This window comes from Taudactylus pleione, unplaced genomic scaffold, assembly GCF_031769625.1.
Source record: "Taudactylus pleione unplaced genomic scaffold, aTauple2 ptg000916l, whole genome shotgun sequence".
Lineage (NCBI taxonomy): Eukaryota > Metazoa > Chordata > Amphibia > Anura > Myobatrachidae > Taudactylus > Taudactylus pleione.
The window spans coordinates 377,928-450,016 of NW_028285317.1; the positions used below are offsets into that span (position 1 = coordinate 377,928).

Genomic DNA, 72,089 nt, shown 5'->3' on the forward strand with positions numbered 1-72,089 from the left:
GGGTGCGCTACAGTAAGCGGCCGCTGATTGGCTGTAAGCACAGCCACGTGGGTCACAGTCAATTAGCGGCCGCTTTCTCAAGCCAACTTCGCCTAATCCACCCTTGCCAACCTCCTCAACATATCCATCTCCAAGAAACATGCCCTTGTCTCCATTGTACTCAATAAACCCTCCCTTGATGATGTCTCTCTCAAATTAACAACCTATTTCACTCCCTCCCTTTGCTTCCAGGCTTCTTGAGCTCTCTCCACTCCACGGAACAGCCCTCACCAAAGTCACCAATGATCTTGTTTCTGCTAAGTCTAAAGGTCACTTCTCCATTATCCTTCTCAGCCTCTATGCTGTCTTTGATACTGTTGACCACCTTCTTCTGTTGCCAACCTTTCATTCCTTCAGCTTTTATGACGCTGCCCTCTCCTGGTTTATCTGGTTTACAGGGGCACTGTCAAATTCACTGCTGTAATAGAATTGAACATAAGTTATAAAGTCAATTTTATGCGACTTCCTACAGACCTCACTCCAATATCAATGTGGATGCAGGTAATGCAGTCTGCGATGGACACCGTTTAATTGTTTGAGGAATTATCCTCCTGCTGTGCCATGCGTCGGCTCATTAACCTGCTGTTGAAAATGACCGACGCAGTGAGAGACAGGACCTCAACTAGAATGAGATCCCCCAAGAGGAGGATGCACTTCAAGGAACGGCATCTGTTAGATAGATTTAGGGGGGGGTTTGGGAAAAGTGAAAATGGGGTGTCACAGGAATAGGGATAAAGAATTTACTAAATAAAAGTGGACTTAACATCTGGCATGCACCAATTCTTATCATTAAAGTTATCTTACATCATACTGGTTATCTCTGATGTGACAAATATCTGGGAATATAGCATTGCTGACATGGGGCGTTTCTAGAGAGGAGGGGGCCCGTGTGCAGTCTCCGACACGGGCCCCCTCCTCTCCGTCCGGCGGCCGGCAGCACACTGAGCTGTGCGCAGCCAGTGCCAGAGTTATAGACTCTGGGCACTAGAGTGTGCCCAGAGTCTATAGAGTATGCGCAGGTCACCGAGAAAATGGCTGCGGTGGCCATTTTCCCTGTACTGTGCATGCGCAAACGATGGAAAAATGGCCACGGTGGCCATTTTCCAGTCGTTTTTACAGCGCCGGACCCCCGCGCCGATGTGGGACTAAAGAGAGGTAAGTAACACTATGGGTGCAGGGTGTGCAGTGTGGGGCCCCCCTGCACCCATTATAGATACGCCCCTGTTGCTGACATCCACCTGGGCAGGACTTATCTATTTTTCTGACATGTCAGTGGGTGTAACAACGAGTCATTTAGCGGGAACATTTTATCTGTTTCTTGTGATGTCCAGTACAATCAGGCTTGCCGACTTTCTGGCTGCCCCTTCCGGGAGGGAGCAGCCAGATCGGCATGACAGGTGTCGTGGGTAGCACAAAGAGGCGGGGCTGGTCAGACTGCGAGTATTTGTGGGCGGGGCGGGGCCACATGATTGCTTCATTTTGGCCCCACCCCTGTTACACAATGCCGATATTACAGGCATTGTGAAGCAGGGGGCAGGGCCAAATTGACGCGATTCAGAGTGAATCGCGTCACCGCTCCCCCTCCCCCACTGCAGGGGTTTCAAAGGTAATTGGGGGGGGATAGGATGGGTGGGCGGCAGCCAGGAGGATTGCCTGCCTTCCCGGGAGGTCGGGAGGGTAGGCAAGCATTAGTATAATTGGAATGGCAAAGGTTACTGTCACTATCTGCTTCTTGTTTTCACTGCCCATGTCACTGCCTCTCCATCTCTCTGTCTCTCTCCCCAGATGTTTTCTTTGTCTACCTCAGCTGAATCCCCGAAAAAATTCCTCCCTCCTGTTACTCTCCAATGGTTATTTGTTAAGAAATGCCTCTGTCAGCTTACACTAACTTACTGCTAGTGACATCTCCCTGCCTGTTACTCCTCTTAGCTCTGACTCCCTCTACCTGTTGCAACCTTATCTATGATACCTTACCTGTCACCTGTATCAATCTTAAATTCTTCTCTTCCTACACAGCCCATTAATGGACCTTTTTATTAATATTCATATAAAAGTTCCTAAAAGGGGTTAGGTATGATACGTTGACATTCATAATGTGGGCAATCATAACGTTGACAAGCAGATGATGAAATATCGACATGATAGAATGTAGACATATTGTCCCAGGTGGTCCAGCGGTGACTTACCTCCTCCCAACGGGTGCAGTGTTGTCTTTCGGGTAGTGGTAGTCATCTGACTGTTAGTTCTGGAAGAGTCCACAGATGGAGCAGTTCCCCCTGCCCTAATCTATGCATAGTGCCTAACCCTAACCTCCCCCTAGTGCCTAACCCTACCCCCAAGCGCCTAACCCTAACCTACGCCTAGTGCCTAACCCTAACTTACCCCTTGTGTCTAACCCTAACCTCCCCCTAGTGCCTAACCATAACCCCCCCTAGAGCCAAACCCTAATCTTTACCTAGGGCCTAACACTTCCTCTAGTGCCTAACCCTAACATCCCCCAGTGCAGAACCCTAATCTTAACCTAGTGCCTAACCCTACAATAGCTAATGCCATCTAAAAAAGCTAATGGGGCCAAGTTCCAAAAACCTAAGCCTTTTGTAGCTTGGTAAATGGGGCTTTAACGCAGCCCTCATAGCCCTCCAACATCTGCTGCAATACCCCCTTGGTAAATGGCCCATCAGGCTTTCTAAACCACTGCGTCTCAAACTTGTCCCTTAAGGCATGCTAACAGTCCAGGTTTTAGGAAATCCATGCTTATGCGCAGATGTTAAATAAAAAAGACTGAAGAGCATGGATATCCTTAAAATCTGGACAAGTTTGACTAAGCACTGTGCTAAACAGCTCCTCCTATTTTTGCTGTTAGTGTTTCTACTGCTCTAACTTCACCTGTCAGCCTGTCTAAACAGCTCCTCTTCTTGCATAACTCAACTGCAATTGCAAGGGATGCTGGAGGCCACTCCATCACCTAGCACATTCCATCACCTGGCAGTACTTGCTATATTAACTCAATATAACTCAGCCAAATCCCACCCTTTACTCTGTCAGGCTCTGCCCCTCTGCTGTTTTGACCCCCTTCCCCACCGCTCTGTCCTAATACCCCCATTTTGCTTTGCCCCCACCCCTCTCGCTCCATTCAGCCACCCTCCACCCAAACGTATTTATTTCTCAGTGACCGTTCCTCTTCTTCTAGGTCTACCCCATCTCCCTCGCAGAGGAACCACTGGAAACTGATTTTAGGTAAGTGTTAAATTGTGTACATGTGGTACCCCCATAGTTATGGGGTTAGCCCTTTAACTAGTTAAGGGATATAGTTACCCTGCATGCCCCTGTCAGTTTTTTTTATTATAAGATCATACAGCACCATTGGCCCCATAGGATAATACAGTGAACTTTCGCTGACCCTACTCCCTCAGTACATACTGAGCATGTGCAAACAGGGAGGTAGAAAGTACCCTTGGTCAGCGAGCCATTTTTGGAGGGAAAATCCTGCCCTATTAGTTGGTAGCCTGGGTGTCCAGGCAGAGATCCCTGTAGGCGGCCTGTTGCTGGGGTCCCCCTGTCCACTCATAGATGCCAGACTGACAGGGAGGAGAATATGGGAGAGCTTATAAAATACCCTCCCCAGGGCTGTCAGTGCTGAGTCTGGAGGAATTTCTGAAAAAGGATTGTCTGTGAGGCGCCTCTGTGGAATGTCCTTGGATCTGTAAAAATAGGGGTGCAGTAACCCCTCTCATTTACCCTGGATTACAAATACTGCACCTGGTGCTGTCTGCAAGGAGATTCAGTGGAGTGCCCTTGGAGCTGTAAAAAATAAGGATGTTATAACCCTTTTGTTTGCCCTGGATTACAAGTGGTAACTTTTCCCGGCCATCGCTGTGTTCACCCCTGCGTTGCCCTGGATTACAGATACTGAGTTTGGTCAAACAAGTAAACCCTATTGGATTACAAGTAAAAGCTGCCCCGGTCTGCTGGAGGGTAGAGGATTGCTGTACGGAGCAGGGGTGCTGCTTACCTGCTACCCCTTAAACAGTGCCATCGTAATGTAACACCCTGTGTTAAATAATTAACCTTTTCCTTTCCTTGCAAATACAGGACACACACAATGTATATACAGTATATCTACTGTAAAGGGTGGGTAATAAAAAACTCAGGTATGCTGAAATGAAATGTACAGTCATGGAGGGCTATTTATTGGGTATTAATATAAAGGAAATGTACATGGAGCTGTTGTATCTGTGATTAGTGAAGGCAATTCTCCCATATGGTTACTCATGACACCACACGGCCATATAGGTAATTATGGTGACAAAGTTAGTAAGGATCCTGGAAGGTTCCAGAAATGGCATGCGCTAGGAACAGAGGGGAGGGGCTTGTGGCAGGCTGAGGGGAAGGCTATAAATAGGAGAGAGCTAGTGTCAGTTGGCAGACTGGAGTTCCCCCTCGTGAGCCCTCTGATATAAGGCCGCAGCGCTGCGCTGGGGTAACCTAAGGAGGGCGGCAGTAGCGGCTGTGAGGCTGGATTAGAGGAGTCAGTGAGGGCTAAGTAAGGCAGGAAACCCCTGGTGAGGAGGGTACCTGCTAAGAGGAGAAGCAGCTGCGTGTGGTCCCGGCAATGGTCCGGATGGCAGTCGGGAAGCGTGGCTGTGCCTGATAAGCAGTGGAAGCCCTCAGTCGGCTGAGAGGGGTGGGCTGCTGTGACACACCCCAGTGACTGAGAGGATCAGCTGGGGAGGAGGTGGGCTTTGTAGCAGTATCGCTCCACCAGCAGTCAGTGGGCACGATTCTATTCTACGCGATGTGAATAGCGCCGGCAATCAGCTCCCGGAGCTATTCAATACACCGTGCAGCTAATACCGGACTAAGGATTCTGCCCTTCGCGCCTGGAAAACAGCATTGCGCCGGGAAGTTAGGTCGGGTAATGCCCGTTCTCACACCTAAAAACCCTGTTTAAGGCGCAAGAACGAGCCTTCCCCAACCTAACATCGCGATGGATTGAATGGCTCTGGGAGCTATCGCCCAGCGCTATTTACCTCGCGCTCAATTGAATAGAGCCCAGTGAGTTCCCAGCTTACAGGAGGTGGTGAGCCCTTTTTGAAGCATTATCATTCCTATTATTATTGCTGACCCCAGCACACCCAGCACCTAGTATTCTCCTCAAACAGAGGGACATATATTAATTAAACCAAGTACTGTTAACATCAGCATTAAAGAAGCCCTGAAGTCCAGTCTGCAATAATTTATACTTCAGTGAGGTAGAGAAATCACTTGTATTGGAGTAACCTGAACCAGCAAACTACTGATATCTAAATAAATCACCCCTACTCTGGAAGTCAGTAAATGTGCATATGCATTTGTGTATCAACATAGTGCACCTATTAAATTTCCTCTGGGACTTAATTTGAGGGGGAACAAAGCTCATAGTCCAAAGTGAGAGAAACACAGAGCAGTTGGCATACAGGAGGATTGCCTTCATTTTAAAGTATTATTGAGGAATGCCTTATTTAAATGCGTTGGAGGTATTTTTCTACAATAGAGAAGGAAGGTCAATTTATTAACTCATTGTCCGTGACTGTTCATCATATATTCCAAAATATTATAGCATGTCAGGAACAGGAATTTTAAACAGCTAGCAAAGTCATAAACTATGTGAGTACTATCAGATTCAAAACTCTTTGACCGTAGTTACCAGGAGAACCTACCGAGCCCTATAGTACAGTTTGCAGTCCAGGAGTATATCCCAGCAAAATTGATATCGTTTTCTAATAGTTGGTTATTTACATACCATCGTCAGTTCACCTTCAAAAGACTTTTAGTGTTGTGAACTCATTCAAATACCATCACACAGTGACATTATACCAGATACCCAAAAAAGGAAAAGGAACATAACTTCTACTGAATGTCTTTTAATTAGAGAACAGTATCTTTGTATTATTCCACAAAACCTGATTGCAGTGAAATGCCAGTGTTAACATTGTATTCTCTATGTCGGTTTCACTATTGTATATTATTGTATGAGGTGTGTATACATTGTTATACTTAAAAGGAAAAAGAAAAAACATACCATCTGTGTACTGTTACCTGTCTTTTCTGAAGCATTGTGGTATCCGAAGCAAACCCTGGAGGGAACAAAATCGAGAAGAGTGTGAGTTACTAACATTGCTGGGGAGATATACAAACACATGTTGGTTTAATATTTAGTACAATGCATTATCATTTGGGTTTTCCCAAGTAGACCACAACACATCATAAATACTTGGATGGAGGCACTGATCAGAACGAGAGTCATATAATTTATAACGTTGTGGGGTTGGTAACCTAGTGTCCCTTTCAAAAGGGGAAATAAAAGGGGGTTACAAATATCATTTTTGTATTATTTTAATTATTTTTTTATGGTCAAAACGCTGGAGTAAAAAGTGTATGGCAGGTGAGGCACTGCCTCTCCTGTCTAACTGTTCTGCACATCCCTAATCAAAACATACCATATTATACCTTTGTATAAGCTCCACATGAACCTTCAGGCCAGTGCATCTCCAGCCATTTACCTCACCGCACGTCACTATAATATATACATACTTGCCTACTTTTGAAAAAGCATTTCAGGGAGATTGTCAAAGCAACACCTACGAGGGTGGGCGTGTACTGCTACATCTGAGAGGCGTTTCAGAAAATTGATTTACATCCACATGTAAATGAGCCCCAAAGCAGTTAGTAAGATCTACTTGTTGATGAAAATATACTGATACTTCTCAGAAAATGCATGTAGCCATAGGGATCATTGTGCCTTATAACCAATGCAGGGAAATTATACTAATTATCCAATTTGAATGTATAGATCTCTGTTTTTTTCATTTATATAACAGTATCATAATGGGGGTAAGGTGAAATGAGGGAGATTGGTAGACTCTTCAGGGAGACAGGGAGATTGCTGCTATTTCAGGGAGTCTCCCTGACAACATACCTCCCAACATAACCCTCTCCAGGAGGGACACAATGCTCTGGTCCTGGACTTCCCTGGTAAGAGGTGGGGCTGCAGCGCAGTTCAAAATTCAAGTAGGGGAGCCACACCAACTATCATTTCACACGCTGCCAAACATCACTGGCTGGGACTCACTGGCAGTTGGTGTGACTCCCCTATTTGAATTTTGGACTGTACTGCAGCCCCATCTCTGGAGCCACCACCAATCATAAATTACCAGGGAAGTCCAGGACCAGAGCATTGTGTCCCTCCTGGAGAGGGTCATGTTGGGAGGTATGCTGACAATGAGGGAGGGTTGGCAAGTATGAATATATAGTATATGCCCAGCATAAGTAAGGTGAATTGATGACCTGATATAACATAGCTGAGATGCTAATGATTAAAGTTCTATCAGCAGGAGAGCTCAATACACAATCAGCCAATCAGAAGTGACCAGCTGGTGCTGCTGGCTGTCACCATCATTGTGTATGGTTGCACTAGCACTCCAGCCACCGCAAGAGATATATCTCCAGGCAGGTGTATATACCTTCAGGTCTGCATCAGGTATAATTATGAGAACACACCCCCTATCCTTCCCTTCCTAATGTCACTGCTCCAGGGCCTAAGAAATCATAATAAGTACAAGAAGTGCCAAAATTTGAATATGGGGGTATATGCACATTTTATAGTATGTAGATGCTGTATGAAATGTGTATCTGACTCAAAACAATAGATGTACGTCCAACACTACATGAGGCTCACTCTGTATATATTTCCACAGATGCATAGTATGGGCCTGAATGTATCACAGACACACACAGCGCACAGATAATACACATCACTGCTGTGTGTAATGATCACATTTCTGCTCATCCCAATTATGTGTTTTGATTTACTGACATGTAGTCAGCACATTGTATTTACTATTAACCCCCAATGCCCTGCATGAGATACATGGCAGTGCTCCCCCCCCCTCCCTGCCAGTGCAGCTAGTGATGTCACAGTAGCAGCTGATGATGTCACTATTGGAGGTATGATGGGTATAAGAAGGCAGCTGGATGCTTCCTGTGTTATATCTGATATTGCTGGACTAGTGACAGTACAGATATTTCTCTTCTCATTTCTGAGTGGATAAAATGATATTACGATGAAGAAGGCGGGAAATAACCATCCTAAGCACCATCAAATGACTGTAAGTATCTCTTATAGAGCCATGGCCTCACCGTATTACTGATGGGTAATGGTAATAGGTCACTGCTATATGATTTCATATAAGTTCAGGGTAGGGTTAGATACATTAGTTTTAAAAACTCCCTTTTTCTTTGTATTTATTCTATTTTCTATTAATAACTGTTTTGCTTAGTAGCTTTCCAGACTTTCTAATATTTATGTTAAGTTTCTGATTTCAAATTATTTAAAATAAAAGCAAAATATTATGAAATGCTGTTATACAAGGGGAAGTGCATCTATATCACTGTTTGCTTTGCTTTATATCAGTGGTTTTTGCCACTATAGGGAGATTATCTTGGCATTAAAAATCCTGTATTGTTCTTATGTCTGTTTCATTATTTCACAGGTCGCTCTACGCATCCGTCCGTTTAATAGGACAGAGGCTAAGAGCAGCGCCCGATGCATTATACACCAGCTCGGGCTGCAGGTAAGAAAATTATTTTAGTTTAAACAACTGAATTAGTTTAATATTAAACACAGTTAATTATAAAACTGTTTTCTTACCAAAACATTATTCTTAGATGTATTTGTTGCAAAACTTTACTTTATAGCACATTTATTTATTTGATTTCTCACATTGTATATATATATGATAAAAAAAATGTTTTGCTTTGTGTATCAGAGGTGGGACGCTATCCACAGTCCCCATATACCCATAAGCAAATCAGAGTAATGACCTGCTGCACAGATAGTGCACAAGTAATGGGTAAATCATGGATCATTGCTGGACTATGCAAATGCTGGGCCTGCTGCAAAACACCATTGCAGGGCTCCTAAGCTGCTCCTCCCTCTTACTAACCAGCTGATTATGTTTGTCAGACAGGGGCGTGACCCCACAGACCAGTAGAAAGTGGTGATCTCTCTGCTTGTGGCTTCCTATTGGTCTACGAGGTCACACCCCCCTAGGCTGCACATGCAGCACCAGCTATTGCTATATCCTCTGAAGATAGTGTGAGGAGAAGATGTGTCTATGTTTATACTGCAGAGAGGCCGGACAACATCTTCCATCTTGCCGTATCTGCCCAATCCAGGGCTCTCGGTTAAGTAGGGATAAAATATGTCATGCACATATTTTATGCACAGTAACAATTCCCTCCAATAAGGAGGTTATGCTAAGAATTGTAGTTCCACAATAGGTAGCAAACCACTTGAGACACAATCCAATACGTTATTGTTATATAATATGTCTCACTTAGAGTTGGAAGGACCAGCAAGCTTAGGAGTTAGACCATTCTGTGTCTTAAGGGCCTAAGAACCAGTGACTAGGAGAGTTTATATAGATATCAGCAAAATGTTCCTGGAAACTATGCTGAAATGCTGACAAATATGACCCTATATTCCAAGATCACGTCCCCATTTATAACTTTGCTTTTATCCATTAACATAAACTAGACTTAAGATCTTCTGCTCCAGCCGGAGAGGTGCTTATAGGGCCTGGTGACATATAGTGAACATGTCTTCTCTTTCCTTATAGACAGTACTACTGCAGGACCCTGGTGAGGATCCTGATGATGTCCTGCGTTGCTGCAGGACCAGGGAGAGGACATTCACCTTTAATGAGGTGTTTGATCAGGCAGCTACCCAGGTGATTATAATCCTAAGATATTTGCAATGAATAATAAAAGTTAATAGTATATATAACACAGTACTCAGGGACATCCTATGAGAGGAGGGTTCCTGTGTGCTGTCTCTGAATGGGTCCCCCCAAACCATTGTATGTGAGGTGTAGTCTCTGGTACTGTGCCAGAGCCTATTGTACAAGCATACTGTATATCTCTGGGAAAATGGCACCACAAGGTAGATTTCTTTTGAGGTGGCCACATGGTAAGTACATACAATGGGTGTATGGAGTGCGGTGTGGGCCCCCCTGGATTCAGGTGCCCATGTGCACCACACACCCTACACCCATTATACATATGGCAGCGCTGCTCATGCTGCATCTTGTAAAGGGAGTAAAATAGCTCATGAGAACAATTTATCATCATATGTGACTGTAGCATCAGCCAGTAATGCTTGTACAGCTGCCATTTCTCCTTATTCAGTATAGAGCATATTTTTACATTATTTTCATGATTGCTTATGTAGCATCAATAAATGTGTCTCATTTCAGGAGCATGTCTATCAGTCCACCATGAAGAACCTAGTGGATGATATCATCTCAGGGTATAGTGCTGCTATATTTGCATACGGCCCAACAGGTAATATTAATGTTATTAATACATAAGTCTAATTGTTTATATTGTATGTGTAAAAGTAGGGAGCTGGTGAAATGAGTGGTGGTAAAACATGTGACCATCTGTGCTGTTAGTAACTGTGAGCTAGTAGTTTCCTTATGGGCTGTGTAATTATCCAGGTGGTTCCAGAAAGTGAGGCGTTAGGTACATGGCACAATCCAGGTCTGAGCACTGAATCCTCAGTATAGTGATGACAGATACAGAATAATAGAGTAACATTTAATTGAAAATATCCAATAAGGGCACAAGTCATAGTTATTAAGGATAACTCTTCTATTTGGGGCATGGTAATAGCATGAGAATGGTGACAAGTGTGATAGTTAGAAGGTGAATCTCATTTGCCAAAAGGTAAAAGTATTGGATCACATAACTATGTTACAATGTAGTTTTGAGTTTAATAAAAAAAAGCCCCCAAATGTGCATACTGTAGATTTTTATATAGTATCTTAAATTATATTTACATTTTAATGGTTACATTGTCAGCTTGTGATAGGCTGTGGTTACCACTGCTTCTAACTCTCACTGACCAGGGAATAGGTGCACCCATCACCAAATGTGGAGGCAGCATTTTATGGGCAGAGCAAACATACAATAGCGCACAGTCTATCCATTCACTAACAAGCGGTGACATCCCTGAGAGAGTGACCTGATGAGCAGCATCCTGATGAATATTGGCTTAGTCACATGATGTCTATCACTGTTCATTACTGACATGACACATTGTATAACTACATATCTGCCATTATTTCTTGTAACATCAGTGAGAATATGCTAAATACCTTTATATTTATCACAGGCACCGGGAAGACCTTTACTATGATGGGCAATGGTCATGAGCCCGGAGTGATATTTCGTGCTCTGAAAGATCTATATAAGACCATTGAGGTGCAGAGAGGGCAGAATAAGTTCTCAGTGTCAGTGTCCTATGCTGAGGTAAGTATGTGAGGATTATGTGCTTGGTTTATATTCTATGTGTCTTATTTAGAGGTGGATGGAACTCTGGGGGTTGGCATAAGATATGCATTTACATACTGCACATACACGGGGAGCGGCGAGCATACATAGGCCAAGTAAACTGCAGCACAATTAGACATGACGCAAAGGCAGGCTTTGGGTTATGTGTCTATTGCCGGTGCTGGAGGGCCGGATGCAACTACACAGAGTGATGATAACTGTTAGCAGCGCTATCCTCTGATTGGCTGATTGTGTATCTACCCCATCAGCAAGAACATAATGACTTATGGTGCATACACATGGTCAGCTTTTTCTTCAGATCTGAACGATAACGATTTAAAAAATTGTTAAATCGTTTATATCTGAAGGAAAATCTGACATACCTGTCATGTCTGAATGATGAACCATGCACGTTCCCGATGGTCAGATAACAATATCTGACATCTGATGTGTTTGCAGTCAGAAATGGACGATTCCATTCATTTTAATGCAGTCAAAAATCATTCATAGTTCAAATCGTTGGTCAAATCGTTCAGATTGTTCAATCGTTCATCTGACACATCTGACAAATCTGACCGTGTGTATGCTCCATTACAGTACAAGACAATGCTGGACAAATACATTGTATATAAATATTGCTGCAACAGCGGTCATAACACTGAACTAAGTAGCACGGTGGCAGAAGTCAAGGGTTAGGTGCTGTATATAATAGTAAGGGAAGGAAAAGCACATGGGGGAAGAGGGCCCTGCTCGTGGAAGCTTACTGTATATTCTAAATGGTAGGGCAGACAGACAGGGGTGACACAGATGGGGCAGGGACAGATGTGAATGGTAAGATATTCTCTGTAAAGCACTACGGAATATGTGTGCGCTATATAAATAACTGGAAATAATAATAAACTGTGGAGCAGACAGACAGGGGTGACACAGATGGGGCAGGCAGTAAGCATGGGACAGTGTTAGGATGAGGGATGGAAGGCTTTGATGAAGATGTGCATCTTGAGAGCCCGTTTGAAGTTTTATAGAGAGGTGGAGCCAGGGCAGTTTCTAGCCAATCTGGCTCCCAGTGCGAACATTTAAAATGCGCCCCCCCCTCCATACCTACCTGGCATAACATGCTCCACACCCCCCAACTGACATTACACATGCTGCACCGTGCCCCCCAACTGACAAAACACATGCTGCACCCCCCATCTGATATTGCTGCACCCCCAAACTTACATAACCCATGCTGCACCGTATCGCCCAACTGACATTACACATGCTGCACCCCCCATCTGATATTGCTGCACCCCCAAACTTACATAATCCATGCTGCACCATACCGCCCAACTGACATTACACATGCTGCACCCCCCAACTGACATTACACATGCTGCACCCCCCAACTGACATTACAAATCGTGCACCCCCCAGCTGACATAACCCATGCTGCACCCCCCAACTGATATAACCCATGCTGCACCCCCCAACTGATATTACACATGCTGCACCGTACCCCCCAACTGATATTACACATGCTGCACCGCACACCCCAACTGATATTACACATGCTGCACCGCACACCCCAACTGATATTACACATGCTGCACCCCCCAACTGATATAGCCCATGCTGCACCGCACACCCCAACTGATATTACACATGCTGCACCCCCCAACTGACATTACAAATGCTGCACCGTACCCCCCAACTGATATAACCCATGCTGCACCGCACACACCAACTGATATTACACATGCTGCACCCCCAACTGATATAACCCATGCTGCACACACACCCCAACTGATATTGCTGCACCCCATAACTGATATAGCCCATGCTGCACCGCACACCCCAACTGATATTACACATGCTGCACCCCCCAACTGATATAGCCCATGCTGCACCCCCCAACTGATATAACCCATGCTGCACTGCACCCCCCAACTGACATTACACATGCTGCACCCCCCAACTGATATTGCTGCACCCCCTAACTGACATAGCACATGCTGCACTCCCCAACTAATATTACAAATACTGCTCCCCCCTTCCCCCCCGCGGAGGTGCAGTTACCTGGAGATGGTGAAGCACATGCACATCTCTGCTGCTTTGCTTGTCCCATGCATGCCCACTGCCCAGTCCAGAGTGCGGCAGATGGGAGCGGACAGCCGGGGGGCCCCTACCACTAACACCATGTGAGACCACAGAGGGGACAGTACTTAGTCTCAGGCGGCATCCGGAGTGCGACCGTGAAGTGGAGAGGGAGCAGGAGTGAAGGTCTCAGCAGGCGTCCGGAGAGTCAGTGCGGCTGATGTGAGCACCCCTTCCTGTCATGTGACACCCAGAAGGAGCTGAGGGAAGGTGGCGATTGGATGCAAAGCTACTGCCGCCGTAATTATTGGTTAGGGAGGCGCTGACAGCGCTAATGCAGGACCAGGTAATTTTTCAAGTTTGAGTCCCACGCAGCCTATAGCGCACTGCGTATTTTGCGATCACTGGTCAGGGTGGAGCACCCCGTGCTATTGCACAGGTCGCCTGCCCCTAGAAACGACCCTGGGTGGAGCATCCGACAGGGAGAGGTAGAGAATTATGAGAGGTAGGGAGCAGCCTGTGCAACATCTTGGAGGCAGTCATGGGAAGAAGCAATCAGTTGGCAGGAGAAGCAGCATTCATTAGTGGAGAAAAGAGGGCAGATGGGAGTGTGAGGGGAGATGAGGTCAGAGATGTAACTGGGGGAGGATTGGGTGATGGCTATGTAAGTGAGTGTGAGGAGCTTGAATTGGGTTCTGAAAGGGAAGCGCTTGTAGGAGAGGGGAGGCAGATGTAGCACGTTTGGAGATGAAGATGAGCAGTGGCGTAACTAGGGCAGGGCGAGCAGGGTGCGTGCCCTGGGCACCATTGGACCGGCGGCGCGGGGGGGGCGCCACCGGCCACGTTACCGGCCAGCCCGCCCTAGTTAGCCAGTGTAGCGCCGACCGCAATGAGTGCGATCAGCGCTACACATTTACACAGGACCTAGGCTTCCAGCGCCAGTCCTGTGCTGCACACCTGAGCCCGCTCCCTCCCCCTGAGCGCTTGCCCAATAGCCCAATAGCGCTAGGAGGCGGGCTCAGGCTGTGCATAACACACGCATCGCTGCCAGTGCTGGCGGTGATGCGTGTGTTAGACAGCAGCCAATGAGAGTCAGATAGACTCTCATTGACTGCTGCAGCACCCACTGCAAGAGCCGGACTTCCGTCCGGCTCCTGCAGTGGGTAATGGGACAGACGTCATGACGTCATGACGTCTGTCCCATAATGCTGAGCGCGCCAGCCCGGGAGGACTGGCGGGTGGCGGCGGCGGGAGCGGCATCGCGGACCGGAGCATCAGCAGCGTGGATTCAGGTAAGTATGTTTTTATATGTATATATATTTTTAACCTATCTGCACAACGGGGGAGGGGGGTGGCTACTACTGGGGGCTCCATTATTGGGAGGACCTCTACTGGGGGGGCTACTACTGGGGGCACTTAATCGGGAGGGAGAACCTCTACTGGGGACTACTACTTGGGGGGGAAACTACCACTGGGGGCATTATAAAAGGGGCCTACTACTAGAGGCACTGCACTCGGGGGACCACTACTTGGGGCAATAATAGGAAGGGCCACTACAGGGGGCACTGGATAGGGGAGATCACTACTGGGTGCCTGCATAAGGGGACCACTACTGGGACAACTGCATGGGGGGGACTACTGCTGGGGGCACTATATAAAGGGCACTGCATAGGGGGGGACTACTACTGGGGGCACTATATAAAGGGCACTGCATAAGGGGATACCGCTACTGGGCGCACTGCATTGTGGGAACTGCTACTGGGGGCACTGCATAAGGGGGAACACTACATGTGGCACTGCATTTGGGGGGGCCACTACTGGGGGTACTGAGTAAGGGGAACTAATTGGGGGCTATATAAGGGGGACCACTACTGGGGGATACTATATAAGGGGCACTGCTATGGGCCTGCATAAGAGGGACCACAACTGCATACTGGGGGTACTGTATAAGGGGTACTACTGGGGTTAAGGTGCATATGGATAGGAATGTTCAGTGTGAAAATAAAGGGGTGTGTCATGTTGACACGCCCCATTTGTAAGTGACCACGCCCATTTTTTTTGATGCGCGCGCACATCGGGGGGAGGGGGGCTCCCTTTTTAAATTTGCCCTGGGCTCCAAATACCCTAGTTACGCCACTGAAGATGAGCCAGGCAGCAGCATTGAGGACAGATTGGGGAGGAGAGAGACAGTAGTCAGTGAGGCCAGATAGAAGGAGGTTACAGTAGTCCAATCTGGAGATGACCATTGAGAGGCAGTGGCGGAACTTTCGGAGATAATTGAGTCAGTTGCCACTGGGCACCAGCCCTAAAGAGGGCAACTCCTCCATTGTCACCTGTTCCATGCTATACCTGCATCCTGCAATGCTATGGACAGAGAAGCCATCGTGCTGACTGAGTGTAAATCAGCAGGGGTGCTGAGAGGGGGGGTAAGGAGAGGTCTCTGTCACTGCAATGTCTTGTCATTTTACTTGCATGCTGCAGCAGTCACATCGCTGCGGAGATAATGCTCTCATGAGATGATGACATCGTCATGTCGCAAGGATTTTTCTTATCACCAGCTGAACAAGTTCCAGGCTCTGGGAGGCGGGCGGCGAAGACTGGGAGGGATCACAGAAAAGTAAGTGACTGCAGGCGCAGGCCGGCATCCTGTTTGTGTGGTGCAGCAGAGGGTGTGAGACTGGCTGCACTGAAAAGGAAGCGCCCGAGCGCGCCACTGACTGCTGTGCTGTGAGTCTGTCACTGTGTGACTGACATATTAGATATATCACATGTGTGTGTATATGTATAATATATATATATATATATTATATATATATATATATATATATATATATATATATATATATATATATAAAGCCAACAATGGTCCGGCACTCATCAACAAATGCAGCTTGACCCGGTGCCAGCACAAAACAAAAACAATATCAAAACTGATAGTGCAGCACTCAGGGTATCCAGAAAATAAGTATACAGACACGTGAAAGTGATGTCAACGTTTCAATCTATATTAGATTTTCATCAGGAGATACAGCATGAACAAAACATCTTACCTTATAAACATACACCAGACATGTGAAAAACGCTCCCAGGAAACTCCCGAGCCAAGCACGAGAGACAGGGGGCACATAATGATGACATCATCGGCGCATCAGCGTCGAGCACGTTAGTGAACACATCCCAACACCATGGAAACAAAGTACTATAAACACAAGTAATGTCGATCAAAATGTACAAACATACAAAGCAATTACAGTACAAGATACAGTATACAAATGGCCAATATAGCAAGCGTAACATATTAGATAATGTATAAGAATATGCAACCAGCTGCAAGGTAACCCATCACTGGAAATCAAAAATGAGTCAAATGGTTAAAACCAGTGCAATCAGGGAAACCCGTCACTGACAACATAAAGAAGTTATAAGCAGCAGGAACGGCAATGACAAAAAACTTATATCAAAAAAATATATAACAGCAATATATATATATCACATATGTATCACAAAAAACATGCTAATGGGAGAACCTCATTCAGACCTTTTGGAGTAATTACATCTAAGAAATGGATCCAAAAGGATTCTCTTTTCAATAAGACCTGATTTCTATCCCCACCTCTTCGAAGTGGGGGTATGTGGTCGATCATTCTATCGGGACATAATCTGGCATGCCTACGATATAGAATGATCGACCACATACCCCCACTTTGAAGAGGTGGGGATAGAAATCAGGTCTTATTGAAAAGAGAATCCTTTTGGATCCATTTCTTAGATGTAATTACTCCAAAAGGTCTGAATGAGGTTCTCCCATTAGCATGTTTTTTGTGATACATATGTGATATATATATATTGCTGTTATATATTTTTTTTATATAAGTTTTTTGTCATTGCCGTTCCTGCTGCTTATAACTTCTTTATGTCAGTGACGGGTTTCCCTGATTGCACTGGTTTTAACCATTTGACTCATTTTTGATTTCCAGTGATGGGTTACCTTGCAGCTGGTTGCATATTCTTATACATTATCTAATATGTTACGCTTGCTATATTGGCCATTTGTATACTGTATCTTGTACTGTAATTGCTTTGTATGTTTGTACATTTTGATTGACATTACTTGTGTTTATAGTACTTTGTTTCCAAGGTGTTGGGATGTGTTCACTAACGTGCTCAACGCTGATGCGCCGATGACGTCATCATTATGTGCCCCCCGTCTCTCGTGCTTGGCTCGGGAGTTTCCTGGGAGCGTTTTTCACATGTCTGGTGTATGTTTATAAGGTAAGATGTTTTGTTCATGCTGTATCTCCTGATGAAAATTTTATATAGATTGAAACGTTGACATCACTTTCACGTGTCTGTATACTTATTTTCTGGATACCCTGAGTGCTGCACTATCAGTTTTGATATAGATATATATATATATATATATATATATATCACATAGATATACCTATTATAAATAAGGTATATTGTATCTAAACATGTGTGTAATAAATGCAGGGACGCATAGTAGCTTTTTTTTTTTTTGGTTTTGTTTATTTTTAATAAAAAGTAAAAAAAAATACAAAATACAATCACCCAACTGTGCGTCACTAACTCCAAGCTGCCTCTCCACTATGGAGCTAATAGTCTTGCAAGATGATGATGGGATCATCTTCAAAGACTCTCGTTCTTCGCCAGGCTCTGTGAGGTGGGCGGTTATTGGGAGGGACAATCAGCACCGGCCCAAATCTTACGCATGTTACGTGGGCGTCTAAGGCGCCAGGCACCCTGGAAGGCACGGAGAAAAAAAACCTTAAATGTATGCCACTGTTGAGAGGATGAGGGTCTTAGTAGCATCCAGGGTGAGAAAGGGTCTGATCCTGGTGATATTTTTGAAGTGGAAATGGCAGGACTGTGAGAGGTGCTGGATGTGTGGTTTGAATGTGAGGGAAGAGTCAAGGATAACTCCAAGACAGTGCACTTGGGAGCTAGAAAAGATGGTTGTGCCATTAATAGATAATTAAATTATGGGTAGTGAGGTTATGTGGGAGTGTGGGAAGGTAATTAGTTCTGTTTTAGACACATTAAGTCTAAGAAAGCTCTAGGACATCCAGGAAGAGATAGCAGAGAGACAGTGAGAGATACGAGTGAGGAGAGAGGGGGAGAGGTCAGGTGAGGAGAGGTAGATCTGACTATCATCAGCATAGAGATTATATTGGAGGTCAAAAGAGCTAATGAGCTCACCTAGAGAGGACTTATAGAGGGAGAATAGGAGAGGTCCAAGAACAGAACCTTGGGGGTTGGTAATGCAGTTGTAAACAATACGCACAAGGAGTCTGGGGAAAAAGGGAGGAGATAGATGAGTCGGTAGTTGGAGAAAGTGCTAGGATCAATGGGTTTTTAAGAATGGGGGTAATAAGGCCATGCTTGAATGCAGAGGGGACAGTGCCAGATGAGAGGGAGAGATTAAGGAGTGGGCAAGATGGGAACAGGTAGAAGGAGAGAGTATTTAAAATCATTTAATTTTTATCTGCAAACACTGTATCTATGTACACTATACAGAAATATTACACTTAACCATTTATTAATTGTGTAAAAATACAATAATTCTACTTAATAATATACTAATAACACTATCAATCCACATATCTACACCATCTCTGTGGTATTGTGCGCTATACACACTTATTACACCTGACATACACCTGCAGCAAATGCTATATTTCAGCTGGATGCATCTTAAGTAGGGGTGTGCACCGGCCACTTTTCGTGTTTTGTGTTTTGGTTTTGGATCTGGATCTTTCTTCGTGTTTTGGATCTGGATTGGTTTTGCCAAAACCACCCTTCCGTGTTTTGGGTTCTGGGTTTTGTGTTTTGGATCTGTATTTTTTTGAAAAAAAGCATAAAAACAGCTAAAATCACAGAATTTGTAGGTTTTTCTGCTCCTATGCTATTATTAACCTCAATAACCTTAATTTCCACTCATTTCCAGTCTACTCTGAATACCTCACACCTCACAATAGTGTTTTTATGTCCAAAAGGTTGCACCGAGGTAGCTGGATGACTATGCTAAGCGACACGAGTGGGCGGCACAAACACGTGACCCATCTAGGCGTGAAACTGCAGTGGCAGACAGGATGGCATTGAAAAACTAGGCCCCAAACTGTACATAATGCAAAGAAAAAAAAGAGGTGCAAGATGGAATTGTCCTTGGGCCCTCCCACCCACCCTTATGTTGTATAAACAGGACATGCACACTTTAACAAACCAATCATTTCAGCGCCAGGGTCTGCCACACAACTGTGGCTGAAATGATTGGTTCGTTTGGGCCCCCACAAAACAAGCTGGCAATTAATCTGTCCCTGCACAAACTGGCTCTACGGAGGCAAGAAGTCGTCCTCATCCTCCTCATCCACAGATTCCTCACCCTCTTCAGTGTTATGTACATCCTCATCCTCACAGAGTATTAATTCGTCCCTGCTGGAACCACAGGTCCCTCTGTACGTTCTGGAGGCTGGTCTCCCTGGAAGAGTTGATCATTCATTTTATGAACATCATCTTCTCCACATTTTGTGGAAGCAACCTCCTACGCCTTTCGCTAACAAGGTTCCCGGCTGCACTAAACACTCTTTCGGAGTACACACTGGAGGGGGGGCAACTCAGGTAAAATAGAGCCAGTTTGTACAGGGACCTCCAAATTGCTTCTTTTTCCTGCCAGTACAGGTACGGACTGTCTGACATGCCTACTTGGATGCTGTCACCGATGTAATCCTTTAACAGACAGACGCACGCTTGTCGCTGCTGCTTTGAGGATTCAAGTGCGGCTACAGCCCACACAATTCACAAAGACAGAAAAAAAAAAAGAATATTTTTATTGTTTGTGGAGCACACTTTGAGGGTTACACCACCCTCTAACAGACAGACGCACGCTTGTCGCTGCTGCTTTGAGGATGCAAGTGCGGCTACAGCCCACACAATTCACAAAGACAGAAAAAAGAAGAAGAATATTTTTATTCTTTGTGTAGCACACTTTGAGGGTGTCACCACCCTTTAACAGACAGACGCACGCTTGTCGCTGCTGCTTTAAGGATGCAGGTGCGGCTACAGCCCACACATTTCACAAAGACCGAAAAAAAAGAACAATATTTTAATTGTTTGTGTAGCACACTTTGAGGGTGTCACCACCCTTTAACAGACAGACGCACGCTTGTCGCTGCTGCTTTAAGGATGCAGGTGCGGCTACATCGCACACAAGTCACAAACACATAAAAAAAATAGTTTTTTATTTTTTGGAGCACTTTGAGAGTTACACCACCCTTTAACAGACAGACGCACGCTTGTCGCTGCTGCTTTAAGGATGCAGGTGCGGCTACAGCCCACACATTTCACAAAGACCGAAAAAAAAGAACAATATTTTAATTGTTTGTGTAGAACACTTTGAGGGTGTCACCACCCTTTAACAGACAGACGCACGCTTGTCGCTGCTGCTTTAAGGATGCAGGTGCGGCTACAGCCCACACAATTCACAAAGACAGAAAAAAGAAGAAGAATATTTTTATTGTTTGTGGAGCACACTTTGAGGGTGTCACCACCCTTTAACAGACAGACGCACGCTTGTCGCTGCTGCTTTGAGGATGCAAGTGTGGCTACATCGCACACAAGTCACAAACACATTAAAAAAATAGTTTTTTATTTTTTGGAGCACTTTGAGAGTTACACCACCCTTTAACAGACAGACGCACGCTTGTCGCTGCTGCTTTAAGGATGCAGGTGCGGCTACAGCCCACACATTTCACAAAGACCGAAAAAAAAAGAAGAATATTTTTATTGTTTGTGTAGCACACTTTGAGGGTGTCACCACCCTTTAACAGACAGACGCACGCTTGTCGCTGCTGCTTTAAGGATGCAGGTGCGGCTACAGCCCACACATTTCACAAAGACAGAAAAAAAAAGAACAATATTTTAATTGTTTGTGTAGCACACTTTGAGGGTGTCACCACCCTTTAACAGACAGACGCACGCTTGTCGCTGCTGCTTTGAGGATGCAGGTGGAATCTAGACGGGATTTGGAACCGAGGACACACTACCTCCATCAATTGTCTAAATCCCACTGCACTAATGTCGGATACCGGACGCACGTCTAACACCAACATAGCAGTCAAGGCCTCAGTTATACGTTTTGCTTCAGGATGACTGCTGTCGTACTTCATCCTCATCGCTAGGGACTGTTGGAGGGTCAATTATTTAGTAAAAGTAGTGATGTTCCTACTTCCTCTCTGGGATGATGAACAACTCCCAGCAGCAGCAACAGCACTAGTAGGAAGTGGTTCTTGATCTTTCCCTATTTTATTTTTATCAGAGAAAGTTTGGTCCTCCATTTATGTTATATTGATATATATACGTGCGGCTAAAGCGCACACAAACACAGAAAATATTTTTTTATTTTTGCTGGAGAGTAGTGCACTTTGTGGGTTACACCACCCTTTAAGAAATGAGCCAGCCGGCTCTTTACTTATGGGACACAGGCGCACGCTTGGCGCTGCTCCTTTGTTGATGCACGTGCAGCCACAGTGCACACAAGTCACAAACACAGAAAATATATATTTTTTTGGTTTGGAGTGTACTTTGGGGGTTACAGAACCCTTTAACGGTCAAGCCAGCCGGCCCTTTACTTATGACACAGGCGCACGCTTGGCACTACTTTGTTGATGCACGTGCGGCTACTGCGCACACAATTCACAAACACAGAAAATAATTTTTTTTTTGGTTTGGACTGGAGTGTACTTTGGGGGTTACAGCACCCTTTAACGGTCAAGCCAGCCGGCCCTTTACTTATGACACAGGCGCACGCTTGGCACTACTTTGTTGATGCACGTGCGGCTACTGCGCACACAATTCACAAACACAGAAAATAAATTTTTTTTTGGTTTGGACTGGAGTGTACTTTGGGGGTTACAGCACCCTTTAACGGTCAAGCCAGCTGGCCCTTTACTTATGACACAGGCGCACGCTTGGCACTACTTTGTTGATGCACATGCGGCTACTGCGCACACAATTCACAAACACAGAAAATAATTTTTTTTTTGGTTTGGACTGGAGTGTACCTTGGGGGTTACAGCACCCTTTAACGGTCAAGCCAGCCGGCCCTTTACTTATGACACAGGCGCACGCTTGGCACTACTTTGTTGATGCACGTGCGGCTACTGCGCACACAATTCACAAACACAGAAAATAATTTTTTTTTTGGTTTGGACTGGAGTGTACTTTCGGGGGTTACAGCACCCTTAACGGTCAAGCCAGCCGGCCCTTTACTTATGACACAGGCGCACGCTTGGCACTACTTTGTTGATGCACGTGCGGCTACTGCGCACACAATTCACAAACACAGAAAATAATTTTTTTTTTGGTTTGGACTGGAGTGTACTTTCGGGGGTTACAGCACCCTTAACGGTCAAGCCAGCCGGCCCTTTACTTATGACACAGGCGCACGCTTGGCACTACTTTGTTGATGCACGTGCGGCTACTGCGCACACAATTCACAAACACAGAAAATAATTTTTTTTTTGGTTTGGACTGGAGCGTACTTTCGGGGGTTACAGCACCCTTAACGTTCAAGCCAGCCGGCCCTTTACTTATGACACAGGCGCACGCTTGGCACTACTTTGTTGATGCACGTGCGGCTACTGCGCACACAATTCACAAACACATAAAATAATTTTTTTTTGGTTTGGACTGGAGTGTACTTTCGGGGGTTACAGCACCCTTTAACGGTCAAGCCAGCCGGCCCTTTACTTATGACACAGGCGCACGCTTGGCACTACTTTGTTGATGCACGTGCGGCTACTGCGCACACAATTCACAAACACAGAAAATATATTATTTTTTTAGCACTTGGGGGGAGCACCCCTGATGGACAGAGCACCCCCTGGACAACACTACAGCACCTCTTTAGGACTGGGACACTGCACAGGACTTTGGAGTGGACACAGCCCCTATGGAGAACTGACTGCACAACACAGTCCAGCCAGCCCCTATGGACACAGCCCCTATTAACAACAGCAGCACAGCACAACACAGCCAGCCCCTATGGACTTTGAAGTAGTGGACAACAGCAGCACTACACTACACTACACTACACAGCCCTAACTCCCACCCTCCCTCTTCACTGTCCACAGCCGAGTGAGAAAATGGCGCCGACGTGGGTACCTTATATTGGATCCAAAACCCGCGAGACTCGGAATGCGGGATGATGACGTTTTGCCTCGATTTCAGATCCGAGTCAGGCGGGAAAAGTCGAGCCTGATTCGGATCGGACTCGGATCGGGGGGGCTCGGGGGGGTTCGGATTTCAGAAATCCGAACCCGCTCACCCCTAATCTTAAGATGATTCTGTCCCAACAAATGCATGAAATAAGCTGTTTATGTGGCCTCCTTACGTACATTCTGCCCACATATGCGGCCAACTGCCCCCTATATATAATAACATGTAATAACATATAATTGGGCATAACTAGCAATTACCAGGCCCATAACAATGTTTGTGGGGGAAATTAAGACCCCCTACTCTGCCTTTTTGAAAATGCATGAGGTCTGGTGCAGAACTGAAAGCTAAGATGCTTTCCCCAAAAACCCTTTCTTCATGATACATAGCATCTGGAGAACTAAAAGTAACACATGCTCTTTCCAGATAGTAATTGTGGATTACACACTTGTGCTTGTATTGCAGAGAGTAATTATTCCTTGTATTGCAGAGAGTGCTTATACCTTCATTACATTTGCAGGTCTACAATGAAACCGTTCGGGATCTGCTAAGACCGTCCTCTGGGTGTTTGAAGCTTAGAGAGGATCCCTATGGCAACACCAAGATAGAAGGGATTGCAGAGTTCTTCCCCAGCAGTCCTGAGGAGGTGACTATCATTAGTCTGTGCTACCCTTATGCAGCATCCATGCATCACCACTAGTCATCCCTGTCTATAGTATTATTATTATTATTATTATTATTATTATTATCTTTTATTTATAAGGCACCACAAGGGTTCTGCAGCACTGAACAAGGGGGAAATGACAATGCTGTCTGTAAAGAACCTATTAATGTGTGTATGAATAAGCAGAGCCCATGACTATGTGATCGCTGGTGTAGTGACCCTGCTGTAGCTATAACACATGGGCAAGTGTAACTTTATGAGTTGTTTTGTGTAACCACAAGAGTGTTGGTACATCTATATTACTTTCTTTTTCAGGCCATCGCATTACTGACTAAAGGGAATAAGCGCCGCTCTAAGGCAGCCACAGCTGCCAATAAGAACTCATCCCGCTCCCATGCTATTGTACAAGTCACCGTACAGAAGACGAGCAATGATGGAGTGTGCACGGGCCGGCTGTACATGGTAGACCTGGCGGGATCAGAGCGAGCATGCCAGGTACCACTTGTATTTTACATCTCATTATCATTTATTTGTATTTCCCCTGCAATGCCAAAGAGGTAACTATCGTAAGAGTTTGCTATCCTTCTGCAGTGTTCATGCTTCACCACTAGTCATCACTGTCTGCTCTACAGAGAGAATATTTGTCAGTCACATCAGTCCCTGGCCCATTGCAGCTTACACTCTAATTTCTCTAACACACACAAACACAGAACCCAGGCAATCACAAAGAGGAACATACAATGTGTTTTCAGGAATATAGAAGGTTACTAAAGCTGCACTAAGCTAAATGCTTTGGTGTTGCACCAGTAAGCACAGATAGTCCACTCAGAGCATGGCTGGGTGTGTGCCTACTATCCACTCTAAGCAGGGGCTGGCTGGCAACTTTTAGCCTGGGGGGCAAAAGCATGCAGGCGGCCCTGGCAGAGGAGTAGCGTGTAGCTACGGTGCCCGAAGAACGTGCGTGCTACGGCGCCGCCCCCCCTCAAGTGTTTCAGGGAGGAGGTGGGTCCATATGGGATTAATGTAAGGTAAAAATAAAGATTAGGGGCAGCCCCCTGTCGTAGTGCCCATATGCAGTGCCCCCGTGTGCCACAGGAGATAACACCCTTATGCAGGCCTCCAGTAGTGCCCCCAGTAGTGATCCCCCCTATGCAGTGCCCCTTGTGCCCCCAGTAGTGGTCCCCCCTGTTCAGTTCCCCTTGTGGCCCCAGTAGTAGGCCCCTTATATAGTGCCCCCAATAGTGGTACCCCCTATGCAGTGCCCCCAGTAGCAGTCCACCCCCCCATGCAGTGCCCCCAATAGTGGTAACCCTTATGCAATGTCCCTTAAATAGTGGCCCCAGGTGTAGTCTCCCCCCTATGCAGTACCCCCAGTATTGCCCTTTATATAGAGCCCCCAGCAGTGGTCCCTCGCAGTGCCCCCAGTGGTAGTCCCCTCCCCCTATGTAGTGCCCCTAGTAGTAGTCCCCGCCCCCCTATGCAGTGCCCCTAGTAGTAGTCCCCTCCCCTTGTAGTGCCCCCAGTAGTAGTAGTAGTCCCCCCTTGTAGTACCCCCAGTAGTAGTAGTCCCCCCCTTGTAGTGCCCCCAGTAGTAGTAGTCCCCCCCTTGTAGTGCCCCCATAGTAATCCACCCCCCTGGTAGTGCCCCCAGTAGTAATCCCCCCCTGGTAGTGCCACCATAGAAATCCCCCCCCTGGTAGTGCCCCCATAGTAATCCCCCCCTTTGGTAGTTCCCCCATAGTAATCCCCCCCCCTTGGTAGTGCCCCCATAGTAACTCCCCCCTGGGTAGTGCCCCCATGGTAATCCCCCCTTGGTAGTGCCCCCATAGTAACCCCCTCCCTTGGTAGTGCCCCCATAGTAATCCCCCCCCTGGTAGTGCCCCCATAGTAATCCCCCCCTTGGTAGTGCCCCCATAGTAGAGAGAGACTTAACAAAAAAATAAAAAAAAAACACTTACCTGAAACCCCGCTCCTGGTCCCGACGCTGCTACAGGCTCCTCTGGCCGCTTTGCATTATGGGAGAGACGTCATCATGACGATGTCTCTCCCATTACCCACTGCGGGAGCCGGAAGATGGCTCCCGCAGTGGGAGCAGCGGCAGCCGCTGAGAGTCTGACAGACTCTCAGCGGCTGCTGATTACAGCAAACACACAGTTGCCGGCTCCGGCGGCTGTGTGTTTGTGCTGTGTAGCGCTAACCGGACTCCGTCCGGTCAGCGCTACACACGCGGTACAGTCTGTGTCACAGTGACACAGACTGCACCGGCCCGCGGCGCCCATATGACGCTCTAAGGGAACTCCTCTGAAACCTAGAGAACAATCTCCAGATGTGCACTGTGCAAGATTTTGTTCCAGTTCTGCTCTGTACGATGAGGAGCAGTGGTGCCCCAACACCATATATATTATGCTAGGGACACCTTCCCTACTCCCAACTCCTCCCCTTCTCCTTTATATTCTTCTGCTCCTCTACAAATGCCGCCACCTTGCATGGTAAAGTTAAGCCCTGAATAATATCTAGGTGCACTCACACACAGAGCCATAACAGGGCATAATTGCACCCTGTGCCACCCCCACCCCCTGAGCGCACCATGTCATGATGTTACATGTACTGTATGACATCATTATGTCATGCAAGGGTGCTGTGGTTGGCAGCTCCAATAAGATCAGCGCTGGCTGGGTGCCCTCAGGATGCCCAATGGGCTGCATATACTGTGCAGGGTGCCCATCTGGAGTGTCCGCAGGATGCTCCGTGGGTGCTGCAGCAGCAATCCTGGCAGCAGGGTTCCAGGCACCCTGCTAACCAGGAGCAAGGGCCGTGGGGTGGCACTGGTGGCCCATAGCTAGTTGTCACCCTGCTCGCACAAATTGAGGCACATGATGAGAGCAAAGCTGCTCTTGCACTGTGCAATGTTAATGATCTCCATTATGTGTATAATTATCAGAGAGCTAAGTAGTCCTAGGGTAGTCCTGTATTCTGAGGTGCCATGTAATGTAAGCTCTTTTCTTTGATTAAAGCTCTCTTGAATGTTGTAATTTGTTTTTGCATCTTTTTGTAGTGAAGGAGATATAACAGAGCCTTTCATGTTTATAGCTCTTTCTCTCGTACTTGTAGTACTCCCTAAGCGTGGCCTTTCTCCCTTTAGAGCCATGATTCCCAATCTGTTACCACTGGCCACCACCCCCTTGGTTACTTACATTTATATCAGTGACCCCCATCCCTCAGACCTTACTCATAACAAATTATATACATTTTTGATTAATGTCATTTTGTAATTAATAGCATTGACCGGTATCAAATTAATGATAGTAATAATGGAATTAATTTTTTTTAGTAGCTTGGGTTAAATTACATACAGTAAGAAAAGCATTTCAGCCGATGTCACTAACTAAAACTAAGGTGAATGGGATTCAATGTCTTGGGATACAATTGAAGTAAATTGTGTAATTAGTTTTATCATACAATAGTGTTTGTACCACATCCACACTGTGACTGAAGTCAGATGTGTCTTCATTACCTTTTCTGTTTCATGTCAGACTAAGAACACTGGCCAAACCCTGAGAGAAAGTGGCTATATAAACTGCTCCCTTCTGGCCCTAAGGAACTGCATTATGGCGCTACGCAAAAGACCCGGCAGCCATATCAATTATCGGGATAGCAAACTGACCTGGCTGCTAAAGGTATGTTATTACTATGAGATTTCCTACATACATATGACCATACACCTATACCTAATGTCAGGGCCAGTGATGAGAGAGAAGGGCCCCGTGTGCCGTCTCCATGCCGGTCTCCCCCTTCTCTTACAGGCACATGCACTAATTATACTCTGGCTCTGCGCTTTCTCTACTGGGCATGTGCAGGACTCTGGAAATATGGCTCCCATGTCATTGTCCCGGTGACTACATTGCTGATTACAGCAGCACTGGCAGAGCATTAAGTATAAATTATGGGTGCAGGGTGTGCGGTGTGAGACCACTGGACATGTACACCATATACCCTGCACCCCTTATAGATACACCCAGGGGCGTATTTATAATGGGTGCAGGGTGTGCAGTTCACACCCTGCACCCATACTTTTTTTTATACTTACGTCTTCTAAGTCCCATGGAGTAGCGCTACACAAAACACCTGGAAAATGGCTGCCGTGGCCACCTTCCCGGCGTTTTGTGCATGCACAGTAGGAAGTCACCAGGGAAAATGGCTGCCACTCCATTTTCCAGTGAGAAGCTCATGCATAGTAGACACTGGACACACTCTAGTGCCCGGAGTCTACTGCTGTTGTTAGTTCGCTAATGGCAGCCGGGGAGAGAGGAGGGGGCCCTGGATGCTGAGTGAACATTGTCCCTCTCCTCTTTTAATACACCCCTGGAAACACCCATGGCTGATGTATAAGTAGCATTAGTCACTTCTTAGATATCTTTTTGGGGATACAAGCTTTTAGGAATATGAGACTTTATTATGCCCTGGTACTAATGGGGTGTGTGTGCTAGTGTATGGGGGTGTGGCCACAGCTCATTTGTAAATGCTGAGACCCTGTGTAAAGGGGGTGTGGCCACAGCATCCACGCCGGAACCCCAGTCATCAGGAATATTACTCCTAACACATTGTTCTGCTGTTTTATCTCAGACAATGGCTGCAATCATCCATGATATTAGTAATTAGTGCAATCATTTGTTTCTCACAAATATAGTATACAACAATAGTAATAGATCTTTAAACTGCTCATTACAATATGTAAGGATTCCTCAGTGACCTCTCCTATAACCAGAGCTTTATCTATCACAGGGCGCACTGAGTGGCAGGAGCAGAATGGTGATGATCACACACATCAGCCCTGCGGATGCTGCCTATGAAGACTCTCGCAGCACACTCACCTACGGGAGCAAGGCCAAGCACATCAAAACACTGGTGAGCAGCCCCCAAGGGGTAACTACATATTTATCTATGTTACTGGGTATAACTGTGGTGGGGCAAGGGATTTATTATTAAAGAAAACAAACATTATGAATATTCAAAATCAGCTTTATTAGAGTATTGGTAGGAATGTGATCTTTTACTTTATATTAGAACTTCAGCTGCCAATTAAAATATGTTAAAAATATATAATACAGACTCAATCAGTGATAAAAGCTACGTCTGTGGTATTACATGTCTGTGTGAGGACACGTAGGTTACCCATCCATAATCTCCTGTCACCCTGTTTTCTCTGAGTGTGCCGGTGCCCAGTAACTAACTCTCTGCTGTGTACCCTTCCTCCTGCAGGTGGAGAGGAACCGTGTTTGTGCCACCCACAAAATCCCCAAGGCTACGGGAGCAGACAAAGTGCAGCTAAAAGACCCTCGTTCTCCAGGTATTCTTGTTTCTTGTAATGAAAAGATTGAGGGGTCTGTTTATCATAGTTGAGGACTAAAAATCTGCATCACCACTTATCACAGCAATACAGATTGTAGTTACACCACAAGTTACCATGCTGGGTGGTTGGGAGGTATGTACATATGCTGGTCTTTACAGTTGCAGATTAGGCAAAGGAAGCAACTGACCCAGTAACAATAGGAACAAATATTCAGTGACGTCACAAGGGCCGCACCCAAGTGTCACCCGCTGAAGGGTGAGACCAAGGTGCAGACTCCCCCCTCAGTGACAGCCGGGCACTGCACTGTAGTATTAAGTGCAGCACTAGGCTCCTGACACTGTGAGGGAGCAGGCACTGCACACAGGACAGGGCAGTCTGCACCTCCTGCACCCCCCAGTAAAAAGCTCTGAACAACAGGGTATGAGCTGTAAGGCCCCTCTCATAATGCCACACCCACTGTTTGCAAGGCCATGCCACCTTTTCAGCAGTGCACACAGCATGCCTCTCTGTACCAGGTAACAATGCGGGGTGGGACGCCACTACAAATAGGGGTTTACACTTCCAAACTATAATCCATTGACTAACTGAAGCAAAACATATACCAGACATAGTAGTGACTGTACTATTTCTGTATTCTTTTCCACAGAGCCAGCCCATAAGGACCAAAAGGACAAAGCCCCCTGTTCCAGTAACACTGGTCCTATGAGACGCTCTGAGTAAGTAGTTTATGTAGATATCACATGAACAATAAGTAACAATGTAATTTATGGATAGAATTGTAAAATGATGAAAATTAGTGTAATTTATAGATATGAATAGATTGTGATAAAGTATTTTTTTTATCTATTACTATATAAATGTTAATCATAATTCAGCATAATATCTAACTATGGGTACATTATTATATTATACTAATCTTAGCTATTGGTACATTCTCATGGAGTCCTTTAGGTGCAAATGTGTCTGTTTTCTCTTTTTAGGGCTTTACTGCCTAAATTGTCATCCATGGTCCCAATGCCAAGAAAAGACCTGGTAGTACCTGAGTCCATGGTCCCTATGCCAAGAGAACACCTGGCAGTACCTGAGGCCGTGGTGTCCATGCCAAGAGAATACCTGGCAGTACCTGAGCCCGTGGTCCCCATGCCAAGGAAACACCTGGCAGTACCTGAGGTTCTGGTCCCTATGCCAAGAAAATACCTGGCAGTACCTGAGGCTGTGGTTCCCATGCCAAGAAAACACCTGGCAATACCTGAGCCCATGGGCCCTATACCAAAAAAACACCTGGCAATACCTGAGGTAAGTGCTTTCAGTGTCATTGTGGCTACTTACCTTTTTATTATGTCCTAGTATTTATATATCTCTTTGTCATACAATGTAATACTTATTACATTGACATTTGCATCTTATATTACTCCCCAAGTGTCACAATTTATACACAATATGAGAAAGGAAAAATAGGTTTCTTGTAATACAAATGATCTTGCAAAATCATAGTCCATTATAATTGTAAATGAAATAAAAATAAAATAATTGGTAGTGGACAAGTCCATGGCCGCGATTTAATTCAAAGCGATGATGAATAGCCCAGGGAAGGAGCTCCCAGAGATAATCAGTTCAGCCTGATGTTTGGCCCGACTAAATGATTTTATCTCGCACCCTCCTGGGGGTGCAAAGAGAAATCCGACAACAGCCTCGCGGGCGGCACTTTAGTCGGAGAATGCCAGCTCTCACAACTAAACACCCATGTTAAGTCACGAGAACCAACATTCTCTGACTTAGCAGCGCGCTGAATTGAATCGCAGCCAATAAGATAAACTAAATATATAAAACTAAGAAATGCCTCTAAATAAATCTAAAAAATATATTCCAATTATATATATATCTACTCATCCATTGTAATATTATAGAATTAAATACTGAAATTCTATTAGAAATTCAGCTGCCAATTAAAATATGTTAATATATACTACATGTTCAATCAGTGATGAAAGCTACACCTGTGGTATTACATGTCTGTGAGAGGATACATAGGTTACCCATCCATAATCGCCTATCTCCCTGTTTCCTCTGAGTGTGCCAGTGCACAGTAACTAACTCTCTGCTGTCACCCTTCCTCCTGCAGGTGAAGGCGCACCATCTGAGTCTAGCCCACAAGATCCCTGAGGCCGCTAGAGCAATCAATGTTCAGCTGAGACTCGTCCATCAGGTATTCTTGTACCCTGTAATTAAAAGTTTAAGGGGTCTGTTTATCATAGTTGTGAGCTAACAATCTGTATCACGGTTTATCGCAGCAATACAAATTGTAGTTACCCCTCAAGTTACCATGCTAGGACAGTTGGGACATGTGTACGTATGCTGGTCTTTACAGTTGTGCAATACTTATCTACTGTATGTTACTGGATATAACTGTGGTGGAACAAGGGATTTATGGGGACACGTAGGTTACCCATCCATAATTTCCTGTCACCCTGTTTTCTCTGAGTGTGCCAGTGCCCAGTAACTAACTCTCTGCTGTCCACACTTCCTCCTGCAGGTGGAAAGGAATCATGTGTGTGCCCCCCACAAAATCCCTGAGGCTACAAGAGAAGGCAAAGTGCAGCTGAAAGACCCTCATCCTCCAGGTATTTTTGTATCTTATAATGAAAAGATTAAGAGTTCGGTTTATCATAGTTTTGGACTAACAATTTGCATCACCACTTATCACAGCAATACAGATTGTAGTTACACCACAAGTTATCATGCTGGGTGGTTGGGAGGTATGTACATGTGCTGGTCTTCACAGTTACAGATTAGGCAAAGGAAACAACTGACCCAACAATAGGAACAAATAGGGGTTTACACTTCCAAATTATAATCATTGACTAATTGAAACAAAACATATACCAGACATAGTAGTGACTGTACTATTTCTGTATTCTATTCCATAGAGCCAGCCCATAAGGACCATAAGGACAAATCATCCAGTTCCAGTAACACTGGTCCTATGAGACGCTCTGAGTAAGTACTTTGTGCAGATTTCACATGAACAATAAGTATCAATGTGATTTATGAATAGAAATTAGTCAAATTAGTGTAATTTATAGATAAGCATGTTTATTATGAAGTATTTTTTAGCTATTACTATTTAAATGTTAATCATCATATACCATAATATGTACCTATGGGTACATTATTATATTGTACAATCTTAGCTATTGGTACATTCTCCTTACAGTCCTTTAGGTGCAAATGTATCTGTTTTCTCTTTTTAGGGCTTGGCTGCATAAACTGCCCCCTGTGGTCCCCATGCCAAAAAAACACCTGGCAGTACCTGAGGCCATGGTCCCCATGCCAAGAAAACACCTGGCAGTATCTGAGGCCGTGGTCCCCATGCCAAGAGAATACCTGGCAGTACCTGAGCCTGTGGTCGCTATGCCAAGAAAACACCTGACAATACCTGAGCCCATGGTCCCCATGCCAAGAAAACACCTGGCAGTACCTGAGGTAAGTGCTTTCAGTGTCATTGTGGTTCTTACCTTTTTATTATGTCCTAGTATTTATATCTCTTTGTCATACAATGTAATTCTTATTACACTGACATTTACATCTTATATTACTACATAAGTGTCACAATTTATACACAATATGCGTAAGGAAAAATAGGTTTCTTGTAATACAAATGATCTTGCAAAAACATAGTCCATTATAATTGTAAATGAAATAAAAATAATTGGTAGTGGACAAGTCCATGGCCGCGATTCAATTCAAAGTGATGTTGAATAGCCCCGGGAGGGAGCTCCCAGAGCTAATCAACTCAGCCTGATGTTTGGCCTGACTAAAGTAATCCGACAACAGCCTCTGGGCCTGAACTTTAGTCGGAGAATGCTGGTTCTCGCAACTAAACACCCATCCATGTTAAGTCATGAGAACCGACATTCTCCGACTTAACAGCACGCTGAATTGAATCGCAGCCAATAAGATAAGTATATAAAACTAAGAGATGGGAACAAAGACATGGAAAACCTCCAGATAAAACTAGTATAACAAATATATTCTGATTATATTATGTACATTATGTATCTAGTCATCCATTGTAGTGTTATAGAATTAAATACTGAAATTCTATTAGAAATTCAGCTGCCAGTTAAAATATGTTAATAATATATACTACAGGCTCAATCAATGATAAAAGCTACACCTGTGGTATTACATGTCTGTGTGAGGACACTTGGGTTACCCATCCATAATCTCCTATCTCCCTGTTTTCTCTGAGTGTTCCAGTGCCCAGTAACTAACTCTCTGCTGCCCACCCTTCCTCCTGCAGGTGAAGGCGCACCATCTGAGTCTGGCCCACAAGATCCCTGAAGGCGCCAGAGCAATCAATGTTCAGCTGAGACTCGTCCTCCAGGTATTCTTGTACCATGTAATTAAAAAGTTAAGTGGTCTGTTTATCATACAGATGGGTTCTCTTACATCTAGCCTCCTTGCGTGCGTTAGACAGCCCTTCTAGTTGCGCCATGCTGTGGGGTGACTCGGTAGCGCCAACCGTTTTTGTACAACTTTTAACCTTCAAATGTGTCTTATTTAAACAGTGATGTGAATAGATAGCACAAACATCTTCTGCTGATTAAAATGATATACAGCATTCCTATGTTCTGTGAGCGAGTGCTGGTGTATCTGCATGTGAAATGCTACGTTACAGTGTCAGCGGCTGTAACACTGTAACGTAGCATTTCACATGTAGATACACCCGCAGATGCACAGAGAACATGCTGCATATCATTTTAATCAGCAGAAGCTGCTTGTACTACCTATTCGCATCGCTGTGCGAATAAGAAGTATTTGAAGGTACAAAGTCACACAAAAGACGCTCGGCGCTACCAAGTCACACGGAACTCCCGCTTTATGTGTGGTGCGACTTGTAGCGCACGGAGTATAGATGTATGTGGATATATCTGTAGTTGTGGACTGACAATCTACATCACAGCTTATCACAGCAATACAAATTGTTGTTACCCCGCAAGTTACCATGCTGGGATGCTTGGGACGTGTGTACATATTACAGTGTGCAATATTTTAAAAAAATAAAAAAGGCTGCCTTGGGGTATGCTGTAACAGAGTGGTATATATTGCATAGGACTGGAATACAGATTAGGCAAAGGAAGTGACTGGCCTGGGAACAATAGGAACAAATAGTGGTTTATAGTACTTACAAAGTTACAAACTATAATCCATTGACCAAATTATGCAAATCATATACCAGACACAATAGTAACTGTACTATTTCTGTATTCTTTTCCATAGGGCCGGACTGGAAGGACAACAGGCTCAGTTCCAGGGACATTGTTCTTATGAGATGTACGTACGTACTTTGTGCTGATATCGCATGAACAATATGTAACAATGGGAATTATGGATAAAAATTGTACATAATGAAAAATAGTGTAATTTATAGATAAGAATAGATTATTATGAAATATTTTTAGCTAGTTCTAGTTAAATGTTAATAATATACCATAATACAGGGCCGTAACTAAGGTGGTGCGGCCGCTGCCTCCGCACAGAGTGCAACATACCCTGAGGATGAAACCAGCTGCCCGACGCAATCTCTATTTGCCACTGGGTGCCCGTTGCTATGTATTAGTAGCTATGCGCCCAGATACGTTACAGCAGCAGCAGCCCTGCCTGTCACTCTCAGGTTACTCCATCTCCAGACCCGTCTGCAGGGATGGGAGAGAATCCATAACATCTCTCCTCAGCGCCCACATTTCCAAGAGGAGCTGTTTGATGGAAGTTAGAATGGGCGCGCAGGACACAATGGCAGTAGTGGCAGGCAGCTTGACAGGTCCGGCGCCAGTATCCTACATAGAAGGGCCCAGTGTGAGTGTCACTTTGACACACTGGACTACTTTGCACAGTCACAGCAGGTATATAGGTTTTTCATCTACACAGCAGATTTCATGTCAGTAATCTAATCTAAAGGACACTACTGCCAGCCTCTACTATTAGGGAATTGTGTCCTACAGAGAATAATATATTATGTTCAATTGTGTTCTTTGGTCTATATACATATCTTCCAGCATTTATACACTCAAAATTAGGACAAACAATATTAACAGCCAAGAGCCCCAGGACCAGACTATCCCAGTATCATTTGCCATGGCCCCTCCAGTGTTACATACTATCAGTAATATCAAAATATGACATGGTGAGGGGGTGGGGGGGTGGGGTAGGGGGCACCGATGCTCCTTCTCGCACAGGGCACCACAATGTCTAGTTACGGCTCTGCCATAATATCTAGTTATGGATCCCATATATATATATATATACACTAATCTTTGTATCTCAGTAACTATCATAGAGCATATTACATTTTACTTTAAAATGTCATTGTAATATATTTATATTTCTGTATAATAATATAGAATACCTTATGAGTATAAAATGAGGAGGACAATGTCCCAATGAAGTGAATCAGCCTCATTAAGTTGTATATGTATGTTCTCATGGAGTCATTTAGGTACTATGGTGTCTGTTTTCTCTTTTTAGGGGTTTGCGGCATAAATTGCCCCCCGTGATCTCTATGCCAAGGAAACATCTGGCAATACGGTAAGTGCTCTCAGGGTGGCTACTTTCACTTTCCTTATGACCTAGCATTTATACGGGTTGGGTATCGGGATCCTGGAGGTCAGAATCACGATACTGGCATCCGGGCAGGTTAGAATACTGACACCTGTCGGTAAGTATCCTCACCCTACCCCTCCTTCCTTGTACCTTAACCCTAACCTTCCCCCCTAGTGTCTAACCACTAACCCTCCCCCTACCCCAATACTTACTGCCGGGATGCCTGTGCCGGGATTCTGACTGGTGTGGTGATTCCGGCGCTGGCATTCTGAGCCCTGGCATCCCACCTTCCGGGATTTATACTACATCCCATTTATACATCTATTTGTCATACCAATGTAATTCTTATTACACTGACATTTACATCTCATATTACTCCTCATGTATCATCATTTATACACAATTTGGAGAAAGGAAAAATAAGTTTCTTGTACTGGAAATGACCGGGCAGAGACATAGGGCCTGAGTCATTAAGGATCGCTATTGCAGTTGCAGCTCCATAATCGCACGCAGGTCTGCTGAGATAATATGCTAATGATCGCTATCACACTACCGTCACACTGCCAGCATAGACCCCCACTGCCTCCCACTACCACTATATCACATCCGTAATACCCTGCACACCACCATAGACATCGGTAACATCGAGTACCATCGGTCCCTCACGCAGAATTACATCAGCCCTGACTTTACTTAGATATTGCTAACCTCGTTACACACAGTGAGTACACAGCTGCGTATGCCATCACAGTGGCTAATTTATGCACGTCCATGCAACGGCGTTCACACGGAAAGACATGCATCCATTTCTCCGACCACCCCCCGTCACCACCCCCAAATGCTCACTGCCTGTCACTCACTCTGCGTGGTCTCCGTGATCTCAGTGTGATCACAGTGGTGTCTATGCGAACGTACACTGCGATGTATACACATGCGCAGTACACAACAATCGCCCATCTGCATGCGCTTTAGCAATAGCGATCTGTAATGGATCCGGCCTATAGGACATTATAGCTGTAAATTAAATAATAATAATTGTCAGTTTTAGATTTGTGTCCAGCAGTGACAGGTCCATAAGATAAGCTACATATATAACACTAAGAAATGTGACCATAAGCATGAAAAACATCCATATAATACTGGGAAACCGCTATATTCCAATATATAATATATGTAGTCATTCATTATAATGTTTTTGAATGAAACTATCCTTGTAGTAAAATATGCTCCTTTATTTCTATTTAATACTGCCCCATAGGTTATGAGCGTAGTTACCATTCCCACCTCCTCCCCAAATCCTTACCCTCTTCATGTCACCCCCTTGTGCCACTACTGCAATCTTTTCCCTTTTGAATGTAATGTGATGTAAGCTGTCACTAGCAGGGCCCTCCTTCCTTTTGGCTACTATATTAAAAAGAGTCCATTCTGGTCAATATTGCGGATCTCAATTTCTCCATAACTGTAACTATATAAGCATGTGTATTGCAAACATATATACAGTATATACTGTATATATATATATATATATATATATATATATATATATATAGCAGATGTTTGTATGTCAATAACAATTCTTCAGTATACACAGGTGTAGCTATATAATACATAAATTAATACACCTATCCACAGCCACTCCATGGGGTTTAAGAGACAGTTTTATAGAGCAAGGTCCATTAAGATAGTGTCTCAAATACTCAGGAGAACCTGTAGATGTAGTGATGAGCTCACTAGTCCTCAGTCCTGATCTCCTGTCATCTCAGCAGATCAACATTTTTATTCTCAATTTGGAAAAAAAATCCTGTGTCCAAACAAGATATTCCAAGGTGGAGATGATCTGCATGTATAGGGAGTCCTATCTGGTGGCCAGTATACTAAGCAGACCCCAATCTGGTGGCCAGTACACTAAGCAGACCCCAATCTGGTGGCCAGTATACTAAGCAGACCCCAATCTGGTGGCCAGTATACTAAGCAGATCCCAATCTGGTGGCCAGTATACTAAGCAGACCCCAATCTGGTGGCCAGTATACTAAGCAGACCCCAATCTGGTGGCCAGTACACTAAGCAGACCCCAATCTGGTGGCCAGTACACTAAGCAGACCCCAATCTGGTGGCCAGTACACTAAGCAGACCCCAATCTGATGGCCAGTACACTAAGAAGACCCCGATCTGGCGGCTAGCATATAAAGCAGCTACTCAATTATGTATGTGTTGTTTAAAACAGTTCCATAATCTGATGGCTAGTGTATGGTAGATGTCCAATTTAATGATTTCTGCATTAAATAGGTTTCAATGATGGGTTAATAGTTTATCAACTACACTTTATTCCAGGTCATCAGTGGGGGTGGGGTGGGACAATAAATGAAGAGGCTGGGTAGAGACCCTGCATCCATTCTGTATATGCCATTGGTTATACCAACACTCTACTGTATTTTTCCCATTCCTGTCAGTGGGCATTCCAGTGGCCCATTTATTCCAAGTAGTTGTATGCTACACATAGAAACTCTATTGAAAATCATTGGACATTTAAATGAATGGTACAATGACAGGAATGGAGCCTCATAGTATTGCTAATTATTTGTTTCCCATGTCAGCGGAGATTCATTTAATCTGTACTGATGTTTGGTTAAAGCAAAGAATCCTCACAACTCCGCTCACAGTCTACCAATCACAGCAGCTAGTGCAGGAAACCACTTGTAATTGGCTGAGCAGCCAGCTCATAGTCATTCTGCAGAGAAAGTCTGAGCGGAACTGTTTGTGTCTTCCATTGTTTTTTTGTTATTTCTTGCGGATTACACATTAGGAAGAGAACCAATACATTACAAGGAGAAAAAATCCATTTGACAACCAATTAAAAAGATTTTCCTGTAGATAAGAAGATTAAAAATGTATATGCCAGAAAAATTAGGAAGATCCCATTTGATGACAAATTAAACATATTTTCCTGTGAATTCCATGTACTACTGTATATAACACAATCCAATTGGATTACTTACCTTAAAAGTTGGGACAAAAAATGACAATAACTGAAACTATGATTGATTACACTTTATCATTACTTACTTTTCATTAGAATTCTTTGGGGAATTGTATTCTGGTTACATTTTCCCTGTCATTGTTGTTATCTTTAGAGTATTCTCAGTATTGTTAAAACAAACGTTTAATTCTTCCTATGAATTGATGATCTGAAACTTTCATTGATTTCCTTTTAGATGAAGACTACATCTCGTTGTAGGGCACGTTCTGTCATCCATCTGGAATGTGCCCATAGAAGGTGATGAAAAGATCCGCTTGGGCCGAGGCCGTCACCTTGCTGCATTGTCCACTAACACCATCGGCCACTTATCATATAACATCTTACCCATTAAATAAACATCATTGGTGATTTTAGTGGTTTCAATTCATTACATTTCACAATTGAATTTTATTGTAACCTTATTTTTTTGTATTCTTGTTACATGACATTATTCTTAGATCTCATAAGGTTTATGTTAGGGCAGTACCAGAGAGAGATGATAAGACCATTAGAACTGGAGGTCTTCACCTTTAGCAAGCTGCCTTTCCCTTACAGCAAGACGTGCTTAAGCCCTGGGGATCGTACCGTCTACATTTCCCACCCCACAAACACACTAATACATAGTAGCTTTTTGGACTGTGGGAGGAAGACGAGGCACCTGGAGGAAACCACACAAACATGGGGATAACATATAACCACACACATATAGAGCTCATGTCCAAATATAACCCATGACCGCAGCACTGTGAGGCAGTAGTGCTAACCACTGTATATTCATGAGACGGTAGTTGCTATTTTACCAGTAACAAGTAAATCCTAGAAGCATAAGGTACTGGTTCCTGGTGACTACACAGACTGAATTAGCATTAATATGGACTGTGTACAGGGCTGGCACTACCATTAAGCAGCTTTAGTCAGCTGCCTAGGGCACCAGCACCTAAGGGGATGGCACTGAGGCTGCCAGCAGAATAATAAGGATGTCTCTGATGTCATTATTTTACTGAACACTGGTGGCAACCACAGTTTGCAAAAGCCGTGGCCACCACCCCTGCACTTGTCAGTCTGACATGTCTGGTACAGCCGCAGTGTAACCAATAGCAGCAGTCCCCGTCACTGGCCCCCTTGCCTCAGTCTCTGCATAATGGCTGCTTCCTCCCCTGGAACCAACAGCCACCAATATACTGTTGTCTTTCTCCTTCAGGGTCCATAGGGATCCACAGGGCTACCATGGGGTGTAGGTGGTGAATAAGGACTGGACACCAAACAGTTAAGCTTTCAACTGCCAGGATGCAATAGTCCCTCCCCTCTAAACCCCGCCCCTGAACCTGAGGCAAATCAGTTTTGCTTGGTGTCCGGCAGGAGCTGGGATCATCTTGTATAACAGTGGCTGCCTTATGCAGCCCAAAGCTTTATTTTTATGATTTCTAATTTTATTTATCGTTATTACTGAGTGCGAAGCATCAGACTGTCCTTAGTATATCTGTGCAGCCACTCCCTCACCCCTCCGGGTGCCACAACTCCATAGCATTGCTTGGTGCTTTCAGCAAGGCTCCCGGGGACCTTGCTAGCCGGCCCTGCGGAGGACCCCAGACTGCAACTCGGACTCAGGGGACAGGTAAGGTGGGTTACCGCTTGCGGCAGCCTGTGGCTGGGCAGTCTTACCTCCAGTCTCAGGGGACAGACCGGAGGTGCTGAGAGTGACCACCGGCCTTCGACCATGTGATTCACTAGATAGGGTACATATGGTGCGGGAATCCAGCATCCCGGTAGTCAAAAATCAGCCAGGGGAGGTCAACTTTCCCCATTACAGTGGCCCCTCCCCCAGCTCAAGGCGCCATTCAACCGCCGTTTGGACGCTCTGAGCTGATCTCCTCCATCCCCGCCCCCTCAGAGGTCTCAAGCGGCCATTTTCTGCAGGCTCGGCCACAGCTCTCTCTGGAAAATGCTGTCCCCCTACATACCTCTCCCAGGAGTCAGGTTATGTAGTGCTATAGCCTACCAGACATTGCACCTGAGTAGTGGAATGTAGCGCCCTTTTGCAGTTTGGTAGGTGAAAGCTGAATAGGTAAGAATCCTAGGTTTTTTGCTGATTGGTAGCATGATAGCTTTGTTGTTGGGTAGTTTAGTTTAATTTAGGGTGTCACCTGTTTTTGAAATTGGCCAATGCTTTGCTGATGGGAGTGGTTAGCTAGGGTGGTATATAAAGGGTGTTCTGGGTAGAGACAGCCTCTTTTCCATTTTGGAATTCCCTGGTGGATGAGTATCCTGCCATTTGGCTTTAATCCCTTTCTTTCACACAGTGATTTTATCCTTGCATTATGCCCCGTCCCCATAGGAGTGCTCCCAAACCCAGAAGGCTGGCTGATTGCGCCTGTCCTCTCATGTCTGCGGCCGCGTCTGTCCAGGGGCGCGTCTGGTCACGTGTCCACCCACCCGGCGTCCCCTCTCAGAGATGGTCCTTACCGTCCCCGTGAATTTTCCTGCTCCATCTCTGGAACACGTTTCTCATAGTTAAAGGGCCTTCATGACCCCACTAAGACTTTTATCCTTGCCAAGGCCCTGAAAGGATGGGCCAAGGAGTTTCAGGTTAGTGCTGATTCCCGTAGCCCTATTGATTTGCACCTGCTTAAGGATTTGCTGGCGGTTATGGACAAGGTTGCTTCTGATTTATTTCAAGCTTCTCTTTTCCATCTTGCTTTTGCTGTTTCGGGTGGGTGTTTCGGGTGAGTGAACTTGTAGCATCCAGCAAGTCGTCACCACTTTTTGGATTGTTATTGAAGGACATAGGCCCTCATTCAGAGGCAGTCGCAAGAAACGACCGCTCGTTCTGAATGAGGGCGGCCACTTCTTTTTTTAAGTGCAGACTCCTGGTCGCTAGCTAAGCTGTGGGTTACCCATAGCTTAGCGACCGACCAGGGTGATGGTCGCGATGGTTAAGACCATTGCAACCATCGGGGCTTGCGACGAGACCCTAAGGTTGGGTCTCGGCAACTGCAAGCCCCAGGGAGGTGGATGGATTACGCTCCCCCGACAAGTGTATCCCTTAGTTTCCCCGGTCCGACTTGCCTCAGTTTACATGGGACTTCGTCCGTCAGGTGGGTCTCAATGGCTTGTTCATGCTAATTTAACTCCTCTCTCCAAATTTCAGCTTTCGGCTATGCTTAAGCTAGGGGTGAGCGGGTTCGGATTTCTGAAATCCGAACCCCCCCGAGCCCCCCCGATCCGAGTCCGATCCGAGTCAGGCTCGACTTTTCCCGCCTGACTCGGATTCTGAAATCGAGGCAAAACGTCATCTTCCCGCCTTCCGAGTCTCGCGGGTTTTGGATCCTATATAAGGTACCCACGTCGGCGCCATTTTCTCACTCGGCTGTGGACAGTGAAGAGGGAGGGTGGGAGTTAGGGCTGTGTAGTGTAGTGTAGTGTAGTGCTGCTGTTGTCCACTACTTCAAAGTCCATAGGGGCTGGCTGTGTTGTGCTGTGCTGCTGTTGTTAATAGGGGCTGTGTCCACTACTTCAAAGTCCATAGGGGCTGGCTGGACTGTGTTGTGCAGTCAGTTCTCCATAGGGGCTGTGTCCACTCCAAAGTCCTGTGCAGTGTCCCAGTCCTAAAGAGGTGCTGTAGTGTTGTCCAGGGGGTGCTCTGTCCATCAGGGGTGCTCCCCCCAAGTGCTAAAAATATAATATATTTTCTGTGTTTGTGAATTGTGTGCGCAGTAGCCGCACGTGCATCAACAAAGTAGTGCCAAGCGTGCGCCTGTGTCATAAGTAAAGGGCCGGCTGGCTTGACCGTTAAAGGGTGCTGTAACCCCCGAAAGTACACTCCAGTCCAAACCCAAAAAAAATTATTTTCTGTGTTTGTGAATTGTGTGCGCAGTAGCCGCACGTGCATCAACAAAGTAGTGCCAAGCGTGCGCCTGTGTCATAAGTAAAGGGCCGGCTGGCTTGACCGTTAAGGGTGCTGTAACCCCCGAAAGTACACTCCAGTCCAAACCAAAAAAAAAATTATTTTCTGTGTTTGTGAATTGTGTGCGCAGTAGCCGCACGTGCATCAACAAAGTAGTGCCAAGCGTGCGCCTGTGTCATAAGTAAAGGGCCGGCTGGCTTGACCGTTAAGGGTGCTGTAACCCCCGAAAGTACACTCCAGTCCAAACCAAAAAAAAAATTATTTTCTGTGTTTGTGAATTGTGTGCGCAGTAGCCGCACGTGCATCAACAAAGTAGTGCCAAGCGTGCGCCTGTGTCATAAGTAAAGGGCCGGCTGGCTTGACCGTTAAGGGTGCTGTAACCCCCGAAAGTACACTCCAGTCCAAACCAAAAAAAAATTATTTTCTGTGTTTGTGAATTGTGTGCGCAGTAGCCGCACGTGCATCAACAAAGTAGTGCCAAGCGTGCGCCTGTGTCATAAGTAAAGGGCCGGCTGGCTTGACCGTTAAGGGTGCTGTAACCCCCGAAAGTACACTCCAGTCCAAACCAAAAAAAAAATTATTTTCTGTGTTTGTGAATTGTGTGCGCAGTAGCCGCACGTGCATCAACAAAGTAGTGCCAAGCGTGCGCCTGTGTCATAAGTAAAGGGCCGGCTGGCTTGACCGTTAAGGGTGCTGTAACCCCCGAAAGTACACTCCAGTCCAAACCAAAAAAAAAATTATTTTCTGTGTTTGTGAATTGTGTGCGCAGTAGCCGCACGTGCATCAACAAAGTAGTGCCAAGTGTGCGCCTGTGTCATAAGTAAAGGGCCGGCTGGCTTGACCGTTAAAGGGTGCTGTAACACCCGAAAGTACACTCCAGTCCAAACCCAAAAAAAATTATTTTTTGTGTTTGTGAATTGTGTGCGCAGTAGCCGCACGTGCATCAACAAAGTAGTGCCAAGCGTGCGCCTGTGTCATAAGTAAAGGGCCGGCTGGCTTGACCGTTAAAGGGTTCTGTAACCCCCAAAGTACACTCCAAACCAAAAAAAAATATATTTTCTGTGTTTGTGACTTGTGTGCACTGTGGCTGCACGTGCATCAACAAAGGAGCAGCGCCAAGCGTGCGCCTGTGTCCCATAAGTAAAGAGCCGGCTGGCTCATTTCTTAAAGGGTGGTGTAACCCACAAAGTGCACTACTCACCAGCAAAGATAAAAAAATATTTTCTGTGTTTGTGTGCGCTTTAGCCGCACTTATATATATCAATATAACATAAATGGAGGACCAAACTTTCTCTGATAAAAATAAAATAGGGAAAGATCAAGAACCACTTCCTACTAGTGCTGTTGCTGCTGCTGGGAGTTGTTCATCATCCCAGAGAGGAAGTAGGAACATCACTACTTTTACTAAACAATTGACCCTCCAACAGTCCCTAGCGATGAGGATGAAGTACGACAGCAGTCATCCTGAAGCAAAACGTATAACTGAGGCCTTGACTGCTATGTTGGTGTTAGACGTGCGTCCGGTATCCGACATTAGTGCAGTGGGATTTAGACAATTGATGGAGGTAGTGTGTCCTCGGTTCCAAATCCCGTCTAGATTCCACCTGCATCCTCAAAGCAGCAGCGACAAGCGTGCGTCTGTCTGTTAAAGGGTGGTGACACCCTCAAAGTGTGCTACACAAACAATTAAAATATTGTTCTTTTTTTTTCTGTCTTTGTGAAATGTGTGGGCTGTAGCCGCACCTGCATCCTTAAAGCAGCAGCGACAAGCGTGCGTCTGTCTGTTAAAGGGTGGTGACACCCTCAAAGTGTGCTACACAAACAATTAAAATATTGTTCTTTTTTTTCTGTCTTTGTGAATTGTGTGGGCTGTAGCCGCACTTGCATCCTCAAAGCAGCAGCGACAAGCGTGCGTCTGTCTGTTAAAGGGTGGTGTAACTCTCAAAGTGCTCCAAAAAAATCAAAAAATTTTTTTTAATGTGTTTGTGACTTGTGTGCAATGTAGCCACACTTGCATCCTCAAAGCAGCAGCGACAAGCGTGCATCTGTCTGTTAAAGGGTGGTGACACCCTCAAAGTGTGCTACACAAACAATAAAAATATTCTTCTTCTTTTTTCTGTCTTTGTGAATTGTGTGGGCTGTAGCCGCACCTGCATCCTTAAAGCAGCAGCGACAAGCGTGCGTCTGTCTGTTAAAGGGTGGTGTAACTCACGAAGTGCTCCAAAAAATAAAAAACTATTTTTTTAATGTGTTTGTGACTTGTGTGCGATGTAGCCGCACTTGCATCCTCAAAGCAGCAGCGACAAGCGTGCGTCTGTCTGTTAAAGGGTGGTGACACCCTCAAAGTGTGCTACACAAACAATAAAAATATTCTTCTTTTTTCTGTCTTTGTGAATTGTGTGGGCTGTAGCCGCACCTGCATCCTTAAAGCAGCAGCGACAAGTGTGCGTCTGTCTGTTAAAGGGTGGTGACACCCTCAAAGTGTGCTACACAAACAATTAAAATATTGTTCTTTTTTTTTCGGTCTTTGTGAAATGTGTGGGCTGTAGCCGCACCTGCATCCTTAAAGCAGCAGCGACAAGCGTGCGTCTGTCTGTTAAAGGGTGGTGACACCCTCAAAGTGTGCTACACAAAGAATAAAAATATTCTTCTTTTTTCTGTCTTTGTGAATTGTGTGGGCTGTAGCCGCACTTGCATCCTCAAAGCAGCAGCGACAAGCGTGCGTCTGTCTGTTAGAGGGTGGTGTAACCCTCAAAGTGTGCTCCACAAACAATAAAAATATTCTTTTTTTTTTTTCTGTCTTTGTGAATTGTGTGGGCTGTAGCCGCACTTGAATCCTCAAAGCAGCAGGGACAAGCGTGCGTCTGTCTGTTAAAGGATTACATCGGTGACAGCATCCAAGTAGGCATGTCAGACAGTCCGTACCTGTACTGGCAGGAAAAAGAAGCAATTTGGAGGTCCCTGTACAAACTGGCTCTATTTTACCTGAGTTGCCCCCCCTCCAGTGTGTACTCCGAAAGAGTGTTTAGTGCAGCCGGGAACCTTGTTAGCGAAAGGCGTAGGAGGTTGCTTCCACAAAATGTGGAGAAGATGATGTTCATAAAATGAATGATCAACTCTTCCAGGGAGACCAGCCTCCAGAACGTACAGAGGGACCTGTGGTTCCAGCAGGGACGAATTAATACTCTGTGAGGATGAGGATGTACATAACACTGAAGAGGGTGAGGAATCTGTGGATGAGGAGGATGAGGACGACTTCTTGCCTCCGTAGAGCCAGTTTGTGCAGGGACAGATTAATTGCCAGCTTGTTTTGTGGGGGCCCAAACGAACCAATCATTTCAGCCACAGTTGTGTGGCAGACCCTGGTGCTGAAATGATTGGTTTGTTAAAGTGTGCATGTCCTGTTTATACAACATAAGGGTGGGTGGGAGGGCCCAAGGACAATTCCATCTTGCACCTCTTTTTTTTCTTTGCATTATGTACAGTTTGGGGCCTAGTTTTTCAATGCCATCCTGTCTGCCACTGCAGTTTCACGCCTAGATGGGTCACGTGTTTGTGCCGCCCACTCGTGTCGCTTAGCATAGTCATCCAGCTACCTCGGTGCAACCTTTTGGACATAAAAACACTATTGTGAGGTGTGAGGTATTCAGAATAGACTGGAAATGAGTGGAAATTAAGGTTATTGAGGTTAATAATAGCATAGGAGCAGAAAAACCTACAAATTCTGTGATTTTAGCTGTTTTTATGCTTTTTTTCAAAAAAATACAGATCCAAAACACAAAACCCAGAACCCAAAACACGGAAGGGTGGTTTTGGCAAAACCAATCCAGATCCAAAACACGAAGAAAGATCCAGATCCAAAACCAAAACACAAAACACGAAAAGTGGCCGGTGCACACCCCTAGCTTAAGCGGGGTCTTGCTGATTTGGGTTTAGATAGTTCGTGTTATGGGTCTCATTCTTTTTGCATTGGCGCTGCTACCAGTGCTGCCATCGCGGGGGCCTCCCCCTCTGCTATTCAAGGTGTAGGGTGTTGGAAATCCACTGCTTATAAATCTTACATTCGTTGTGATAAACCCTAGTGGCGCTCCTTGCGAAACCTGAAAGTGTTGCTTACCTGCCAATTCTTGAATGACTAGCATTCAAAAATTGGAGGTGTGATAGGATTTTTTCATTTTTCCTCCTGGGGACCTCCCGGGCCCACCTGGTTCACGGGCAGGTTTTTTAGTTTTTCTTCTTCACTCGGGTTACCTGTTTCCCCCTTACGTCCTTGCTAGTTAGTCACCTTGTTTTATTTTATGTTGTGTATATATTTGGTTGTGCCTTGGTTTTTGGTGCGGTGCTCATTATTAGGGTTATTTTTCCTTACAGCTGAAGATACTGAAGACGGCATGTTGTGGTTTTGGTCGGAGCAACATGGTCTGGCACGGTGGGCCAGTTTGCTTCTTGATGGTCGGCAAGTGAGATGGATAGGTGTGCATGGTTTGTGGTGTGACGCTTTGATGGATTTGTTAGTTTCGTCTGTGGCCAAGTGGGGTGTGCCTGATTGGCTGGTGTTGCATGTCGGAGGTAATGACCTGGTCCAGTTGAAAGGTTTGGAGTTGATTGCGAGATTGCATGGAATCTTGGATGCTGTTCACCTGCGGTGGCCTAGTGTTCATTTGGTTTGGTAGGAGATAGTCCCGCGTTTAGTTGGCGAGGTGCTCGCAAGCACAGGGCTTTGGACAAGGCTAGGAAGAAGTTGAATGTAGTGGTTTCCCGGCATGTGTCATGTATGGGTGGCTTGGTTGTGAGGCATGGTTTTTTGGGTTCTGATCCTTCCAGGTATTTTCAACAAGATGGGATTCACCTTAATGCTTGGTTTGGGACTTTTTATCAAGGATTTGATCTCTTTCCTAGATTAGTTTCTCCTTTCTTTTGGGTGGAGGGCCAGTTTTTTCCATACGGAACTGGCTTTGGCGGGAGAACGCTGCATCTCAGTGGCTTTATCGTGGCGCAAGAGAACGTTGAGAGGGCGCTTACCCTCTGTTACATGGCGAGTTTGTCCTCTCTGTGCGGGGGGCCCGAGCATTTCATGTACGGTGGGGTGTACAGAGGGTGCAGGGGATGCAGTTGCTATGGGACCCGCCGATAGGGGGGGCCCGAGTTCCAGCAAGCAAATTGCACTTTATTTTTCTTAAATTTTAAAAAAAATATTTTTCAATATAAAGTTTATTTAACTGCGCCCTCTGTAGTTACGCCGCCTCACTGCCTTCGGGTCTCACCGGGAGTCCCGTACTACTGTGAAGAGCCGATCAGAGCCACGATAGAAAGCAGCGCAGGAAGGAGACGCCACCAGAGAGTCTGCTGACAGCCTGATGCAGTGAGTACAACCCTGTCCCCCAGGCCCCCCTTCCTCACTCAGTGCCAGTACAGTTCCTCCCCGCTCCCGCTGCTTCCAGTCAGTCAAAGATGGACATACTCCATCCCGAGCCCCGCTGCAGCGCTGCTGATACCCCCTCCCCCAGTGCCGGCCAGACTGTCCCGCATAATACATTGAACTCCCCTCCCTCAGGTGACTGAGGGGAGTCAGTGAGATGTTACAGGAGGAGTGAGAGGTGCTACAGGGAGAGTGAGAGGTGCTACAGGGGAAGTGAGAGGTGCTACAGGGAGAGTGAGGTGCTACAGGAGGAGTGAGAGGTGCTACAGGGAGAGTGAGGTGGTACAGGAGGAGTGAGAGGTGCTAAAGGGAGAGTGAGGTGCTACAGGAGGAGTCAGATGCTACCAGACCCGCTGAGAGCGTGGCCACGCCCCCTTCCCGAAAAGAACAAAAAAGATTTGCTGCTGCTCACCAGCCACAAGCAGTCTCCACTGCAGCTCAGCACACGCTGTGTGCTGGGCTGCTGTGAGGGAGGGGGAGCGGCACCAGACCCGAGGCCCCCACCGGGCCCCTCAGGAAGCCCGGGCCCCGGTAATCTGTACCCGCTCCCCCCCCTCTCAGTGCCCCTGGGTGCTACAGGAGGAGTGAGAGGTGCTACAGGAGGAGTGAGGTACTACAGGGAGAGCGAGGTGCTACAGGGGAAGTGAGAGGTGCTACAGGGAGAGTGAGGTGCTACAGGAGGAGTGAGGTGCTACAAGGTGAGGGGAGTAAGAAGTGCTATGAACTGAGGGGCGTGAGAGATGCTATGAGGTGAGGGGAGTGAGGTGCTACAGGGTGAGGGAAGTGAGAGATGCTACAGGGTGAGGGGAGTGTTAGATGCTACAGGGTGAGGGGAGTGAGGTGCTACAGGGTGAGGGGAGTGAGAGATGCTACAGGGTGAGGGGAGTGAGAGGTGCTATGAGGTGAGGGGAGTGAGAGATGCTACAGGGTGAGGGGAGTGAGGTGCTACAGGGTGAGGGGAGTGAGAGATGCTACAGGGTGAGGGGAGTGAGAGATGCTACAGGGTGAGGGGAGTGAGGTGCTACAGGGTGAGGGGAGTGAGAGATGCTACAGGGTGAGGGGAGTGAGGTGCTACAGGGTGAGGGGAGTGAGAGATGCTACAGGGTGAGGGGAGTGAGAGATGCTACAGGGTGAGGGGAGTGAGGTGCTACAGGGTGAGGGGAGTGAGGTGCTACAGGGTGAGGGGAGTGAAAGATGCTACAGGGTGAGGGGAGTGAGGTGCTACAGGGTGAGGGGAGTGAGAGATGCTACAGGGTGAGGGGAGTGAGGTGCTACAGGGTGAGGGGAGTGAGAGATGCTACAGGGTGAGGGGAGTGAGGTGCTACAGGGTGAGGGGAGTGAGAGATGCTACAGGGTGAGGGGAGTGAGAGGTGCTATGAGGTGAGGGGAGTGAGAGGTGCTATGAGGTGAGGGGAGTGAGAGATGCTATGAGGTGAGGGGAGTGAGAGGTGCTATGAGTGAGGTGCTACAGGGTGAGGGAAGTGACATGATACATTACGAGGGGAGTGAATATATATATATATATATATAGAAAATATGAGTGGGATAAGTGCCAGTATTTAATATACCCATGACTTCTGTATGGATCCAAAATAAATCAACTGCAAATCAGCCTATCCAATATAGGTGTCAGCTCTCTGTCAATAAATAATTACCTTGCTTTTTTTTAAAACGAGGGATGTTTTTACTTCAAACTGTTATATTAAATTCTGTGTTTTAAAATTTTCATTGGTTGCACTTTAACATTTTTATATGAGATATATACTGGGTTGAAAATTAATGGAGCATGTTCTACTCCATTTACATTTCAACTAGCTCACACATTTTAACCAGCTTGTTTGCACTTTATTGAAGTATTGGTGTATACACATGAGACAAGTCATTGCACAATTTTGCACTTTTTGCACATATAGCACTTGCACTTTGTAATATATTACATATATATATACATATATTTTTACACATGTGTTTTAGTCACCTATATATTTATTTCTATTTATAATCAACTAGCCAGTCGCTCCATAGTCAATATCCATGTACAACTATATATACAGTCAGGTCCATGAATATTGGGACATTGACAGAATTTTCAGATTTTGCCTCTATTCACTACCACAATGGCTTTGAAATGAAACAAACAAGATGTGCTTTAACTGCAGACTTTCAGTTTTAATTTGAGGGTAATTATATCCAAATCAGGTGAACGGCGTAGGAATTACAACGGTTTCTATATGTGCCTCCCACTTTTTAAGGGGCCAAAAGTAATGGGACAAACTAAACAATCTTAAATCTAACTTTACTTTTTAATACTTTGTTGCAAATCCTTTGCAGGCAATTACAGCCTGAAATCTGGAACGCATAGACATCACCAGATGCTGGGTTTCATCCCTGGTGATGCTCTGCCAGGCCTCTACTGCAAATGTCTTCAGTTCCAGCTTGTTCTAGGGGCATTTTTCCTTCAGTTTTGTCTTCATCAAGTGGAATGCATGCTCAATCGGATTCAGGTCAGGGGATTGACTTGGCCATTGCATAACATTCCACTTTTTAGCCTTAAAAAACTCCTTGGTTGCTTATGCAGTATGCTTCGGGTCATTGTCCATCTGCACTGTGAAGCGCCGTCCAATGAGTTCTGAAGCATTTGACTGAATATGAGCATATAATATTGCCCGAAACACTTCAGAATTCATTCTGCTGCTTTTGTCAGCAGTCACATCATCAATAAATACATTGGCAGCCATACATACCCACGCCATTACACTATCACCACCATGCTTCACTGATGAGGATCATGAGCAGTTCCTTTCCTTCTCTTCTCTTCCCATCACTCTGGTACAAGTTGATCTTTGTCTCATCTGTCCATAGGATGTTGTTCCAGAACTGTAATGGCTTTTTTACATGTTTGGCAAACTCTAATCTGGTCTTCCTGTTTTTGTGGCTCACCAATGGTTTGCATCTTGTGGTGAACCCTCTATATTCACTCTTGTGAAATCTTCTCTTGATTGTTGACTTTGACACATATACACCTACCTCCTGGAGAGTGTTCTTGATTTGGCCAACTGTTGTGAAGGGGTTTTTCTTCACCAAGGAAATAATTCTTTTGTCATCCACCACAGTTGTTTTCCGTGGTCTTCCGGGTCTTTTGGTGTTGCTGAGCTCTCCGGTGCTTTCTTTCTTTTTAAAAATGTTCCAAACAGTTGATTTGGCCACACCTAATGTTTTTGCTATCTCTCTGATGGGTTTGTTTTGATTTTTCAGCCTAATGATGGCTTGCTTCACTGATAGTAACAGCTCTTTGGATCTCATATTGAGAGTCGACTGCAACTGATTCCAAATGCAAATGTCACACCTAGAATCAACTCCAGACCTTTTACCTGCTTAATTGATAATGAAATAACGAGGGAATAGCCCACACCTGTCCATGAAATAGCTTTTGATTTGATAGTCCCATTACTTTTGGTCCCTTAAAAAGTGGGAGGCACATATTTAAACTGCTGTAATTCAAAACACCGTTCACCCGATTTGGATATAATTACCCTCAAATTAAATCTGAAAGTCTGCAGTTAAAGCACATCTTGTTTGTTTAATTTCAAAACCATTGTGGTGGTGAATAGAGGCCAAAATCTGAAAATTCTGTCAATGTCCCAATATTTATGGACCTGACTGTGTGTATATATATATATATATTAGGGGTGAGCGGGTTCGGATTTCTGAAATCCGAACCCCCCCGAGCCCCCCCGATCCGAGTCCGATCCGAGTCAGGCTCGACTTTTCCCGCCTGACTCGGATCTGACATCGAGGCAAAACGTCATCATCCCGCCTTCCGAGTCTCGCGGGTTTTGGATCCTATATAAGGTACCCGCGTCGGCGCCATTTTCTCACTCGGCTGTGGACAGTGAAGAGGGAGGGTGGGAGTTAGTGCTGTGTAGTGTAGTGTAGTGTAGTGCTGCTGTTGTCCACTACTTCGAAGTCCATAGGGGCTGGCTGTGTTGTGCTGTGCTGCTGTTGTTAATAGGGGCTGTGTCCACTACTTCAAAGTCCATAGGGGCTGGCTGGACTGTGTTGTGCAGTCAGTTCTCCATAGGGGCTGTGTCCACTCCAAAGTCCTGTGCAGTGTCCCAGTCCTAAAGGGGTGCTGTAGTGTTGTCCAGGGGGTGCTCTGTCCATCAGGGGTGCTCCCCCCAAGTGCTAAAAAAATAATATATTTTCTGTGTTTGTGAATTGTGTGCGCAGTAGCCGCACGTGCATCAACAAAGTAGTGCCAAGCGTGCGCCTGTGTCATAAGTAAAGGGCCGGCTGGCTTGACCGTTAAAGGGTGCTGTAACCCCCGAAAGTACACTCCAGTCCAAACCAAAAAAAAATTATTTTCTGTGTTTGTGAATTGTGTGCGCAGTAGCCGCACGTGCATCAACAAAGTAGTGCCAAGCGTGCGCCTGTGTCATAAGTAAAGGGCCGGCTGGCTTGACCGTTAAGGGTGCTGTAACCCCCGAAAGTACACTCCAGTCCAAACCTAAAAAAAAAATATTTTCTGTGTTTGTGAATTGTGTGCGCAGTAGCCGCATGTGCATCAACAAAGTAGTGCCAAGCGTGCGCCTGTGTCATAAGTAAAGGGCCAGCTGGCTTGACCGTTAAAGGGTGCTGTAACCCCCGAAAGTACACTCCAGTCCAAACCAAAAAAAAATTATTTTCTGTGTTTGTGAATTGTGTGCGCAGTAGCCGCACGTGCATCAACAAAGTAGTGCCAAGCGTGCGCCTGTGTCATAAGTAAAGGGCCGGCTGGCTTGACCGTTAAGGGTGCTGTAACCCCTGAAAGTACACTCCAGTCCAAACCTAAAAAAAAATTATTTTCTGTGTTTGTGAATTGTGTGCGCAGTAGCCGCACGTGCATCAACAAAGTAGTGCCAAGCGTGCGCCTGTGTCATAAGTAAAGGGCCGGCTGGCTTGACCGTTAAGGGTGCTGTAACCCCCGAAAGTACACTCCAGTCCAAACCAAAAAAAAAATTATTTTCTGTGTTTGTGAATTGTGTGCGCAGTAGCCGCACGTGCATCAACAAAGTAGTGCCAAGCGTGCGCCTGTGTCATAAGTAAAGGGCCGGCTGGCTTGACCGTTAAGGGTGCTGTAACCCCCGAAAGTACACTCCAGTCCAAACCTAAAAAAAAATTATTTTCTGTGTTTGTGAATTGTGTGCGCAGTAGCCGCACGTGCATCAACAAAGTAGTGCCAAGCGTGCGCCTGTGTCATAAGTAAAGGGCCGGCTGGCTTGACCGTTAAAGGGTGCTGTAACCTCCGAAAGTACACTCCAGTCCAAACCAAAAAAAAATTATTTTCTGTGTTTGTGAATTGTGTGCGCAGTAGCCGCACGTGCATCAACAAAGTAGTGCCAAGAGTGCGCCTGTGTCATAAGTAAAGGGCCGGCTGGCTTGACCGTTAAAGGGTGCTGTAACCCCCGAAAGTACACTCCAGTCCAAACCAAAAAAAAATTATTTTCTGTGTTTGTGAATTGTGTGCGCAGTAGCCGCACGTGCATCAACAAAGTAGTGCCAAGCGTGCGCCTGTGTCATAAGTAAAGGGCCGGCTGGCTTGACCGTTAAAGGGTGCTGTAACCTCCGAAAGTACACTCCAGTCCAAACCAAAAAAAAATTATTTTCTGTGTTTGTGAATTGTGTGCGCAGTAGCCGCACGTGCATCAACAAAGTAGTGCCAAGCGTGCGCCTGTGTCATAAGTAAAGGGCCGGCTGGCTTGACCGTTAAGGGTGCTGTAACCCCCGAAAGTACACTCCAGTCCAAACCTAAAAAAAAATTATTTTCTGTGTTTGTGAATTGTGTGCGCAGTAGCCGCACGTGCATCAACAAAGTAGTGCCAAGAGTGCGCCTGTGTCATAAGTAAAGGGCCGGCCGGCTTGACCGTTAAAGGGTGCTGTAACCCCCGAAAGTACACTCCAGTCCAAACCAAAAAAAAATTATTTTCTGTGTTTGTGAATTGTGTGCGCAGTAGCCGCACGTGCATCAACAAAGTAGTGCCAAGCGTGCGCCTGTGTCATAAGTAAAGGGCCGGCTGGCTTGACCGTTAAAGGGTGCTGTAACCCCCGAAAGTACACTCCAGTCCAAACCAAAAAAAAATTATTTTCTGTGTTTGTGAATTGTGTGCGCAGTAGCCGCACGTGCATCAACAAAGTAGTGCCAAGCGTGCGCCTGTGTCATAAGTAAAGGGCCGGCTGGCTTGACCGTTAAAGGGTGCTGTAACCCCCGAAAGTACACTCCAGTCCAAACCAAAAAAAAATTATTTTCTGTGTTTGTGAATTGTGTGCGCAGTAGCCGCACGTGCATCAACAAAGTAGTGCCAAGCGTGCGCCTGTGTCATAAGTAAAGGGCCGGCTGGCTTGACCGTTAAAGGGTGCTGTAACCCCCAAAGTACACTCCAGTCCAAACCAAAAAAAAAATTATTTTCTGTGTTTGTGAATTGTGTGCGCAGTAGCCGCACGTGCATCAACAAAGTAGTGCCAAGAGTGCGCCTGTGTCATAAGTAAAGGGCCGGCTGGCTTGACCGTTAAAGGGTGCTGTAACCCACAAAGTACACTCCAGTCCAAACCAAAAAAAAAATTATTTTCTGTGTTTAGCCGCACGTATATATCAAATCGATATAACATAAATGGAGGACCAAACTTTCTCCGATAAAAATAAAATAGAGAAAGATCAAGAACCACTTCCTCCTAGTGCTGAAGCTGCTGCCACTAGTCATGACATAGACGATAACATGCCATCAACGTCGTCTGCCAAGGCCGATGCCCAATGTCATAGTAGAGGGCACATACAATCCCAAATGGCAAAGTTCAGGAAAATGACCTTGAAAAAGACATTTAAATCAGCTGAAGAGAAACGTAAACTTGCCAATATGCCATTTACGACACGGAGTGGCAAGGAACGGCTAAGGTCGATCCCTAGTATGTTCATGACTAGTGGTTCAGCTTCACATGACGATGGAAGCACTCCTCCCACTAAAAAAATCAAAAGAGTTAAGCTGGCAAAAGCACAGCGAAGAACTGTGCTTTCTAAGAAGATATCACAAATCCCCAAGGAGAGTCCAAGTGTGGTGGTGGTTGCGATGCCTGACCTTCCCAGCACTGGACGGGAAGAGGTGGCTCTTTCCACCATTTGCACGCCCCCTGCAAGTGCTGAAAGGAGCACCCACAGTCCACTTGCTGATATGCAAATTGAAGATGTCACTGTTGAAGTACAACAGGATGAGGATACTGGTGTAGCTGGCGCTGAGGAGGAAGTTGGCGAGGAGGATTCTGATGGTGATGTGGTTTGTTTAAATCAGGCTCCGGGGGAGACAGTTGTTGTCCGTGGGATGAAAAAGCCCATCACGGTCATGCCTGGGCAGAAGACCAAACATTCCACCTCTTTGGTCTGGCAATATTTCTATCCAAATCCGGACAACAACTGTCTTGCCATATGTACCATATGTAAAGGTGAAATAAGTAGGGGTAGGGACGTCAACCACCTAGGAACATCCTCCCTTATACGGCACCTGCAGCGCGTTCATAAAAAGTTACTGTCAAGTTCAGAAACTTTGGCTCAGACCGTAAGCAGTCCAGGGACACCTAAATCCCGTTGTCCTGTTGTATCCAAGCGCCTGCAAACCACACCGTCAACTCCCTCCTCGTCAATTTCCTCCTTAGTCAGGATCGGAAGTAGTCCTGCAGGCCATATCACTGGCATGACTGACTCTCCTATCCGGGATTCCTCCGGAGGATCCTGCATTGCTACGCCTACTGCTGCCGCTGCTGCTGTTGCTGCTGCTGCTGGGAGTCGTTCATCATCCCAGAGAGGAAGTAGGAACACCACTACTTTTACTAAACAATTGACCCTCCAACAGTCCTTAGCGAGGAGGATGAAGTACGACAGCAGTCATCCTGAAGCAAAACGTATAACTGGGGCCTTGACTGCTATGTTGGTGTTAGACGTGCGTCCGGTATCCGCCATTAGTGCAGTGGGATTTAGACAATTGATGGAGGTAGTGTGTCCCCGGTTCCAAATCCCGTCTAGATTCCACTTCACTAGGCAGGCGATACCGAGACTGTACAGAAACGTCAGAAAAAGTGTCCTCAGTGTCCTGAAAAATGCCGTTGTACACAATGTCCACTTAACCACGGACATGTGGACAAGTGGAACAGGGCAGACTAAGGACTATATGACTGTGACAGCCCACTGGGTAGATGTATCACCTTACGCAGCAACAGCAGCAGCGTCACCAGTAGCAGCATCTCAGAAACGCCAGCTCGTTACAAGGCAGGCTACGCTGTGTATCACCGGTTTCAGTAAGAGGCACACCGCCGACAACCTCTTAGAGAAACTGAGGGAAATCATCGCCCAGTGGCTTACCCCACTTAGACTCTCCTGGGGATTTGTGATATCTGACAACGCCACCAATATTGTGCGGGCATTACATCTGGGCAAATTCCAGCACGTCCCATGTTTTGCTCACACAATAAACTTGGTGGTGCAGAATTTTCTGAAAAGCGACAGGGGCGTGCAGGAGACGCTTTGGGTGGCCCGAAAAATTTCTGCCCACTTTCGCCATTCAGCGACTGCGTGCCGAAGACTGGAGCGCCAGCAAACACTCTTGAACCTGCCCCGCCATCACCTGAAGCAAGAGGTTGTGACGCGGTGGAACTCAACCCTCTATATGCTTCAGAGGATGGAGGAGCAGCAAAAGGCCATACAAGCCTATACATCCACCTATGACATAGGCAAAGGAGGGGGTATGCACCTGACTCAAGCGCAGTGGAGAATGATTTCCGTGTTGTGCAAGGTTCTTCAGCCCTTCGAACTTGCCACACGTGAAGTCAGTTCAGACACTGCCAGCTTGAGTCAGGTCATTCCCCTCATCAGGCTTTTGCAGAAGCAGCTGGAGAAAGTGAAGGAGGAGCTAAGACGGAGCGATTCCGCTCGGCATGTGGGACTTGTGGATGAAGCCCTTCATTCGCTTTGCCAGGATTCCAGGGTGGTCAATCTGTTGAAATCAGACCACTACATTTTGGCCACCGTGCTCGATCCTAGGTTTAAAGCCTATGTGGTGTCTCTCTTTCCGGCCGACACAAGCCTGCAGAGGTGCAAAGACCTGCTGGTGAACACACTGTCAGCTGAAGCGGAACGTGACACGTCAACGGCTCCTTCTTCATTTTCTCCCGCAACTGGGGCTGCCAGGAAAAAACTTAGGTATCCTAAGCAACCCGCTGGCGGTGATGCAGGGCAGGCAGGACCAAGTTTGGACATCTGGTCCGGACTGAAGGACCTGGCAACAATTTCTGACATGTCTACTGTCACTGCATATGATACTGTCACCATTGACAGAATGGTGGAGGATTACATCGGTGACAGCATCCAAGTAGGCATGTCAGACAGTCCATACCTGTACTGGCAGGAAAAAGAGGCAATTTGGAGGCCCCTGTACAAACTGGCTCTATTTTACCTGAGTTGCCCCCCCTCCAGTGTGTACTCCGAAAGAGTGTTTAGTGCAGCCGGGAACCTTGTCAGCGAAAGGCGTAGGAGGTTGCTTCCACAGAATGTGGAGAAGATGATGTTCATCAAAATGAATTATCAGCTCTTCCAGGGAGACCAGCCTCCAGAACGTACAGAGGGACCTGTGGTGGTGGATTCAAGTGGGGACGAGTTAATACTTTGTGAGGATGAGGATGTACACACTGAAGAGGGTGAGGAATCGGTGGATGAGGAGGATGAGGATGACATCTTGCCTCCGTAGAGCCAGTTTGTGCAGGGACACATTAATTGCCAGCTTGTTTTGTGGGGGCCCAAACGAACCAATCATTTCAGCCACAGTTGTGTGGCAGACCCTGGCGCTGAAATGATTGATTTGTTAAAGTGTGCATGTCCTGTTTATACAACATAAGGGTGGGTGGGAGGGCCCAAGGACAATTCCATCTTGCACCTCTTTTTTTCTTTGCATTATGTACAGTTTGGGGCCTAGTTTTTCTAACTGCCATCCTGTCTGCCACTGCAGTGTCACTCCTAGATGGGTCACGTGTTTGTGCCGCCCACTCGTGTCGCTTAGCATAGTCATCCAGCTACCTCGGTGCAACCTTTTGGACATAAAAACACTATTGTGAGGTGTGAGGTGTTCAGAATAGACTGGAAATGAGTGGAAATTAAGGTTATTGAGGTTAATAATAGCATAGGAGCAGAAAAACCTACAAATTCTGTGATTTTAGCTGTTTTTATGCTTTTTTTCAAAAAAATACAGATCCAAAACACAAAACCCAGAACCCAAAACACGGAAGGGTGGTTTTGGCAAAACCAATCCAGATCCAAAACACGAAGAAAGATCCAGATCCAAAACCAAAACACAAAACACGAAAAGTGGCCGGTGCACACCCCTAATATATATATATATATATATATATTTGTATATACCAGGCTTGCCGACTTGCTGGCTGCCCCTTCCGGGAGGGAGCAGCCAGAACGGCATGACAGGGGGGGCATGGCCATCACGAGGAGGCGCGGCCGGCCAAACGGCGTGTATTTGTGGGAGCAGCGGGGGTGGGGCTACGCGATCGCGTCATTTTGGCGCCCCCCCGCTACATAATGCCGATATTACAGGCATTGTGAAGCAGGGGGCGGAGCCAAAATGACGCGATCCAGCGTGAATCGTGTCACCGCCCCCCCTGCTATGGAGGTTTCTAAGGTAAATGCGAGGGGGATAGGAGGGGTGGGCGGCAGCCAGGATGATTGCCTGCCTTCCCGGGAGGTCAAGAGCGGCACACGATTTTCGGGGAGGTCCCGGCCAAATCGGGAGGGTAGGCAAGTATGGTATATACATATATATAATATATATATACATGTATATACATTTATATATATCTGTATACACTCTGGTTGAGACCTGAGTTGGGGGGCCCCTTAAGAATTTTGCTATGGGGCCACAAAGTTCTAGTTACGCCCCTGACTATAACCCTATCATACCGGTGTATTCAGGGTCTACTATACTTCACTTTTACTTATAAATGTGAAGGCTGTCACATACTGTTTGGTTGCACTCTACACAGTACCATATTCTGTGCTGTGCTCTCCTGTAGCTTATTTAAGAATAGGCAGGATCACTATACTGCATACCCATTTGTATACACTGTTGCATAATAGCGTCTGCATACCCATTTGTATTTGGTGTATTCAGTCGCATAATAGTGTTTGCATACCCATTTGTATTCTGTCGCATATTAGTGCATACTCTGCGACTATGGCCTGTATTCTATTTGAGGCGAAAAGTCTGTTTCGGCAAAAAATTATTGCAGATGATGTAATTTCGCCAGGCAGAAACTTTTTGCCGTATTCAATTTCAAAGACTTTTCGCCTAGGTGGAAAGTCAATACAATGTACCTGGCGGAAAAGTTTAGGCAATGAATAGCAGGCGGAAAAAAGTGCAGAATTAGGGTTTTGGGGTACAACTTGCGGGAGCCCCCGTGCAGCCTTAAGACAGCCCCACAAAGGTAAACTGTTTTAAAAAACACTTAAAAAACCCCCAAAAAGTACTGTTTTGGAGGTGAAAAAAAACTAAGTTGGGGGACAAAGTTAAAAACTAGCGAAATAGACTCCAGAGGGGTCCCAAGTATGCCCCAGGTGTTTTTTGGATTGCAGGTGGTTGCGGCAGGTGTTTTTTTTTCATGATTTTTTTAAACTGCACTTTACCAACTTTTAAATATGCTAGCCCCCATTTTCAGGTACCCCTCATTTGCTGGGACTAGTTATTGTCAACAAAAACACTGCTAAATGCTATTCTTCACCACTTCTGCAAAGACGCTAATTAGAAAATATTGAGAACAATTTAAGTACCGCAAATCCCTTCAGCAGGCCTATTCGGGGGTATCCATAGTGATCCCCCATGTCAGTGCATCTTTTGGGGGGTGTCAGGCTGATTTCACCAAATCTGACAAGACTTTTCGCCTGTTTAAGTTTCGCCGGGTCCCGTTTTTGCGTCCTTTCAAATTGAATACGGGGATAAGCGGGGACGCGCACAATGCTTTTACGCCTGTAAAACAGGCGATGTAGGCAAAAAGCCCAGCAGGCGAAAAAGTATCACGGGTGCGAAACATATTGAATATGTCTAACAAAGGCAAAAGTAGCAAGCAAGCGACTGCACCTACATACCCAGAGCGCCGTCCCCTAGAGGGCGCCACTGAGTCCCCAGAAGGAAAAAAATCCCACAAGAGAAAAATAAAACAGTGACGCCCCCCCCCCAGCCGCTGCAGTTGCAGCCGGCTCCCACACAAAGCACTATAGGAGGGACGTCATAATGTCTCTCCCGTAGATCCGTGGAGTCGCAGTCGGACCGGACAGCAGCAGACGCAGGAGCGGGGCTTAAGGTAAGTATTGTGTTTGTAGTTTAATTGTATTTTTTTTTCAGAAGCACCAGCACTGGGGGCACTACTATAGGGGGCATTACTAATGGGGACATTACTACTGGGGGGCATTACTAATGGTTGCACTACTATAGGGGGCACTACTATAGGTAGCGGCATTACTATTGGGGGTACTACTATAGGGGGCATTACCACTGGGGACACTACTATTAGGGGCACTACTATAGGGGGGACTACTACTGGGGGAATCACTACTATAGGGGGCATTACTACTGGGTGCACTACTATAGGGGGCATTACCACTGGGGACACTACTATTGGGGTTATTACCAATGGGGGCACTACAATAGGGGGCACTACTACTGGGGGCATCACTGCTATAGGGGGCATTACTACTGGGGGGATTACTACAGGGGGCATTACTACTGGGGGCCCTATTAATGGGGTCATTACCACTGGGGTCATTACCAATGGGGGCACTACTAATGGGGACACTGCATGAGGGGCACCACTACTGGGGCCATTGTGTAAGGGGCACCACTGGTGTGGGCATTGTATAAGGGGAACTACTACTGTGGGCACTATATTATGGGCACTACTACTGTGGGCCTTGTGTATAAGGGACACTAATTTGGGCATTGTGTAAAAGGGGCACCACTGTGTATCATAACATCAATAAGGGACTACTGTGTGGTGTCATTTGAATTGGGGATAATGTATTATAAAAGGAATTACTGCATGTGGCACAATGTATTATACAGGGCATTACTGTGTGTTGCATAATGTATTATAAAGGGCATTACTGCATGTGGCATAATGTGTTATACAAGTCATTACTGCGTGTGGCATGTGTTATACAGGCCATTACTGTGTGTCGCATAATGTGTTATACAGGGCATTACTGCATGTGGCATAATGTGTTATACAGGGCATAACTGCATGTGTCATAATGTGTTATAAAGGCCATTACAGTGTGTCGCATAATGTGTTATACAGGGCATTACTGCATGTGTCATAATGTGTTATACAGGGCATTACTGCATGTGTCATAATGTGTTATACAGGGCATTACTGCATGTGTCATAATGTGTTATACAGGGCATTACTGCATGTGTCATAATGTGTTATACAGGGCATTACTGCATGTGTCATAATGTGTTATAAAGGCCATTACTGCGTGTGGCATAATGTGTTATAAAGGCCATTACTGTGTGTCGCATAATGTGTTATAAAGGCCATTACAGTGTGTCGCATAATGTGTTATAAGGGCCATTACTGCATGTGGCATAATGTGTTATACAGGGCATTACTGCATGTGTCATAATGTGTTATACAGGGCGTTACTGCATGTGTCATAATGTGTTATACAGGGCATAACTGCATGAGTCATAATGTGTTATACAGGGCATTACTGCATGTGTCATAATGTGTTATACAGGGCATTACTGCATGTGTCATAATGTGTTATACAGGCCATTACTGTGTGTCGCATAATGTGTTATGAAGGCCATTACTGTGTAAGACATACTGTGTAAGGTGCATTACTGCGCATGGCAATTATTCGTCATGAGGAGAGAGCTTGGGTGAAGCCCAGCACCTCCGTAAGTGCTGGGCACGCCCCACAGTGTGATGAATTGGTGGTGTTCCGCAAGGACACGCCCCCTTTCCAGAAGTGCGCGCGCTTTCAGTGTGTTCAGAGGACAGCCATCTAAAAAAGTTATTTCTTTATTTGGCGGGAGAGGAGGGGGGGGCACAACTGGGAACTTTCGCCCTGAGCTCCACAATGTCTAGAACCAGCCCTGCCCGCAATATGAATAAAATGTGAGCAAGTGCTGCTCAGATAGTGGCCAGATCTGCTCTGAAGAAACATACAGTGTAATCAGGATGTTTGTTCCAGCAATTAGCGATGATTCGTACTGGCGTAGACTTTCCCCTAACAGAGGACTTAATCTGGCCATGGGATTCACAGCCCCATTATAGATGAAATTAGCATATTAAAACTTTCCTCAGTAAAAATACAGTTTGTTTTTAATGAGATAATAAGTACGGTCGGTGTCTGAAGTGAGAGTTATGCTTGGCTGGGTCTTGGGTCTTGGCAAACATGCATGACACTGGGCAAGATACAGGAGGAGACATGAAACACATCCGGCACTGATAAAAGTCACAGACAATACTCTTGAAGTGCTCATTTATTAACAATTACATTGTGCAGATTTTAATGAACAACAGTTTCTTGCTTAACGCAAGATGTTGAATGGATTTTGAAATACTTGAGATTATTATCAGCTATTTATATAGCGCACACATATTCCGCAGAGCTTTACAGAGAAAATTCCAGTCATTCACATCAGTCCCTGCCCCAGTGGAGCTTACAATCTAAGGGGTCTATGTACTAAGCCTTGGAGAGAGATAAAGTAGACGGAGATAAAGTACCAACCAATCAGCTCCTAACTATCACTTTACAGACTGTGCTTGAAAAATTACAGGAGCTGATTGGTTGGTACTTTATCTCCAAGACTTAGTACATAGGGCCTGATTCAGCAAAGAACGCAGTTGCTTACACGCATGCAATCGGCCGATTGTTGCATTCTGCGCATGCGTATGCATCGCAGTGCGAGAACCAGTCATTGCGAACGGGACTGCGATCGCAGTGACTACGCAGACAAATCGCAGAGTGACTGACAGGAAGTGCTGCGTTTGGATGCCATTGTATGGACATGCATAAATTATCCACTACGATACCCTACGCAGCCTGAGGCCTTATAGCGTGCGCTGAAGTTAGCAATTCCTGAGCAAGGTCTGATCTGCCTTATCTGTGCGTATGGGTCTGATGGGACTCGATTGTACCGATGTTTTTGCAGACTTGCAAACCATTACGGATGTGAGTGTAAAGTTAAGTGGGCGTCCTTATGTAGTGCTGCGGTGGCATTGCAATCGGTATGGATTAGCATACTATCACAGTGAACTGCGTGCGTACGCTATATTGCGTACTGTAATGAATCAGGCCTGTAGACCCCTATATTCCCTATCACATGCACACACACATACACACTACGATTAATTTTTTTTTGTCAGAAGCCAATTAGCCTACCAGTATGTTCTTGGAGTGTGGGAGGAACCGGAGCTCCTGGAGGAAATCCACGCGAATATTGTGAGAACACACAAACTCCACACATATAGTGCACTGGGCAAGAATTTAACTCATGACCTCAGTAGTAATGCTAACTACTCAACCATCAACTGTGCTGACTCCATGCTTACCAGTGCTCACTAAGCAAAACAAGGTGTACTGTACATACATGTGTTAGAGATAAACTATTTAAAGGGCTATTATCGTGAAAATGATCTGTGTTAGGGGCCTATTCATCATCACTTAATTTTTACAAAAGCAGATGAAAATAAACATTTTCACCTGTAATTGTAAAAATTAAGTTATCGGACCATTCATCAAGAAGGTAAAGCAGGAGATATCACAGATATCTTCTACTTACCTTCCCTTTGCGGAATGGCCCACTGTCCCCATACACTAGTATGGGGACAAAATTCATCAAGCTCCGAAAATATAATATTTTCGGAGCTTGACTGCGGGAGCATTCGCCATCTTCAGATGGCAAATACTCCTGCTCCGGGCTCGCAACCCGCTCCTACCCTATGGGAAGGAGGTCTGGGTTGCGGATCCCTCTGCTCCGTCCGGCTCTTTCCGCCGGACGTCGGGGCTCATATGCGTATGCGTGACGTCCAGGTTGCGCATGCGCCTTCCCGTCACTCCTCCGAAAGGAGCAGTGAAGCCACTCACGGGGATAGCTGATTTCATATCAGCTGTCATGGCGCCAAAGCAATGATGAATTGCTCTGGATTCCGCGGCAAGTTAGAATGTTAATTATTGGGATCCGAACGGTTTAACATCATGAGTAGGTCCCTGAAGGCCCCCATTGACGGCACGATATACGAGCCGATCCAACAGATATCGTACCTGATATCGTGCTGCGCGCTCCCGCGGGGTCGTACATCGCATGCCCAGATCTTCCTGCAAAACCATCTGATCTGGGATGCGATGTACGATCCCATTCAGATGAAGGAGGGGGATGCCGGCATATCGTGCGGTCTGCGGGGACCACACGATCCATCTGCCGACGGATCAGCAGTCACCCTAAATGGTGCATCGCACCCTGTATGGGCACCTTTAGTGTTTATGACAGCTTTACTTATAGATGACCAATAGCACAATGAGAACATTTCTAGCTGATGTTTTTTTGTGAGGTTTTTAATGATTTAGAGTCACTGGCTGAGATGTACTAAATGGAAAATTCGGTAAAAACCCTGTTTTCAGGGTTTTACCGCATTTTCCAAATGTATCATTGGCTGGTTGCCGGGGCTCCGATGCATAGTGCATGGTCTACTACTGCATCACCCTGGCATGCCCCATGGCCGCCGCGTCACTCTACGCATGCACAGATAGACTCCCGGGACATAATCCCTGAAGTCCACAGCACAGCGCTGATCACAAAGGACAGCTTTGCGATCAGTACCGCAAAGGAAAAGCTGTCCTTTGCGGTACTGATCGCATATGTTATAGCATATGTGATCAGTAACAATGCGATGTCTGGTGGGATGTACTCCGCAAGGTTAGTACATCTCACCCACTGATTCTTTAAGGCTACTGTGTTTCGACAAGAGCTAGATTCCATTATACAATACCTATCTTAATTTTAGGCATCATCACTAGCAGGTAATCAGGGATTAATCCATACTTACCAACTTTGCAAAACTCCTCTCCGGGAGCAGCCCGGGGATGAGATGCTGCTGACAGCTTTGGGGTGGGCGATGCCGGTCTGTAGACGTCATTAGGCCCCATCACCTTCATGGGAATAAGGGGTGATTTCCATGTCCGCGAGGAGGGGTGGGGCTAAACGACGCCATATGAAGTATTTTAGCCCCACCCCCTCCAAACGGACCTGCAAATTCCCAGTAAAATCTCCCAATCCTGCCCCATGATGATGCGATTCATTGCAAATCACATCATTGCCCTCCCACTGCGAGGGTTTGTGTGGGAGGTGCGGGAAGGTCCGGGGGGGGGGGGTAGGCGGCCAGCCTGGAGACTTGCCTGCTTCTCTGGGGGCCGGGAGCGCCTCACAATTTTCCGGAGGCTCCTTGCTGTCCCGGGAAAGTAGACAGGTATGTGATATAGGGATATAACCATGGGCGCCAAGAGGGGGGGGAGCGGTTACAGGTTACCCGGGGCCGGGCTTGCTAGAGGGGCTCGGCGGGGCCCGGGCATGGCCCTCCCCCCCTCCCTCACAGCAGCTCAGCACACAGCCGGAGCAATCTCCTATGGCTGTGGGGGGGAGCGATCACACTGATCGCGCCCCCCCTGCTTAGCACCGGGCTGGGGGGCTTACAGTGCCCCCCTCCCAGGTGCTGAAAAAGTGATGATTGTTTTTTTTTTTTCCAAGGGGGCCTGGGAGCGTTAGGATATTGCTGGGTGTTGTAGTGCACCAGGCGTCTGTGTGGTATGCACCCTGCTGTAAAGTAGCGATATGCCCCTCTAATTATAGCGGTGGTGATACAGTGCGCTTGCGGGCTCTTAGTAGACACTGCAGGGCTGCTATCATAGGAGAGTCTCTGAGGTGTATCCACTAACAAAGAATGCCAGGGAGGAAAGAAACACGCACAAGGCATAGCAGAGGTCAGGCCGCCTGCTGAGCTCCGACAGGTCCTAGAGACTGCCAGCTCAGTTACCTGCTTGGCACTATGGATGGAGGTAGCTCCTTATCCAACATCACTAACAGCAATCATCAAACCATTCTCTGTTATATCTCTACCTGTGCAACTCTGTACGTAGCTTCCTAAGGGGCTTATTTATCATGGTCTTCTGTTAGTTTCTGCATGATATATGAATATTTGAGCACTTGTCCCTGCACCCAAGCTATGATGAATTTGGGTCTGTTGCTGCAAATTGCTGAGTTAGATAGTTAATTTGCACTGGGCTATCACGTTTAGTAGTGAACAGGCCCCCTAATCATAATTGGGCTACTTTTTGGCAAAAGTTTTTCTCTTTAAAACTACTATGGGCTCTGTCACTCCCCTCACTCTGCTTAGATATCTCTTTATCTTATAAACCCCCCTACTCTGTTGCTGCACTTGACCACGGCTACCTCCCTTTCTCTGGATAATTTATGAAGTAAGTTAATTTCTCTCTTTACCCCCATTCATTTTCTTAAATCTCTTCCTAGCAATGTAACTTTAATCCTCTGTCTCTTAATGGTTTCTTGTCTATGGAAGTACTCTCCTTCCTGTCAGACATTCTGTAGTTTTCCCTTGTCCCTTCCAACTACTGTACAGTGTACACCCCTTCATTATTTTCAATAAAATGTTTAATCTCTTTCTTCAAACTGCATCTTTCGCTCTGTGTCTAGTGTCCTTAGTCTGTCGTCTCCCTCATTGTTTCCTCTTCTTTCCCTCATCTGTATATACCCTATATACTGATCCCCACGTTTCCCTGCAGCTGGGGGAGGAGGAGGAGGAGGGACACAAATATAAAATGTACGGACAGTTTTAGAGTTGAGAGGGGGCCGCTTCCTAATTCCTAAATTCTAAAGGACAGTGTAGTAATAAAGCTGCCCTTTATTTTGTGTTAAACATGGCGATGCAGCCAGTATTTTCTATTTCTTGCAAAAAATAAATAGCATTTGCATCACAACATGGTTTGTTTTAGTGATTACCTCAAATTTTTATCTTAATTTGCTCTCAACTGTAAAAGATACCCTCCATGTTACTTCGGGGTCTATTCATTATGTTAAAGCTTTTTTTTCTGAACTTGATTGAGAAACTGTACGCCACCCTGAGATGGCATACAGACCCCAAATATCTTCACAGGCTGCTGTTTACACGGCAGCCTGTTAAGAAATACCTGCCAGCACTCCACTGCAGGCCAGCAGAGGGATCTATTAAGATCCCTCCCTGCTATGTCTGCACTGCAGAGCCCAGGAACAGAGAGCTCCGGGGCACCATAGACATGTGATCACACTCACCGGCTGAAGACACAGAAGACCGAAGACGTAATAGATAGATGAGAGGGAGCCGAGGGGGGGTGATGATGCGGAGGGGGTGGATCGGACACCTGCGGGGAGGGGGGGCTTCGGACACCCACGGGGGAGGGGTGGATCGGACACCTGCATGGGGGGGATCAGACACCCGCAGGGTGTTGCAGATCAGACACTGGAGGATGCAGTGAGGGGGAGACACGTGGAGGTGGTATGAGACATGCTTAGGATGTCAGGGCAGTGAGGGGGAGACACGGGGAGAAGAGGCAGCCAGTGAGGGGGGAAATGTGGGGAGCATGTGCGGACAGGGAGAGGGGAGAAACCGGGGACAGGCTGCAGGCAGGGGGTCTCAGGGAGAGGAGACACCGGGGGAGAGAAGGGAGGCAGAGGCTGCAGGCTGGGAAAGGGGAGATATGGGACAGAGGCAGCCGGCTGGGAGCAGGGAGGGCATAGATTAAAGGGAAAAGTATAATTTTTCCCTAAAGCTGACTCACTAGTGACAATTATGTAATGATGAATAGGCCCCGTTTGTCTGAATTAACATGGATTTCATTAAATGACGTAAAACAAACTTATAGGGGAGATGTTTGAAAAATTACAGGAGCTGATTGGTTGGTACTTTATCTCTCTCCACTTTATCTCCAAGGCTTACTACATCTCAACCCTATAGACATCTTTATCAGGAACACTTTGTCCAGACACACTGCTTCTACAGCAGTCATATTTCCCTCAATGCTTCCACAGCTATTCCAATGACACTGAAAGGACTGTTTAAGGCTGACAGTTAAGGTGAGTACACTGATCTGCAGATATATCCACAGACTATGCAGTACATATGTTCTGCGCACAGACTGCCCGATTTGTGGTGACTGACGTCGCAATTGGGCGGGCTTTTACATGCGCCCGCCCAGGAGAGCTGTCAGTCACCGCCGGCCCGTGCAGCAAGTATATGGATGGTCGACTGACCACCCGTACACACAGCACAATGCCTCAATATATCTGCAGATATATTGGACATCGGCAGTGCAGCACCGCCGACGCGATTTGTCTGTGAATGACGTAGTTCACAGAAATATCGCTGGTACACACTGGCCGACGAGCGCATGATATACCACGTGCAATTGAACGGCCGATAGGTAGGCCAGTGTGTATCCAGCATTAGAGACACAGGTAGGGCCATCGAGAGTGGGGACAGACTAGGGTACTGTAGGGGAAGTGATCAAAATCAGGGAGGTGTGGCCAAGTCCCTCCCCCTCCCAAAAAAATAAATGTGTGTTTGCGCAAAGCAGCGCCGAGTGCTACAGAATGGCATGAGAGCCCAGCAGGGGGCATGGGGTGGTGTGTGGTAGGCATAGAGCTGGGTACTCGTGGTGGCCCCTGGCGCATCCTCTCTCCCCGGGGTCCCTGTTGAATCTGCTGCAGTACTCTCACTCTCAGTCACATAATTCCCGGCTACTGGCGTGACAGGCTTCCATCACTCGGCCAATCAGGTCCCTGGGAGTGGGGCCGAACTGCACTGCCAATTGGGACAATGTTTCATTATACTATGCGCAGCACCATGAAGCGGTGCCTCCCGCTGTACCTATACTGATGGTCAGCAGCTGACCCAGGCACCCTCCTGGCCCTCCATAAACAGAACCTGCTCACCCCCTCTCAGTGCCCCTGCACACAGCTAGTAGTACAAATTCACAACACAAAGACAGGTACAACAAATCAGGGTCACAAGTAGCAGATGTCAAAAGAAAGAAGCAGAGATGTAAGCTATCGAAACAGATGGAAATAGCTATCTAGAATGATAAACGGTCTTTTATAATAAATACATGATAAGACCTATAGTTTGGTCTTGGGTTGGTAGACTATAAGCTTGTGGAACTTTTTTTATCCACTAATTTCCACAGCACTGTATGGTATTCATTGTGGTCCCTGCCAATTGTAACTAAGGGGTCTATTTACTAAGCAGTGTTAGGAGACAGAGTGAAAAATCATAAGAAAGTGATAAGGTGCCAGCCAATCAGCTCCCAACTGTCATCTCACAGGCTGTGTTTGAAAAATGACAGTTGAGAGCTGATTGGCTGGCACCTTATCACTTTCTTATCACTTTTCACTCTGTTTCCTAACACTGCTAAGTAACTAGACCCCTTACAGTCTAAAATCCATAACATTCAAGCACACACATGCTAGTGTTCATTTTTGCAGAATCCATTGCCCTACCGGTATGTTTTTTGGAGTGTGGGAGGAAACCTGCAACACACAAATGGGGAATACATCCAAACATCCACACAGAGGGACCATTAACAGGAATTGAACTCATGACCTCAGTGCTGAGAGGCAGCAATTCTTACCAGTACGCCATTCTACTTCCAACTGGTAGACAACACTAGACATGTACTAGCTGGGATGTAGTCAGCATCCCGGCGTGTGGGATGGCGACGGGCAAAATACTGGCACCGAAATCCCAACAGTGTCGGGATCCTGGCGCCAGAATCCCGACTGCCGGCATCCCGAAAATAAGTATCGGGTGTTAGGGGGAGGGTTAAGGTGCGGGGTTAGGGTTAGGCTTTAGAGGGGAGGTTTAGGTTGCGGAGAGGAGGAGGTTAGGTTTAGGCACTAGGGGGGAAGGTTAGGTTTAGGCACCAGGGAGGGAGTGTTAGATTTAGGGTACGGGGAGTGTAGGTTTAGGCACTAGGGGGGAGGTTAGTTTTAGGCACCGGGGAGGGAGTGTTAGGTTTAGGGTGCGGGAAGTGTAGGTTTAGGCACTAGGGGGGGAGATTAGGGTTAACCAGCGGGGAGGGAAGGTTAGGGGTGAGGGTTAGTCTTACCTGCTTTCCTTATGGGTGTCAGGAATCTGACTGTCGGGATCTCATACCCAACCCGTCCTAGCTACCTGTGCCACATATATGAGAGCGCTTTCTGTACAAATCATTTATTCCCAAGGCAAAGTCAATGTTTTTTTCAAAGTGAGTAGAGAATGATGGTTTCACCATTTAGAATATTCACGATGGAGTCACCAATATGTAAAATATATTTAAAAAAAATTGTTTAAATTAAAATCTAAATTTCAAAGTAGTAACCTGGGGCAAGCTTTTCGTCCCCCTTTTAAAAAGAACATTACAAAAGACTGTACAACGCCAAATCTAATCTTTCATGTGATCATCATATATCTGTACTCACCCAAAGCTGTCACCCCCACTGATTACATAAATGTAGAAAGCAGTTAGCCTCACGTGTTATTAATCATAAACATATATTACCCTATGGAACAAATATTGCTGTGCTGCGCCTCTGCAAGTCTGTAGCTACAACCAGTATATATAGCAGCCATGAGTGATTCAAACATATACTGAAACCTCCTCCTGACTGGCCTCCCCCGCTACCATCTCGCGCCTCTCCTATCTGAACCAAATGCTCCAGTTAGACTTATCTGCCTCTTCTGCCACCCCACATTTACCTCCCTGCTCTGCCAAGCCCTTCACTGGCTGCCCTTACCCTATAGATTCTGCTTCAAACTCCTCCCTCTCACGTTAATAAGGCCCTCTCCAACTCCACTGCTCCCTAAGGGCTCTATTTATTAACATTATTTTTACTAAAATAAAGTGAAAAAGGGTGTTTTCACACCCTTTTCACATTATTTTAGTTTCACCTATAGTTATTACAGGGCAATTGGAGTAGAATTAGTAAAATTCTACTCCAACCCCTAAGTATCACTTATTTTTAGTAAAGCAGATCGCATTTCCCATAATTGTAATGGGAAATGTGATCCGACCAAAGTTACTAAAAATAAATTGTAAAAAAATACCGGGGGAAGCCCTGTGATAATAACGCCACCTAGAGGTGGCGTTATCCAGGGTCTCCCCCGGTTACCGGGCTCCCACTCTGCTCTAACGGGGGGAGCAGAGGCGGGAGCCGGTACCAGTAATCAGCTGATTGCTGTAAAAAAAAGAAAAAAAAAATTGAAACATTTTTTTTATACTTACCTGAATCCAAGGTCCGG

At 46.0% G+C, this 72,089-nt stretch overlaps 2 protein-coding genes across 2 annotated transcripts; both read left to right on the plus strand.

Annotated features, from left to right (window-relative positions):
- Positions 1–528: 528 nt before the first annotated feature.
- Positions 529–24,513, plus strand: LOC148473422 (kinesin-like protein KIF19). The gene is made up of 7 exons (XM_088459593.1): positions 529–540; positions 8,571–8,651; positions 9,699–9,809; positions 10,335–10,422; positions 11,255–11,391; positions 24,245–24,370; positions 24,508–24,513. Exons 1-7 carry the CDS (start codon positions 529–531, stop codon positions 24,511–24,513), a joined length of 561 nt encoding a protein of 186 aa, XP_088315719.1.
- A 3,470-nt stretch (positions 24,514–27,983) lies between these two features.
- On the plus strand, positions 27,984–31,828 carry LOC148473423 (uncharacterized). Its single transcript, XM_088459594.1, has 6 exons — positions 27,984–28,065; positions 29,171–29,293; positions 29,648–29,735; positions 30,385–30,454; positions 30,719–31,034; positions 31,811–31,828. Exons 1-6 carry the CDS (start codon positions 27,997–27,999, stop codon positions 31,826–31,828), a joined length of 684 nt encoding a protein of 227 aa, XP_088315720.1. The 5' UTR covers positions 27,984–27,996.
- The last annotated feature ends 40,261 nt before the right edge of the window (positions 31,829–72,089 follow it).

Coding starts and splice junctions, on each gene's coding strand:
- LOC148473422 (XM_088459593.1), top strand. Junction 9,810..10,334: donor TTGATCAGGCAGCTACCCAG/GTGATTATAATC, acceptor GTCTCATTTCAG/GAGCATGTCTATCAGTCCAC. Junction 10,423..11,254: donor ATTTGCATACGGCCCAACAG/GTAATATTAATG, acceptor TATTTATCACAG/GCACCGGGAAGACCTTTACT.
- LOC148473423 (XM_088459594.1), top strand. CDS start 27,997: ATGGCGCTACGCAAAAGACCCGGCAGCCATATCAATTATCGGGATAGC. Junction 29,736..30,384: donor AAAAGACCCTCGTTCTCCAG/GTATTCTTGTTT, acceptor TCTTTTCCACAG/AGCCAGCCCATAAGGACCAA. Junction 30,455..30,718: donor GGTCCTATGAGACGCTCTGA/GTAAGTAGTTTA, acceptor TTCTCTTTTTAG/GGCTTTACTGCCTAAATTGT.